We start from the raw sequence: 72,089 nt of genomic DNA, 5'->3' as shown, positions 1-72,089 counted from the left end.
ATACAAAGCAGTTATTTGTATAGTCCGTTTGTTTATTGTTACAATTATAGCATTATTAATCCACAGCAAATCAACCTACGTAACTGTTCTAGGTATTTCTAACGTACGTAATATATCAGAAAATAAAATAATAATATCATAAGTTTGTCAACCAAAACTCGAAACCAAACGCAGAGCCCAAGATAGAGCTAGCTGTCGACGCACTGTGGACGCCCTCTGCCCCACTACGAGGACATAGGACATTAAGTCAAGTAAGTCATAAGTTTATTACAATCTTACTAATATGCGAAGTTTTAGATGGATGGATGGATGGATGAATTTTGAATTAATGAAATTTGACACAGATATAGAAAATAGTCTGGAAGAACACATAGACTTCTTATTACGTTTCTTTTATAATTCCGCGCGGAGAAAGACGCGGGCGACGACAGCTGGTTTTATAACGTTAATTTTTAACGTCGGTTTTGTTTATTGTTCTTGTACTGGTGTTTAATCAATGTTTTAATAATTTAAACAAGCATTTTGGATATATGAGTACAAATATATACCCACTTTAAAATATATATATTTTTTTAAGACAACTTGTTATCAAAGAAAGATTCTTTGAAATACTAATGTCAATTCTATCAAAAGTTTAACATGGTTTTATCCTATGTCCATATAAAATTGCTAAGTACAACGTAATCGTATAATAGCGTGTAATTGCAGGGCTTTTGCAAACAAACTGTCAATGAGTGAAGGGCCAACGTTATTCTGCTGCAATTTACACGACGCCTGTCGCAAGTGTAATCAGTTCCGAATGCATATATGGCAAAATCACCTACCAAATACGTAATTTAAAAAAATTATCGAATTTGGACATAAATGTCAGACAGGCCGACGCGATCGAAGATTGATAAGTTATACAATACTATACGTAATTACGTGTAAACATGTCGAATAGTTGAACATGTAATTACGTGATTAAATAAAAAAAAAAGTTTTCATCGACGTAACATGCTCTGTGTTAAGAGCTTTAGGTATAGACTGGTAGGTATTATAAAGGTAAGTTCTCATGCCTTGATAAATGTATCAGAGAATAACTTCTACAACTATCATAAGTTTATCTTTAATAACAAGCTTATAGTTCTCCTACAAAATAATCAAATGTAACTGTTTAAGCTACATTTCGATGTAGTAGCCGTAAAGTAACGTATGTTTAGAACGCAAATTTTGCAAACTTTAAAATTGAATAAGATTAATTACCTCGCATCAAACAAAAACGTACAAAAGACAACCAAAATCTACAGTTCAAATTTACTCAGAATTTAATATTTATAAAGATAATTTAATAACAAAAAAACAGGGTGTAAATCGCAATACCACCATAGTCTATTAAGGAGCCATCGTATTATCAAGCCTTCTTGAAAAAGTATTTATAAAAAAAATCGTCTGATTGTCTTTTAATGTTTTGAGTGTATACAGAGTACGCGAAAGTACTAGCTATCGTCTATCCTTGTCTAAATTATCATTTACTTATGTCAAAGGGATACATGCGTATCGGAACTCTCGTATCTAACTGGGTCAAAGATAAATTTCCATTGATACAAGTTTATTGCGACAAGGACTTAGAAATTAGCACAGCGACAAATATAACCAGAGTATACTTCTAAACATATAGAAGAAATTGATGAAAATGAATACTCAAAGATCTTTAAGCTGTAAATAAATTTATTATTCGGGTTTTGTTTATAAGAAAAGGGGGCAATAGAGCGGGGGGAACACCGAGATTATCATCGACGCCGATGGACACTATCAACACTAGAGGAACTACACACGTGTTGCCGCCCTTTTAGGTGGAGATACGCTCTTTTCTTGAAATACCCTAAGTCGTACTGGTTTGGATCCCGCCGAGGACAGACCGTACTCCAACACGGCTATGCGTGGCAGGATATTCCACGAGAATCGCATCGTTAATGAATGCCAGCCATCCAAAAATAAAGAAATAACTGTCTCAACCTTTCAAACTTATTTCTCTACAAATACACACTTTGAAGTCCCAACATAATGTTTGAAAAATTTTCAAGCTATTGATGTCAACGATAACCCACTTACGTTGGCCATACGTTACCTGACACTTCATTGAATATTTGCCAAATGTCAGAATGTCAAAGAAATTTTGCCTTGTCAAAGATCATGTCAGGTATTCTGTCGACAGGTCATTTTTAATATTATAATAAAAGTTAAAAATAAAAAATATATTTATGCATCATAAGAAAATTCTTTGTTGTGTGAGCAAATTATTACATTGGAAGCTTCATACAAACAAGAAAAAGATTATTATTATTATATGGCTCATAAAGAACCTCGTATTTATAAAGTACCAAAACAATTTTTTTCCGACTTCTCCGATTATAATTTTAACTCAATAAAAATTTTGAAATTTCACCGTGTTTTGTTATTGTGTCAATTACCTTCGAAAACAGCCTACGTAGTATAAACAAACTACACATAACATATGGCCCAAATAAAATACTGGTATATAACATTATCATGCTCACAAATAACTGACAAGGCAGATATAAAAAAAAATTAAGATTATTCAACTCTGTAAGATATAAACCAGTGTTCAATTAATGAAAAAAATAAATTCACTACGGACGGTTACTTTACCTTAAGCGATCTACTTTTCGATTCCAATCTGGCCACGTTGAGACTAGCGGTGACCAATTAAATTTATTTGCAAAAAAAAAAACAGCTCCGCGCTTACCGCTCTCCAATGTCAAGACTATACGAGTTTAAAGAATGCCGTAACTACGAACTGTAATTTTCTCAAGTGCACAAATTTCTGAAGAAGCGAAATTTGAACACTTCTTATTTTAGTAATTATATCGAAGGTCGGCAATTATTAAGGCAACTTCTTATCCTTTCAAAACCAAGAACATGAGAGCAATTGGATACGAATCTTATCAGCAAAGGACGCAAAAATTTACAGTCGAAAACCAACCTATGACATATCGACAATTTTTTTAAATAACCAATACGTTAAAAAGATAAAAATTTTGTGATAATCAATGAAAAAAACTACAATCAAAAATTGATTCGTAAAGTTCACTTAACATATCTATCTTATCCATTCGCTCCATTGTTCTTGCTTAATAAATGCTTCTTGCCAAACCTAATGCAGCATTAATGTATCGATTCATGCTCGGATCAATTGCAGTGTGAATTGTTACCAACTGTGAATCTAGAACAATCGCTGAACACATACATTATTTTACATACTGGTACTATTAATCTAGTGACTTGTATTGTTCGGATACTATCATGGAACAAAAAGAACAGACACAACAGAGAGAAAAGAATCACAATCATTTCCTTATAATTCAATGACTCGTAATAAAACGACCAATGCTTTTATGTCGTCTTTTAATTTTCATCATAAGGGCTGTGTCATTCATTTCACGCAAACGTAAGAAAGTCTTTCAATAGTTTATTCATAGGTAAGGTTAAAACATCTAACTTAATATAATACAAATAACATTTGAATGGTAATAATCTAACAAATATGATACTAAGCCATTGAGAGTAGAACCGTAACGAAACAATCATTTAAAATACATAGCACGAATGTTGTTAAGCACACCGTTACAACAATAAATAAATGTTGCCATTAATCTGTTGCGATACGAAATATAAAATTTTATAACGCCGATAATAAGCAGTAATTATTGTACGGCCTCGATGCCGAAATGTAAGAATCATTAGTTTATACGCAATGGTAATTTGATAAGATACCTTGTGCCATAAAAGCTCTCACATGTTTTATCTTTATGCTTATATCAATTGCCATTTTGATTACTAAGCGAGATCTACTGAACTTGGGAAATACGATGTGAATAGCCAAATAATATTTTCAATTAATGACTTTATCAGTGAAGTGAGTTAAAAAAAGATGGATGAACAAATCATTTTCTCACTATATATTTTACATTTTACACAAAGATAAGTTACGTCCAATCAAAACTAATTGATTATTAATTGTTCTTATGGAAAACGTTATAAAAACTAAATAAAATTAACAAAATGTTACCAATTAATGTTCGAAGTTTCTGAACTCGTGTAGGCGTAAGCTTATGCACTCGCTACTTGGGCCAATAATATTCAATCAGACGAAGCTGCCGATGTAAGGTCACAATAATTGTTGTCTCAGTTGCATTGATTCGCCCACAGACCCTTTTAATTAGGTGTAGTAAGAGAATCAAATACGAACAGCCAGTTATTAAATGAAAGTTTGCACAATGTATACCTACAAAATAAAATTTAATTCTACCTTGAGTTCAAGTTATTGCTTTTATCTTTTTTTAATAATAGCCACTTGAACTTTAAAATCGATTAAAATAAAGTTTTATGTAAATTTAAACGACATCAAGTCGATTATTGTGTACGAATTACACAATATTTTCACGCATATTATTTCGTTGTTTTAATTCAACACTCAGGTTTTATAATTCAATGTGATTTTTTAACTTGCTTTAATAATTTATTTTTTAAACAAAAATCGTATCACTATGGAAAGTGTTAAGTACTATATGAAACTATACAATTTTATGCAATGACATGGTTGTTTAATAGCAACTTAATATAAGCTATTCTCGTGGTGTCAACGGCGTGTCGAACTCGCTAGGCCTGAATGGCTCATTTACCACAACTCGCAACATTATCGTTGAGCCGATTCATTGCACAGATAGAGCCAAAGTTCACATCAATGTGCATTCACATTAAGACTAATTTTACATTCATTAAACATCATATTATACACTGTTGCTTTATGGAGAATTTCCAACTCATTGTTTAAGCTTTATTCTGGACTCAAATTTAACAATTTAATACGTGCTACGTTCTCGGTCGATTAAGTTACTTTAGTTAAGTGTTGATTTCTCAAGCTAAATCTGCACTAAAGTACTCCCTTGGTGATCATTTAAGGACTCTGAGTGATGTTCAGTTCCTAGTAGCCTAGTTCCTAGTAACCAATTCATAGTAGCACTACGGATATTATTATCAAAACTAATTTAAATCGCAGTGGCACGTATATCAATAGTTATCATTTAATTGAGGGAGATAATTAAAAAGTGAAGGTAGTGCAAATGAACCCGTGCCTATTTGTACGCCGACCGAATGTTGCTCAATTGCGGCATGACTTTAATAAAACATTTGATACTTGCGACCACAGTTTGTGCAATAATGTTCTATTGCAAGGATATATTGTTCACATACAATCAACATCCTTCACATCATTAGGTACAGCAAATTTTACAATGGTTGTAACAATTTTTGGTAATAATTTAAAATCTACATCATTAAATTTAAATGTCATTATATTATAAAGCTTCTTTTACAGTACTGGCAAACATTTTTGGATTATTAAATTAATTAAAATTACAAGACGCTCTATACAAGTGAGAAAGGAAATAACAATCGTTCTGCAGCGTTGAAGACACGTATAATGACGTACATAATCGAACGGAGGAAAAGCGAATCTAGTAGCAATTGGGATCAGTTAACGCGTTTCCTTTGACCCACTTGTTCACTGCGAACCGCCACTCGCACAACCGGTACACGTTTAACGCGAAAAAAGACAAACATCGACTTACGTGACTGTCGAAATCAACATTCGATCTTTAATATTGATTCGAATATTATTTTAATAACATTGTTAGAAACGGAGAAAATAATTATTCAATTGATCTATACCATCATAATATTATAATAAAGTAATCGATAACAATGTTCAGGTTCAAATTATTATGTTCTTTACATCGGTATAATTTAAATCTAATGAATTTAAAATGCCGCGAATAAGCTTAGTTATAATTGAGCGTATGATCAAGTGTTTTAAGGAAGTCCAAATAACCAATCATGCACTATAAATTTTATACAAGTTACCTTAACAGCAGCTGCGATCGATGGTCGATAAGCAAAACAAGCGCCAAGTGAAATGGGTGTAAGTAGGTATATTGACTACACGGAAAGATAACAATTTACGTTCTGTAATACAGTGATATTGAGAAATGATTGTAAGAAATATGGAAATGTCAACGTTTTCTTTAAATTGTAATAGCTGTTGGAAATAATAAAAATATTACTGTAATTGTACCCATTTAGTTGTACTAGAGTGGGCAATGGTTCATACGGCTAACTTATAAGCGAAGACAATAAAATATCAAGTTATGCAGAAACTTAGGTAAACAGTAAAATGAGTCACAGAAGCGATTCAAAGTGTCTCATTACAACATTCGAAGGACCGAATGAAACCTGATTCGAAAAGTGGTAATGTCGCCACTAGAACTATGATTGTTTTATCTATTTATGAATATCCACATTAATAATAGAACATCTAGATCGATGAACTTCTGATGTTTACGTTCCATCGTTCGTTGAAAATGATAAAGAATTGTCTTATTAAAGTAACTCAAATTCAAGACAAAAAGCATAATTCATTTATGTTGAGACCAAGGTAAATTTACAACATAAAGCTCCTTTCCATATAAGGACATAGTTTAAAAAAATTGACTGTCATCATTATATCAAGAATTCGTATTCTTAATAAAACGCGCGATGGCTTTTCAAATAACTGAATGTAAATACTCAAGTTCATTAGCGAGAAAGTTACAGTCATGAATAAATGTGAAAATATCATGCAACGTAAGGTCAAGTGCAATGTTCAGAAACACACAAATTTCATAAATGTGTTAACACCAACTTCATTTTAGGATAAAAAACACCAGATAAGGAGTTAAAGCACTTGAAAGAATTAATAGTAAAGCTAATTTTAAATAAGTAAACGAGTTCTGGCTTTCAAATCTTAAAAGCTAAATTGATGCAAACAAAATTATATCTCACTTATATGTTAAAGCATCCCTATTGTTCCTATCTGATATCTTCTTTCTGTAAGTTTAAATCTTATGCATACAGAAAAAGTGAGCCCAAAAATGGACAGTTTTTGGGACCCACTTTCGGCGCGTTTTTAATAATTCAATATCCCGTAAATCGTTCGCCGATGTCAAAAATGAAGCCATTAAGGCTCAATTAAACTTGAAGGGTTTATCGATGAAATCATCTGATATTACACCGACAAAAATAATGAGACGTCAATAAAAGGGCTAGGGACAGAAAAAATATGAAGTTATAAACATCAGGCCACCTTAACAGCTGTAGTCGTTTTTAATTGTATAGGACTTATTATTTCTTTTGAAAGTTTAAACTTCTAAAATATGGACGAATTCATAAATATATTCGTGATTATAATTAGAAAAATAATGTAGGAAAAGAATACCAAATTACATAGGCAAATGTTGCTAATTGGCGGCTAATTGGATAAAACTACAATTTTAGATTATTCTTCTAGGATAATGAATCTTAAGTATGTTTAAGTTGATTTTTTGCGAAGGTTTAAGAACAATAACGAAAGATTAACTTATAGTAATAAAATGTATCAAAAAAAAAAAAAGAAATTTCTTAGTATATTTACGAAGGGATCAAAAAATTCTATCCATTACCTGCCGAGGCAAAGGTTTTTGTCAGGATGGAAATCCTGAAAATAGGAATATTTTTTTTCCGAATTTCTTTTATATCTCGATATCCTCTGTGTGTGTGTGTTTTTTTTATTATAATTACAAATTGTATCTTGTATCAAACCACAAGTATCAAAATAAAACACTTTAATGTCGTCTAAAGTCAACTTTTATGCCTCATAATCCAACTAGTACAAGGTCAGGTAAAAAACAATGGTTTTGTTATTGTTAAGTAATCGTTCTTAACAAATTTTCCAAGAAAGACGAGCACTGAGCAACTCTTTCAAGTAAACCGTTTCTGCTAATTTCTCGGTATAAAGTGAACTGTTGTTTTCTTTCACGTGATGCTAAATATACACATTCTGTAATAAAATACAAATAGTTTCTTTTAAGTATAATTTACCTGCGCTGACCATCTACATCATGTTTGTATGTTATATCTAATACGAGTATATAAAATTCTCGTGTCACAGTTATCGTTCCCGCACTCCTCCGAAACGGCTTGACCGATTCTCATGAAATTTTGTGAGTATATTCAGTAGGTCTGAGAATCGGCCAACATCTATTTTTCATAACCCCCTCCCCATTTTTTAACAGCGCGCGGACGGAGTCGCGGGCGACAGCTAGTCAATGTATATATTTTAATGAATTTGGTTGGAGACAGTGTTGTAAATTTCCAGCTAGGATGGTGAAGTATGGATCATATCTATCGCCTAACGAATATGATCTACAGCGTACAGTTAGAACACCATAGGCTCTATCTTAGCTTTAAATTCATTAGACCTAAAACTTGGTCATCAGATTCTTCAACATTTTGTAAAGATTTCCTTTATTTAATTGAGTCAGTGCTATAACCTTGATATTATCCGTGGTCAGTGCCGGGTATAGTCTAATATAATTCGCTTGGTCTCGCTGTTGCCCGCCTGCCCGCCCGGCCGTCGGCGTTCGCGTGGGAGCCGCTCTAATTCGACCGACGGATGCTGGTTTTAAAAACGAAAGTGACGATGAAAACGACTCCTATAATTTTCATTTACAGCTCAAGCAACTGTAACTGCAAGTTTAATGACTTAGTTATTTCACTCCCACCACATTAATAACCGTAAAAGAAACAAAGTTTCCAACTACATATTACTTCTTCATTTTTATTAGATTAGCATGGAATATACATTTAATTTACAATAATAACAGCAACGATGATCTCAAATACGAAGCGGACAAGTCATTGAACTAGGAATAGGAATACAATAGGATATGGTTATGGAGCCATTGAGAGACCCATTTTAAATTGTATCGATGGATATCAATATGTTGACCCTGCACTGTTCCTGCCACCCGGTGCACATAGGGCTGCCACCTCTTCGGATTTGAATAGAGTTCTTCGAGTTAGCATGGTGCATATTAGACCTAAGGTTTAAACATTGCTGTTTTCAACTAAGAGCGGGTAATACGACGCAAGTCAAAAATCTAGGACGGATATAATTTCGTCGTCTGCCAAGTAAAAAAGAATAGTTAATATCATTGGCTGTTTTTTCGCCCTGTGTACCAATTTGACAACCCTATCCATTCTAGATGCATTGTTATACATCCACTACAACTTGAATGGTACACGAATGAATGCAAACGCGTTTCAGATGACACGTCCACAAACAAATACACCTACATCGATATCATTGACTCTTTATAGGCAGTATTTGTCTGGTACTACTTTTTAAAGATGTATTCGGATCAAATAACAAATGTCACGTGAATGCTGTCATTTGAATTCAAATTTAAAACCAAGAACTGGTTTTATAAAAATTCTATACGGCATGTAGCCGACATCAATAAAATAAATTATGGTACACATACTCATTGTAACCGGATAAGACATTTCCCATAGATAATGAGATCCGCAGATGAAAAATAGAACAATTTGTTTATATTTTTATTGTATCATTCTGTCGCCCGCGATCCCGTCCGCGCGGAATAAAAAAATAACAAAAAAAATCAGTATAAAAGGGTTGACTTATGTCTTATGACTTATCTCATTGTTAAATGTATTTGAAACACTAAGTTTTTTATGGTAAGACCCACAATATTCAACAATATTTAAATTTAATGTCATTTGTTTCTAGCAATTTTTTGTTAATTCACACATCGTTGCATTAATTGAGCTTTGAATGTAGACATGTATAATAATGAGACAAGTGATAGATTCGGCATTCGGCTTCGAACTGGCGACCCACTTTCAGTTAATGCCATCAATATTGTTTAACTCTACAAGATGGTGGATCATGGTTGAACATGACAGACGAAAGTACTTCTCAATCAATGTCCCAATTATTCTTGATCTTAGACACGTTTGTGATAAAGAAATTATTAATACCATCTAAAAGCATTTTAACTGAGTGTTCTTTTCTTAATAATTGATCTAATGTATGATTGTTTAAAGTAATTCATAAGTTAATTTAACCAACACAAGTGACACGAATAGGTACCTATAAGAAAAAACGTAAAAATGTAAACATTTTTTTTTCACATATCTTCAATTCAATTCAATTTCTTAACGAAATAAGAGAAGTGAAATCAGGAAACATTGAAATTTTAAAGCTTATACTTCGTAATTACGTAACATTTCCAATTCCGAGTACCAGCGAACAGCGCTCATAAAACCATATCAGCAGTAGGTACGCGCGCTATCTGCCCAAGGTATGGTAACGCGCCGATAACTTACTGCGGAACTATCGACTTCGTGTCCACTGATACAACGTGCACATTATACAAACTAACACACGAATACTGAACACGAAAAGCCGAATTAGAAGGAATTGTATATTTCAGCCAAAGTATGCGCTTACCGTGGGATTTTGAGACCAAAATCTCCGTTTAAAACATATTGTTATCTCTATTTTGTCAGAGTTACTGACAGGGACGATGATATGTTTTATACAGAGGATTTGGTCTTAGAAACTCACGATTAGATGCGTAAACGATAATTTAAAAAAAAAGAGATAGTTTAACGATTATTATTCGACATAAAAGTCTAAATATTACTGAAAATAGATTCGACACGTAAAATAAGTCCTTAGATTTGTTGGGATTTACCATTCCATATAATAAACGTAAGTATAATATTTGTTAAAGCACTGAATTAAAATATTTTTTACCGGTAAACACTCCATTATTCCTGACCCGGTTTCCTATTCGTGCAGCAATCATCGAAATTCCAAGTAAAGAGTTTCATAACACCAGGGATAATAACTGGCACGAAAGAAAAGAATACATTTTAGACCGATGATTCACGGTCCGTCGCGAGAAAAAGTAATTGGGCACGCCGATAGCTTGGAGTGTAACAAAAGAACAAAGCACATGTGCAACACAAGCGCAGTTATCGCAAGGTCGTGCTGTATATTGCTCGCAAAATCACAAATGACTGGAAACTTCCTTATGCATATCTGCAATTGTTTACGTGTTACAGTAGTTGCTACTTCGAAACATAATATGTAATATATCCTGAAAAATTGAACTGGTATTAAAGGAAACAATAAAAAATACAATTGCATTTGACATAATGCGTTAAAAAATATTGATATTATGTTAAATGCTTCGTTGATAAAGTTTTTTGACGAATAGACCCTTAAGGAACCAATAAGGAGGCTAGTCAGTTATAACAGTCGTAAATACAAATCAGTAGCAATATAGTACGTCACAGTTAATCATTGCGGAGTATATCAATTAGTGCATTCAACGCACCGCCACTTTATCGCCAATCTCGCCTCATTCCTGACCCGAGGGCCGCACTATAGATACGTATCTTTTGACCTGACGCCCCTTATGTATATTGATCGGTCCGCATTAATATGGTCGGCACGACCTCAATTATATCTGTTTACAGTATGCACGGGCATGCACGTGCATCGCCGCGGGATGGACACCGCTACCGGAGACGACTTTCAACAGCTTCATCTACATACAAGCCACGTGGTAACAAACTGGTCAGTGTAATTCACGTCTTATCCAATTTTCATTAGTACAGAAGACAAACACTAGTGACTTAGCTTGACTAGACTTAGCCAGCACTTCTACCACAATATACACATGTAGTAGGTTAAACATTTAAAAAATCTAGTTACTTAGTACAGTACTGTGTTTTCTAAAATGTAATTAGCTCCGGTGAATCGTTGGAAGAGGTCGTGACTGCGCCAAAGTTCATTCGAAAATTTAAAAAAATATATGATATATACAGTCTAACAATATTACGAAAGTCGCATTGGAACTACATAACTAACAAGTTAACAAAATGACTCAAGGTAAGTATTACCGCAAAAAATAATTACGTAACATCGCAAAAACAATGAATTTGGAAACAAAAACGACTCTCATTAATGCTTCTTTTGACACGAAATGATACACCCTTTTAGCGGTACTCTGACGCTTTAAACGAAACACACTCGCAAAAATAATATTCAATTATTTGCTTACATTACAAACTGTTAAAAATGAAAACCACGTTCTCATATCTTTTAAAATGAAACACTAAAAAACTTAAATTACAATGCTAGATTTTTTACAGTGAGAGCCTTAATAGTTTCTTAAAACGTTTCGTTTGTTTCTTGGGAACAGACAATATTTGTGAAAAAAATTACGATGCAGTTACTCCTTACAATCGTTATAAGAACTAAGTTGTAGAAGTGCATTTATAAATGTTATTTCATTTTATCTTGATACAAGAGTTTGCCGAGAGAGGCAAAAACATTACAGATCTGATGCTGATGTGTGTGTGACTACGACTAACGGGAAAACACTTAACAATCCTTTTATAGGGAGTTGTCGCGTGCCTTCGACACTCCTTAGCTGATTATCTCGTCTATATATTTCTAATACGAGGTGTTAATCTACCAGGTTTTCATAACTACATTCCATTCACATGGTGATTTAAAAAACCATTAAAAGATTCAGTAATAAGTTCTAGGAATGTATTTCGCATTGTCACTTCCTCGTACATTTGGCATTAGACAGGAGGTTCACTATTTACGTATATATCTCAACAACGCGCCGCATTGCCTATCTAAAGCAGTAGAACAGGTTTTATTTATTGGCCTCAATTTCAGACGTCAACCTTACACGTATACTTAACTATCATTTCGAGAATTCGTTCTAGTCACGAATTATTTTTGGGCATTATGTTGAACAGAAATTATTACAAATAGTATGTAATGAACATGCTGATTAAATTAAAAAATATATCAATCTTCATAAACATTTGTAATCGTCTTAATTTCATCTTTTTTGCCAAATAATTAAATATATGTGCTTTACGCAAATACAACGTAGTGCGTCGGGTAGGTCGCCATTGATACATGTGAACAAAAAGGCAATCGATTCGCAAAAGCCACAAAGTAAACCGTACGCCGAGAACCAGGCGTGATTCACGAGATTCGATTGGACCGAAGCTATCAATTTACCTCGCTCTTTTTACAACAGCACACCACGAAAGGTTTCGGTTGCAGTGGCGGACATGCAAAAGTGATTCAACTCGGTCACACGATAGGGATCGCGGTAACGGGCTTCGTTTAGGCGCTGATCCAATATACATTTACAACGGTACTGACTAAATTTAGAATTTAATTGCATCTTTAAGTCGAACCTCGTATGTCTCTTGATGAAGTCGTTTTCCAACTATGAATTCCTTATTAAGTCATCTACATAAAGGAAGCTGGCACGCTCTGAATCTAATAAAGGCTTGTTATGCTGAATTTTACTGGAGCATTGCACCGCGGTGCAGAAGGGATAATTAAAGGTCGTTGAACCGAACAATGTCCACATACTTAGAGTTGAATTTTATTAGAAATACTTAAACGGTTTACAAATACTATGAAAAAAATACTTTAGGTTATAATATTTATAAGAATACATAAAACGTACATAATACTGTGGCCATATTTTCAGAAGTCGAATAGCTAAAGCACTTCCTGAACTAAAATCCCTGACCAAGGCGATATCCATTACAGACAATTACTTTTGAAATACAATTAAATTTGAATTACATACAAGGTTGAAGGCTATTCATCTAATGCCATTGTAAGATAGCTATTAAACGAAAATATCACTCATAAATCCTGGTTACATGTAGGAGTTATGTCGATTAAACTTCAAAATTCCTTGGGCACTCCATCTGAGGCACTGGCACAGTACGCTCTGGCATTTACATGTGGAGCCTGGTATTGTCCAAAACGGGTCGGCTCGTACCCGGCCCGCTTTTTGTCAGGCTACGTGAGACTCCACGGCGCGCCGTAACAAGCATCAAACCAGTTCAACATTACCCCGAGTCATTCCAAACCTGGTAGTAAACGCTGTCAGCTACGACAACATTTGTTCTCACGAGTTTTCCTTTAGTGTAAAGTGGTGGTCTTAATCGACGGTCCTTTACTATAATCTTGTTATGTCTGAGAGAAAGTACAGCTGTGTTTGAATTCCAAATAATGATCTAACGCGATTTCAAATCGCTGCCGATTTGTTGTAACGATAGGTTTCCAGGTCTGTACAAATAACTAAAAACATTATTTGCCTAGTTTAGTAAAATATTAATTGGAACATATGGAAAACTTAATAGAAGTGTTGCCATATTTGTAGGCAATAATTAGTCAAAAATGTGACCTTTAACAGTTGTGAAAAATAAAAATTCCGAGTTCATACTTTCGCCCGTCCGTTCGTAAAAAGCATATAATTTGTTTCGTAGAATCGTACTAAAAATTTGAACAACAATTTTTATTTCCAAAGGTGCTTAAGAAAAAAAGTAGGATGAAAAATAAAGAGGCTTTCGCCTTCTCGGAACGTAACCTGCTAATTGTAGAGTTCATCGGTCTCGTAATGCCAACTCAATTTAAGTTAATTTCCGATTTTTGTACATGTAGAAAAAGAATTTTCGAATGGCTATTGCAATTTAAAAGAGTTAAAACAAGCCTGACATTTAGCAAGAGAGATGTACAATCAATATTGTACAAGATCAAATTATTTAGTGAAATATTAATCTAGTAGATGCAGTAACAGATTTAATGTGGGTTGTTACAAAGTTAGACGACCAAAGAAAGTATGGATATGCGTAAGAAGGGAGTGGATTAATTTATAAAGTCTGATAGATGAATGGACGTGTAGTAAATACTGTGCGGATTCTCCGTAGGGACAAGGACAGGTTGTCAAGGTACAGTAATAAATAAATTTGGGTGATATAATACTCAATGTAAAAATTATCATCATCGCCAGCTCACTGTACGTCCCCACTGAGGGGCATGGAGCCTGTCCTAAATTAAGGATGATTAGGCCATAGTCAACCACGCTGACCCAGTGCAGGTTGGTTGACTTCACACATATCCTTGAATTTCTTCGCAGATATATGCAGGTTACATCACGATGTTTTCATTTACCGTAAGAACGTCGGATAAATGTATGTACATATGTAAATCGAAAATCACATTGGTAGTACATGACGGGATTCGAACAAAGGACTTGCAGATTACAAGTCAAGTTCTTCACCCCTTAGCCACCGACGCTTTTGTATGTAATATTAGCAATCGTAAATTCTATATACATATCTACCTAGACCCAGACTATCAGTGAAAAAGGTATACTAAATCATTAATTAAGTAGCACTTGCACATACTCGGACCATCGTCTTATCCTCGTCCGACTGGTTAAAACGAAAATCTAGACTTAATTAACGACTAATACTGCTATATCAACGGCAGGTACACGACTCGTGTGACTAAGCCCTTGTCCTCTTATATCGCATATGCTGCGGACTTGTTTATGGCTTATGGTTTGTTCATAAGAATCGCTTGTTTATTGGTCTACTTCGTGTTATTTTGTTCTTAACATAATTTTAATTTTTGTATATGTTCAAAGAGACAAGTTGAAATTGAGTATTTCCGTTAGTAACATTTACCATTTTGACTCTTATAAATATGTGGTTAAAGCGCATTTTAGGTTGCTGCGCCACCACTCTAAAGAAAGAAGTAGGTATTTTAAAGCTCTGTTAGACACTAGTCCGGATATAGCTGTATGTAGTTAAAACAAACGTTCTCGTGAGACACTGAGACCTATGTCCCGGTTTTGACAAAAGCCACAAACGTCAAAATATATTTAACAGCAGACATAAGGCAGGGTTCAGAGGGCCGTGCGAACCGTACATTCCATGAACACACATGTTTACAGGTCACTGTGTACACAACGTATTAAAAAAAAGAATGCGCTTCTGTGTGTTTTTACTTAGACAAGCAAAAGTAAGTCAAGTAGTCAAGTATGACGACTATTTTAGTAGGGATTCCTTTCAAACCAGCGTCCGAATGCATTCCTGCGCCTGCTCTGTTCTATTTCACAAAAAAAAATTATGTTAATTTTTATCCTGTTATGTGATAACTGCATTTAGAATGTTATAATGTTGATTATTTCTATTATTTTCTTAATAACCAAGATCAGATATTGAATATAAATAGGTAGTACACAAAAATGTAAAACAAAATTAAACATTTTGTTCAGGCATTGTTAAGAGACAAGTAAATTTATTAAGTCGATAAGAGCCTAAATTATTAACTGAACGTACAAATAACATAATCAAGTCGTTTAGATAGACTGACCAGCAAAATCTAAACTTATTGCTAAAAATTAAATAGAGGGAAAATTCATTATTGATTGTTTACAAATCAGAACTTTAATGTCTTGACACATCAAGTTGAAACTGTATCTCTACATCTGAACGTTTCTATGAACAGAAAACTGTCTAGTTTTAGTACATACATTTCCAAATAATCCTATGCTAGGAATATATTAAAATGCAGTTTCTTTCAAATACTTTTTTAAAAACCATGAAATAGGCGATTCTTTACCAACATCATTACAAAAGAAATATGTGTACAAATTGTTGAATAAAATATATACAATTTAAATACAGCTCAAAGCAAATAATTTTAGCACGAGGTTAGACGTTTATCTAAAAGCGCAAGCACGAAGACGACCTTTGCTGTACAATTCTAAACATTACATTACAATTAATATAATATTAATATGTTTCTAGACATTATAAGAAATTACTATAACTAAAGAAACGAAAGCAAATTATTAATTAATAGCAAAAAACAAACGGTTAATACCTCCAGAAACTACAAGCTTATAGTGCCTCAGAAGGTTTATTAGAAAATCAGGTAAAAGATAAGGATTAGGTATGAGGAATATTCTGATTTTGTAACAAATCTTCTGAGCGAGTAATAACACTGAATTTAAACTATAGACAAACGATAGCTAATAACAAGAAATTCTATTGCAAAAATTTAACACTAGTATATAGCAACATAAAAGGATTGCTGAGGCACTTCGGGGAGCTGGGTTGGCTGAAGTGATCTATAATCTGCCCTCACACAAACGCGCTAGATGTGAAGTAGCTAAAACCATATCCCCCGCCCTCCCCCCTTCTACTACTAATACTTAGTTTAAAAATCGCAAATACTCCGTAAACAGCCATTCCTTATCATAGACTTTAGTAACTTAATTGCATTCCAACAAGATAATTATGTAGCGTTAAAAAACTGTATCAAACACGTCTGACTTACAATTTACACTATATTACGAGGTAAAAGCGTTTTTTCGTCAAATTCTTCGCGCTCAAACAAGCACAAAACTAGTGTAAAGCACATTTGAATTTCATCGCAAAAAAACTGCATCCAGTTCCTCATGTCGGACAGCGCAGTTGATAACGTTTGTAATAGAAGAGTGTACATGTGTTAATATGTTTTTTTTTACTTTTTATACAGTTTTAAAACAATAACAAGACATACTTTACTTCTATCATTAAATCATTTTCTCTTGAGAGTAATTTCGAAAACATGTTGCCTAAGTTTCAAATAGTTTACCTTCAGGTTTAGAGAAAGAAAAAGAAATTTTACAAATACTAGCATGTAGCCCGCGACTTCATCCGCGTTATATTAAAATGCAGCTTATATGATCTTCAAGGCCTTATCTTATTCAGATTTCAACTACATCTGTTCACCCATTCTGGAGTTACACGGTAACAAATCCAATAAAACTTAAAAATTAAATGGCAGTGGAAAAAAAAGACCGAAAATCCATTATACAATCAAAAGGTATATAAGAGTTGAAGATGATATCATAATAAATTATTAATGAATCAGTCGAAATCATACAATAGTTGAATAGAAGCAGAACATTGGCTAAGAATACTCTTGTTTATTCCACAAACGGCAACCGCGCTTTGTTAGTGACGTCACTGCAGTTACGCCCACTGCAATCTGAAGTGGGATATATTTGCCTGATAAAACCCCGCTTTAGTTAATGCAACCTTATCAAATATTGTACAAAACACTCGCCCGCCAGATATTCTAGAAATATCGGACTACGTTTTCTGGGAAAAACGGCTTAAATAGTAAAACGTCTACTAGTATTATTAATACTGAGACAACGTTACCTTTGAGCCCCTACAGATTTATGACGTCATAACTTGTCACTACGAACGTAATACGAAATCTCGCTATGAACATCCTTGCATCCTCTCGCAATCTCTATTGAATTTTGTATTACCAAAAACAACAAAATCTTAGAACAAATTCTCAGTATTAATATTGATGTCAATCATAAATCTGGAAAGGTTCAATCATTATATATTTATTAAATTACAAATTGATCAATCGAAGTTTTTTTATATTAAAGAAAGAAACGTTTCACATAGATTAATATTCCTGCAACATCTATAATTATAACATCGATGCCAAATTTCGATATCTGCGTAACGTGATAAAATTAAAAATCACCACAAATAAACATCGAGAATACTGTACTCTACAATCAAATAAAAGGTTAATAAACTTTGATCGCGATCGAACCAAGTCATAAAATAAACAAATGCACTGACTTTTTGATGCACTACAATATGTATTTTTAACTCCATTCAAACATTACGGAAATAAACTTTTTGTTTACGTAAAGTTTACAATAGATTTTTTCGTTTCATTGACTTTAATGTTCTCATATTTTCTACTGTACACTTGAAAACGTCAAGTAATTATTAAAAGTCTTTATTATGGCTGAGGTCTATAACGGGAGTAGTAATCCAAGTAGGTAGCAATATAGCCATTATTTCTGAGAAAAACAAAATGCCTCTTCAGTATTTAATGGCGTCCTTCAACACGTAGAATAGTATAATTATAGTCATCTATGTCAAACCAAAATAAAAGTAAAAAACTAAATATATTACAAATGTTTTCAGAAATCTTGGCGGGTTTTACTTACCGCGAGACGCTGCGCAGAACATTTTTATGTTTAGGACGGGAGAGGTGTTTAGGTAGGCGTAGCGAGATGCGGGGGATGCTTGGGCCGCCAATATATTTAAAAAAACTTATACACGTTTCCAGATTACTACAGCATCTTATATATTCCAATAAAAATAGTTGATTAGAACTAACAGCATAGTTTTAAACAGAAGTAAATATAAAAGATATAGACTTTCTCGATAAGAAATGCATTCATAACTTAAAGTTACACAATAATTTTGTAACATACATTGTAACAGTAGATATCGTTGCATTAAGTTTGTGTAATTATAAAAAAAAGATCGTAGTCCATCGAAAGGCAAATACACGGCAACCCGAGACGCGCACATTGTTAAATAGAGCGGGCAACTGGAACAAGGATCAATATATACACTAATATCAACGTTTTAATTAAACAACTGATATGAATAACAAATGAAAGAAAAATACTAAATTCATTATTACGTTGTACAGGAACTAAATATAGTTTGATATCTACTTGTTTATGGAACCTAAATTAACATAGGATTCAATTAAAATTACATAACAACTTCGTTACATAGCAATTATATTAGAGGTAGCGGCAATATTTTAATTCTATATTATCTCTGACAGAAATGACAATATTATGACTTTTTTATCTGCATTTTTATTGTTTTGTGTCCTTTACATGGAATTTTACAGAATAAAAACATTTAATACAAACGTATGAGTGATTGTCCCATTTCTATCGAGATCACATTACTCAATAGTAACCAAAACAACAGAATTGCGCAACGATGCTACAAAATACCTAGATATTGCAGACTATCGTATTACGTAAAAACGAATAATTTATTCGATAAACAAATCGATATCGATTTATTACCGATTGTCCGAAATGGGTGACAAAAACAACAATCACTATAGTAAGTTAAATCGTGCATAAAATATCGTATAAGAAATAAATCTATTTCGTAATTCCTATATCATACCAAAGTTCTTAAGAGGTTAGCGCAAACATTAATAGGACCAAAATTTAAATAATTAATTACGGATTTTTCGAAGTAATTCAAACACGAAAGTAGTTTGTCGTCTTGTAGTCGTTAATTTTTTCGAAATAAATATAATTTTGTTCGCAAAAATTCTGATTTGTATTGTTTAGTTTTCAATTAGTCATGTGTTCGTTTTCTACTTCACGCTTGTCAGATTTCACGGTCTATCCATTCCATTCGGCAATCGATGATAGTTTGTGGGCTCTACTACAGTTAGAATGTTAGACTGTAGTATTAATTCTTGATAAGCCGAACATCGATAACTGATGATAATTCATAGGTAGGATGAAGTTGTTATCAATTTTATGTTATGACGGCCTGAAAACAACATGTAATGTATGGATATTATGTCATTAAATACTTGTTAAAACCATGTTATTAAAATCAACGATTAACACATGTTTTCTCCTTTGAGATAATAATAAATCTGATAATTATACTTAAATATACTAACAGTATGAGGAACCTGCAAAAGGAATATTTACGTAAGTATTTTGGCGCGAACGTATTTTATTCGATGTCTCTACCTTGTTCAACTCAATAAACGGTCCTGTGAGCATACGGAGTACCGAAAGTATTTGGATAAGCAATGGCGCGTCCTTTACAAGCTTGTTTTATTCCCTTTTTTACGTCCCGCAGTGAGGTTGCATTCTCGCCGCGCCGGCCCGCACCACGTTATAGGTTGGCCATCCGGATCAACCAACCGCCATACTTTCAAATTCAATATTTGAATACGCTTTTTAACTTAGAAGTTGAGAATAACTGACGTCAAAATATATTTTATAGCATTCACAACATGCTTTGTAAAACCTAAAAAGTAAAAAAAAACTTGTATATTTATTATTAGCAAGTATAATACACAAAATATTCCATTTAGCAAGTGTATTATAATTTAGTGGCCGGACAAATGTAGGGCAAGATAAACTTAAGTTATCAACAGATAAAGGAAAATCTTACTAACCTTATGGCTCGGCGCAGTCAGTCAAAATCCTAGCTGCATTTTAACCTCAAAAAGCATCATAAGCACGGTCACGAATACGAAGGTCACGGTTATATTATCTTGCATAATACCACTAAGGTACATAATACACCAACGACGGCATGGGATAAAAACAATACGCGACCAAGGATTACTGTTAATGCTGTTATCATAAACACACGAATGCACAGTTCGTTGCACGTTTATTATTCAACAAGCGACACGAGTGTCCATTCGAAACTCCATCGGATCGCATATTTTCAACGTTCTTTACACGAAACAAGCACCAAAAATGATTCGTTGTCATAAGTTATGTGCAGTTTACGTTAAAACATGACACAGCCGTACACTGCACTCCGTCTGACACGACGAATATGGCGGATGAATTTGAACTACGCTTGCGCCGCAAGCACAAGCCGGTCGCCCAGGTAACAGACTGAACAGAAGTAGCGCCATCTCTACGTACACCGTTGAACTATTAAGACCTTAGGTGTGGTGACAATTGACGATTTTATGGTTCAGTTTAATTTTTACCTATTCCGGCAACGAAGATGTCGCTACAAAAATTAAAATTTAACTTTTTTTATTTCAATAACAAAATAAACGTAATTAAAAGAATTCGTAGAGATATTTTATTCTAATAAAATATTTAGATGACATTTATATTATTAAGAGATGCTTTTAACATCTTAAAAATTCTAAAATCGTCGCTGAAAAATTCAACATCCGGTGGCCATGTTTATTGAGGACCGTTTGATATATGTAAATAGTTTTACATTTGTTAACATTTTTTTATTTTTATTTTAAGACAAATTTTGGTTTGACATAAGTAGTTTGCGAAAATAAACAATGTGAAAAGTTAATGTTTAAGTTTTTTACATATACTTACATATTTAACAGACTACAACATTTTACATAAAATGTAAGTATCTATTTATATTATTCTTCCTCTAAATAAATACTCTCAAAAAGTATAAACGTAAACAGACCGCGCTATCGCGATGAAACTTTTATTATTAGACACCTAACAATTTTAACTTAATCAAACCTAATCCTCCGTCTACCTTTTGATAGTTATTAAATTTTTCCTCCACTATGGAGAAGCCAGCAATTGTATTTTGACCCATTTTATTTAAAATATGCATTGGAGAAAAAACTAGCGAACTAAAAAACTAATCACACTATAAATATGAATAGGTAACTTTTCCTTTGCGAAGTAAATCAGCTTGTTATAATTTAGGTATTTAAAATAAAACAAAAAGGTTTCATTAGTATTTTCAATTTTTATTCATAATTTAGTTTCAACGACATGCAGTAAATTAAAAAAAAAACTCTTTGACATAATTCGACACGCGTTTAAAAAAACATAAAAATAATTCATAACCATAAAATAAAACACTTTTACCTTAGAAAAGTGCTGACATAATGAATAGAGTAACATCTTTTATGTGATTTAATAACAAATGTGACTCTTTTCCTCTGATAGGTTGATAATTGTAAAACTAGAGATTTGTCTATTTTCTTCTTGTACGAAACCTTAGTGCTATAAGTGCGAGTAGATGGAACCCGAGGCAAAGTATGAGAAGAGCGAAGACGTCTGTCCAGAACTGGTTGGTGCGGAAGTCGTATTGCTCCAGCACTTCGTCGCCCGTGCTCAGACAAGGGCCATCAGTCATGTTGCCCGACGTTATGCAAGCTAGAATATATTGTTTATTTAAAGGTTAGCAGTTTAGAAGATTATTTTATTTAGTATTTTGATAGAAGTAATTCGTGTTTAGAAGGAATCTTTTAAAATCTGTATTTTTTACGAAGATTTGTAAGAAAATTCGGGAAGTAAGTAGTTTTATTTATCTTGTTTCACTTCATTTTGTTTTACAAGTAAGATGCATTCTTAAATAAATAATAGGTACCGAGTTACCTAAATTATTAGGAACTATCTGTCGCCCGCGACTCCGTCAGCGCGATATTAAAAAAACGTAATAAGTAGCCTATGTATTCTTCCTGACTATGTTCTACATCTGTGACAAATTTCATCAAGATCGGTTGTGCCGTTTCGGAGATACCTTCAAACAAACATTCATCCATCCATCCACCTAAACATTCGCATTTACAATATTAGTAAGATAAGAACTTACTTATATTTTGTATTCCGTCCCATTGTAGAATACTCATAGCTTCATTTGAATACATCACCCACGATAAATGTCGAATCCATGATATATATATTGGTATTGAACTGAAAAACAAAAATAAAGATATTTTAACTGTATAGGTACATGACTACTGTTAAATTTAGGCGGCATATTACCAAAAAAATGGGTGTATTTTACAAAATTATTGTCAAATTACAAAATAAAATTACCTTAATTTTACAAATAGCCCTGATGTCAACATCAAGGTGTAGTCAAAAGGTACAAGGTAGGCGATGGCGACCGGCATTGAACCGAAAGCGCACGAGAAAAATGAACCTGTGAAAAAATACAACATTAAATTCAATAAAATAGTCTATTCCTTAAAAAGTCAAAAATTATAATAACATTTTTTTTTTAAATTTTATACGTATAAGTTATTTACTCACCACACGCAATAGCGACGTTGAGAACAATAATTGATAAAAAGACAGTAAAGCTGAAGGCAAAGGCGGTAGCGCGCAGACCCGCTATGTAATACACCACCAGGGTGAACAACGTCGGCTCTATCACTAAGCCGGGGAACTGTAATGTTTTAAATGATTAGTTTAAAAAAGCATCTGCAATATTTTTCAAACGTATAGTTTAAAAAGTTATTGTTCGTTTTGTAAAATTGCTAATTTCTAATACCAGGCGCATTGTTTTTTATCAGTGTAACCGGTCGATATCGCTTTAATTTACAGTCGATTATATGCATATAATGGCTCGAACCTCGTATAAAAATAATATACTTAAAAGTAACTAAACACTCGGTTACAAACAGAACTTACAAAGTTCGGTGAAGAAAAAAATCTCATACGATTATTATCTTACCAAAGCAATCATCCTCGCCAGATAGTAAATTGGCGTGGAGTACAAGCCGGCTTTAAGCTCTCTAGTTAGCATCGGGAACTCCTCGGGGAACATATTCAGCACAGAGTACATCGGACTAAACGTGTTCTCGGCGATGATTATGAAGAGGGCTCCCTGTACGTCTTGAATACCCGCTTGAGTCAAATGTGCGGTACCGATGAAACACAAGCCCGCTGTTAATGCTATAGCCTGAAAGTAAACTTGATTATCACTCTCAAGACAAAAGGAAAAGATCTTACTTTATGTGAATTTCTGGATTACTATTGGGGATCATTTATTGTAAACATTCAAATCAATTGCACTTGAATCATAAAGGATTTTTTTATGTTCTTAAGATTGGGTTGAGACCGCATGGAACGCGGAAAAATAGATATAGTGTGAAATAGTAAATTACTTACTAGTTTTTGTAAAATACGTAGTAATTGTACTCGTGGATCTCTTAATATAACTAGCATGTATCTGTATACTAGCCAAATCATTTTCGTGAAGAATAAAGGTGGTCTGAAACTGTCTTCTTTTGCTCGTCTTGATTGCTGTACAAAAAAAAACTAAAGATTAAACCAATATTTGTTAGTTCGTAGTTTTTATTAAGTAAATAATAACGAATTTGTAGACTTCTTAATCATTTTTATCAGGAAATATTTCAGACGAATTGTACAAATACAGTTTATGGGTTCGTTACAAACATTTTTTTTAGAACACATGTACCGGTAATATGGTTATTGGAAAATCGGATTATTAATGAAATCCTACGTAACTCTTACCTCATCTTCATGGTCCATGAGATGAAATTCAAGATGTATTTCCATATCTAACTCCTTAGCGGCATCGCTGACTGCGAACCTATCGCATACACTTTTGATAGCGTGTCTTGACGCGCCCTCGGAACCCGGCGTTAAAGCTAACACTTTAATGAAGAAGTCTGTGGGATTGTACGTCAATGGACAATGGTAGCCGAGGCTGGAACGATAAAATAAAACATGTTTAGAACTAAACTGTTGAGTTCTTGAGTTTTCATTGTAAAAATACCCGTACATATTTGTAATCTCAGTGTTCTTAAGGGAAAAGAAAAAAAGGTCATGTTTAATGTATGTTTCCGCAGTGAAAATCCACGGTTATGCTTGACTCTTTGAAGTATGCGATAGATAAGAGTCATTTGCATTGATTCTTGATATTGTTGCATGTTGCATTATACTTGCAAATATTATGTTTCATATCAACACATCTCGCTGTCGTGATTAATTATTCAATATTGTTCGCATACAAATCCTTACTTCACAATGTAAGAATTGATAAGTAATGTAAATTAATATAATGTATATAACAAATATTTAAAACGATTCATAAATTGTTGGCTTAACGACATATAAGTGCTTGATGCAACATAATTTATTTTATGAGATTCTCCGATATGAAATATCATTAATTGAAATAATGAATAATTTAAAATGAAGTTGAGTTTTACTTAAATTTTGCTCAAAAGACATTGTTTATAGATAGAATCACCTCGTTTAGAAACACTAGAAACATCGAATTGCATTAGCATAATGTAATCGAAAATTTTCCTTAATTTTCGAATATTGATAGCGAAGTTAGAAACCATATTTTTATCACTAACTTTGAATAATTTCATATTTTTATCTTAAGGTGACAAAAATAATATAACAATGATTTTAGGTAGCTGCAAAATGTTTTAAATAGGTTTGAAGTAGTGATAAGCCGACCGCCGGAAAGTCTTATTACGGTCACCGTTTAACCTATTTACAAACGGTTTTACTCGATCAGAGATCAATGACAAAGTACGCCAAGTCTAGACACTTTTTTGTTTCTTACAATAGGTTTCCACTGCTGAAACATCCATACAAAGAAATCTTGGTCTCCAGATTTTTCCACGGGAAGTGAAAGTCACATATTACATAACATAGTATATGAAAAATTTATCTAACTGTATCAAAATTACCATCGTTTATTGTTTTTTAATGTTAACTAGCTTTTACCCGCGACTCCGTCCGCGCGGAATAAAAAAAAATAGTAAACGGGGTAAGAATTATCCTATGTCCGTTTCCTGGTTCTAAGCTATCTGCCCACCAATTTTCAGTCAAATCGATTCAGCCGTTTTTGAGTTATAAATAGTTTAACTAACACGACTTTCTTTTATATATATAGATTAAACGATACAGAGTTTAATGTTGCTTATCTCGTTTTTTCACTTAAAATGAGAGGGGAGGCAATTTTTTTTGTATGAGTGTAATAAAAATTTATGTTCTTGGTAACAGAAAAAATAATCTCACTGCAATTTGGACTTAAGAATGTTTGACGTAAGTACCTTTCAAAAAAACTGAGTGCTCCCGAAGCATTCCCCGCGAATGCTATTCTCCCTTCGGCGAGGAGTACCAGCTTGTCAAATAACGCCATCAATTCTGATGAAGGTTGATGTATGGTGCAAATAACTGTCTTGCCTTGAACCGCACTCGCTCGTAGCAAAGACATTAACTTCTGTGCCGATGACGAGTCCAAACCAGTTGTCGGTTCATCACAAAACAATAGTCCAGGGTCGGTTAATAACTGAAATAAAAAGTGTTAAAAATGTAACGCAATACGTAGCTGGTTCGTACATTGTCCGAGACGAACTAATACTGTTTAAATTTTGCACCTATATATTTAATGATTCGTATTTTGGGGGCTTGGAACTACTCACGTTGAGGTAACCACGGCCATAACCTCCTCTTCCTATTTTAACTATACCAGACGTGACTGAATCTTTCTATTTATTTTTTTAATATTTGTCATAGCGTGAACGTTACGTTACGAGAATATATTTCCTTACTTCAGTAGCGAATGCCAGTCTTTTTCGTTCACCTCCTGATAAAGTATTGCGTCCCTCCAAACCTCCTATGCGAGTATATCTTGAGCCATAGAGTCCCAATTGTCTTAGAAGTTGATTGACTCGTCTTCGTCGTGCCAGTGCTGATGTCCGCCTATCCATACGAAGACGTGCCTAAAAAACATACTTTACTATACTTTATGGTACAAAAACATATGTACAACGGATATATTTTCCAAAAAGTTTTATAACTGGAAAAAGCCATGACATAGGAAAAATCCAAAAATCTAAGCAGGTTATAACCGGTTACCAGTAGAAAAAAAATCAAAATTTGTTCAAAAATTTTTTGTTACAGATATCGAATTAATGATCTCTAATTTTGACCTTGGGTTTTAAAAAACAAGTTGACACGTGCCAAGTCATATCGAGTAGACGACATAAATATTGGATTCAATCATGAAAATTAATAACTAATGAGGTTGTAAGTAATAATACCGTGCTAACTGGCTTTAGTTTCTTGTTTTATTTCTCATGGAGTTTCAAAAAAAATTAAATTCCATCGCTCGATTTGCATAATGTAAAAATAATTTTGAATTGAATTTTTTAATCTGTATACTGTAAATTTTAAATTATGTTTTTATATAAAATTAAATTGATGGCAATATAGGTGTTAAGACAATGGAGATTCACCGTCTAATATTTGCACACTTGAACTTTGACAACACAATTATTTTAGAAGCTTATCTTTTTTTATCGGGGGAAATTTTTAGGTAACCCTGCCTTCTAAGGGTAAACAGATTTATGTGCGATTATCTTCACTTAAATCATTTCAAGGGTGGTCGAGTTTGACTAAAGAGAGTTCTCTCCAAAAGAACGCATTGGGGCTGTCTGCCCTCGACGATTGCACTACCCAGGAGAGACAGAAACTCCCCTTATGTTTTCGAAAAATTACTGCAGCTCAGGAATATACCTGGTTGCTGTCTCAATTTTAATGACTTTCTAACGACCGGATGATATAAAAATAAGTAGGTATTACAAACAAGATTGTGACTACCGCCTTCCCAATCTTTTCAAACATCATGTATCTTGGTTAATTTAGACATCCTGTATCACATTTATCAATTAAAAGATCTATTTTAAATTAAATTTACCATCTGAATATTTTTTATGTATCTAAAAGACGGCACCTCGATTTATTCAAATAGTGTTGACTATGAATAATGCCGTTTATTAATTAAGGAATTTATGAAGCGCGTGCTATAATTTAACATAATAAAAAATTATAGGACGTGTAATAAAAAACCTGATTATTTTTAAATAAATATTTCAGTATATTCAAACATTTATTGAATATTACATTGTGATATTGATTTATTGCCAATAAACTAAACAGATTTTGATTTTTTATCTTACTAGCAGTAGCAAGCGAATTTGTCCGCGCGAAATTAAAAAATCTAGGAATAAACACGGCCTATATCACACGGAGATACACTATCTAGCTACCCAACTAGCTTCCCAAACGTCTAAGAAATTTTTGAATCGGTTCATTAGTTTTGGATCGGACGGATCTTTATGAAATTTGGCCCAGTTGTAGAACATAGTCTGGAAAAATACATAGGCTACTTATTAATTTTATTTTAATTCTGCGCGGACGGAGTCGCGTGCGTCAACTAGTAATATAACATATTAAAATAACATTAATTAAATTAGTATATCACTATAATATATATAGTAATCTCGGTAATATTATAATATTAGTATAGACTGTCTAGCCGTGGGCTATCATTTCTCTAATTCTCTTGAAAAAAAAGGGGGAAAGCAATATATTTTTGTATACAATGGAAACCCACGGTTTGAATGATTATCAAGATTTTGATGTAAGATGTATTCAAGTTTAATGACGCTAACAAACGTAATACTTGAAATCATTTAACCTCTAGTAATGCTACAAATGAATGAACACTTTTGTACAAGCATACCGCACTTTATTATCACTATAGTTGTAATAAATCTAAGTCGTCATCATGTAGTCGTTGTAGTATATCCTGTCCTGATATATCAATTTGTCCTTGCTGTCGTTAATATATGCTCTAAGTCTTTTCAATGTAAAATCATTGTGAATTGGGTCATTTGCTTCTAGTTTCTGTAGCTTCTGATATGAAAAGATCGCTGGCTATACGTGAATTAAGATTAAGTTATCCTTTCGTTTAGTAAACAATTTGTTTCTTTAAGCTTTTGCAGAGTATTATCTGTTAGTTTGGTAAAATAGTGATGTAATTTAATGTTTTCTTTATTTATTAGCCATACCATAATAGAGAGGTGTTCGATAACAGTAAGGTTGTCCACAAAGAGTTCATCTTGATGCATGTATCCGCTCTCTCTGTGCATGAAGTCGCCCACTGGTAACCCATTCATTGCGATTTCACCGTCTATCAATGTCCCAACTGCAAAAAAAACTTTACTAAAATGTTTGACTTTTAAAGGTTCAGATTTTTTGTCATTTTTTTTGTATAAGATATGAATATCTATATATATTTTAAGATATATATATATTTTAAGATTTTTGTGAACAAAAATCTTAAAATGCGGATAAAACCATCAAACCTAGCTGCACCGATGTCAAATAATTTGACAAACACATTATACATTTTTTATACCAATAGTTTACAAGGTGCGAAAATATCAGTTTTTCAAAAAAATTACTTAGTAGATAGAATATTCTGATTTTCCCATAATTATGAAAAAGATTTAAGCATAAGATGTTGCCTTGTTGTTGTATTCAACAGAATTTCAAAACAAATAAATAAAACAAAATTATTTTTGAATATATTGGGTATGTCACATATAAATTCAATTTCTCCTATTGTTTGCTTTATTCTCTGCTGTTAACAGAAAATATGTTCTAAGCAGCCCTAGAACCTAAGATAACGAGTAATATTGTTAGTTGAGTTATAACGCCAAATCATTCCAAAAGCCGAACAAAATGGGAAGATGTAGCAATTTTTTCTTAGCTAATTAGGTAATTCTAGTTTAATAATATTGAATCGTCGCTGACAAAACTTTGATATATGATATAGGCTACTTATTATATGACAAGCTTCATTAAAATACGCACAAATTAAATTAGCATAATTAACATGTTGAATAATGCTGAATTGTAAATATAATGGAGCACGAGCCGACATTAACTGACAGTTATTCAAAATGACCCGAAACTAGAGAACACAGCATTGAATTTGTAATGTCACATTTTTTAATCTATAGATGTTGTCCTTCTTCTTTATCTTTGCTTAATTATTACCTACCAGTATTGTAATCGTGTATTTTTTGTATAATGTAGTAAAAAACCTTTAAAATAATCATGAATTATAAATCAATGTTAAAAAGATGTATCTATTTGCGTTCTATCGTGGGACTATCCTAGTCAACACTTGTCTGTACCTAGTAGTAGTAGTAGTTTAAATGAATGGTTGGATGGATGTTTGTTGGGAGGTATCTCCGGATCGGATTAACGAACCGTGATGAAATTTTGCACTTATAGCGTTTTAAAAAAAAGTTTGAGAAAAACTTAATCAAAGTTTTACTTGTTACTGGACATCACAAAGTAATAAACACGTGCGTGTAAACAAACAATTTATGAAGAAATAATTTACATATTTAATGTAGCTTGCCCTTTTAGTATTTTGAAATTTTATGAGTTTCTTTTTTATTATAATAATTAACATCGTTATTTTAATGTTTATTTATCAATATTTTATGTTTATTAATTTATAAAATATGAAAAACATTGAAACTCAGAAAAACAAGATATAATCTGTCATGGTTATGAGAAGGTCTTACAGGGACTTTTACTAGAACTCAAATGCGACAAATTGGGTGTTTTCCGCTTGTCGGATCGGTTCACCGATCAATCCGCCCAATGGGATATTTTTCCCTTTTGTCCAGCGCCCTCATTTTATTTGAGCAATATTTCATTCCATTAATCAATACATATACAAACTATTTATTTAATTAAATTGCAATAAAACTGTTTTGCAAGTACATATATTTATATATTTATTTTATTTCAATGAGGATCGGACGAATGGGAAAAAATATTCCATTAGTTGATTGATCGATAGATCGAGCGGACTGACGAAAAGCACTCAAAAACTTGATTAAATGTTGTTGACCTATCCTAATACTGTAAATCTGAACTTGTAAAAGCAACAGATGGTATTTTTGAGAGTTATTTATTTTGTTAGTTGCTCGATTAATTGATGCCACTATGTCTGGTGCGTGTATTATTTATGGCCAAGAAAATGAATCTTTATATTTTACGCAAACTGGTCATCAGTTTAATTTAAGACAGACACAGTTAAAGTTCACGTAGAAAGGAAGTGCATAAAACAATTATTGATTAAAAAAACTGCTTAATTAATTATTCGACTGTAGGGCGGCTAATAGTGATTATGTGAATCCGAAATGCGTGGATATGATATGCAAAATAATCCTGTATAATAGTAGCATAGGTAGCAAAGCATAGTGCGTAACATTCGTTAAAAACGTAAAGCATTTGTTTCTTTGTGTATAACCTATATGAGTTTTCTCCGAACAGGCTTGCAGCGTTTTTATCATAATTTGATCAATGGTTCAGACACGCATTGATAACAAAAATATACGACATTTATTTATTTCTAAAAATATTTAATATTTTATATCAATCTTTGACTCACTTGGGTTTCTGTAGGCTAATGCAGACATCAACGTCGTCTTCCCGGCACCGCTGAAAAAATAAAACATCTTAGTACTAATATCATAAACTAGCTTTTACCCGCGACTCCGTCCGCACGGAATAAAAAATAGAAAATGGGGTAAAAATTATACTATGTCCGTTTCCTGGTTCTAAGCTACCTGCCCACCAATTTTCAGTGAAATCGATTCAGCCGTTCTTGAGTTATAAATAGTGTAACTAACACGACTTTCTTTTATATATATAAAGATGTGAAAGTTTGGATGGATGTTTGTTACTACGTATCTCAAAAACGGCTAAACGGATCTCAATGGAATTTGGCACAGATGTAAAACAGAGTCTGGAAGAATACATACTCGTAGATTACTTAGCAAGTTTTTTTTAAAATTACGCTCGAACGAAGTCAAGTGTAAAGGCTAATTAATTCATATCTCTTTTCTACAGCGTTACATAATTTCTCCATTCTATGTGAATGCAACAACGTATTTAAAATTCAATGACTGTGGGTTTCTGAGACCAAAATCTCTGTTTAAAACATATTATTATCTATTTTTTCAAAGATAATAACAGGGATGACGATAAGTTTTATACAGTGCTGTCTCAGAAATCTACGGTTAGTGAATGAAGCTGCCTTTCTTCTTAATGAGTATTTAAGATCTTTTATGCTTATTACTTGTTACTTTTAAGTGAATAAATAATTTATGATCACCTTATCTATATATATAAAAGAAAGTCGTGTTAGTTACACTATTTATAACTCAAGAATGCCTGAATCGATTTGACTGAAAATTGGTGGGCAGATAGCTTATAACCAGGAAACGGACATAGGATAATTTTTACCCCGTTTTCTATTTTTTATTCCGCGCGGACGGAGTCGCGGGTAAAAGCTAGTTAATAATAAAATTACCTCTAATAAAAGAGAACTTGTTAACTATGATGTAATATTACCAGAGGAAGTTCGAATGTCATTTTTTATCTTTTATGTTTTAATTACAAGCTGTTAACAGTTAGTCATAAGAATTACGAGCTATTCTGTTTGTTGCACAATCAATTAAACTATTGTGTACTAATGATAACATAACTTTCTACAAATGCTATTTCTTTTCGTATATAACAGACAATACTGAATACAGTTTTTCTTACAATGGGTTTCCATTGCCTGACACATAAGTAAAAAAAAAAAAAAATGGTTTCATAACTTGTACAAATAGGTGATTCGTAGGTATAAACTCATAGTTAGTGCTTAACCCTAGAATCCTAATATGTATGTTTATTGCTTTGACAGTCATGGTTTATTTACATATTTATAATGGTCGTGAATATATTGGACCCATAAATCTCACAATTTTGTAGGGAAATAAAAGAATTTCAATGAATGTTAAATTTTTTTGAGGGCCTTTGACATTTAAAACTCGTATTTAGTATTTTTTTTCGAAATGACAAGGTCGAATAAAACCCTATAAAGCTAAAATATGATCATTAATTAAAAATCGTATCCTATAAATTTTTTGAGAACAGAAATTTGCATAAACGATACTGTTGAAAATACCTACACCTGATAAGTAATTGGGGTTCGAAAAAAATGTTTTCAATATTAATGTTAGCAAATAAATTTTTATATTAATGAACTTGAAGGGTCTACATTCGCCGCGTAAGCTAAAGTTGACCACTGCATAGTCACAAACAGTTTCTGTTACCGCCTCAATATACTATAATTTATAATTATTTATAAAATGTAATGTAATGGAATTAGAAAGATATATTTTAAAAAAAAATCTCGTCAACTCCCTCCAACCCGAATGTCGAATAGCTAAATCGTTTCAGTTGTTGTGTAAGTCTGTAACACTATATCGAGGTGGAGTATACACTTTCCAAACGCGCTCGTATCGTATTATCTACTTCGCAACTATCGTACGGTTTCTTTGACAATTATAAAAAATTTTGGTAAATTTGATGAAGATGATAATGTTATCACCTCGTGCTCGAACCTACCTTAAACTAGGTATGATTAGGCCTCATTGAAACACGCTGATCTAGTGCGGATTAGTTGGTTTCACATATATATCACATATATATCTTTGAGTTTTTTCTCAGATATTTAAGTGTTTTCTATTATTGTAAGAATATATTAAAGACAATGTAAGTCAGTTGAACCGGTCAGAGTTCAACTACTGTAGCGTGTTATTAGGAATTCAATTATTTAGTCTCACTTACCTCGGTCCCATGAGAGCGACCAGCGTCCCAGGCTTTGCTATACCGCTCACTGTTGACAAACAAATTGATCAGGCTCTTTAATGATAATAATACCTTACCATGGGATTTCACTGGCAATTTTTACAACACATATAGTCCCACCCATTAACACCAGACGAGATAGAGACCTTTATCATTATAAACATGATTTTTAAAAAGTTAACGTCAGGATATTGTTTCGTTAATAAAGCTGTAGTCCCATACGTGGATATGCCCACAATTTAAATGAAGCCGCTAGGTCCAGTGCCCGCTGAATACAATGAAATGAAAAGAAATGTAACGATTATCGCCAAACCGCTTACCAAATACTTGTTCACGTGATTTTCATTTTTAAAACAAGATTGTTAAAAAAAGAAATTTCAGCCAAAACAGGACTGGTAACTTTCAATTTTTAATAAAATATTTATTATTATCTGTTGCCTACTGTAAGTTGTTATATATTTTGCCAGATGTAAATATTTTTGCTTGGTATTTTCACCTGTGGATAAGCCTTATCATATCAATTATTACAGAAAATCTGTATGTTTATTACATAATGAACGGTAAATTTTATTGACATTGCTCTTATTGTAATAAAATTAATCTTAATGTTTTGTCAAACACGAATGCAGTACTCCGATACAACGATATTGCTCTCAGACATGTTGTATTGATAATTGTATTGTTTTTTAATGACTACCATTTGCTTTGAAGAAGGATTCAATGTTTTAAAAACAATTACGTAAGACTCTGATTAAAATGTTACCAAATCTAGGTAATATATAAATAGGTTTTCTTTGAAGGCCAACAAAGTACATTTACTTTAATGCATATACTATTAATAGCCAAAGGTAAATCAGTTTACGATAGTCTTTGCTTAATTTTATTTTAGTATTTAAGTATATATATGTAATTTTAAATTCGGTTGCTGTTTGTTTAATGTATACATTAAACGTAATGTACCGCGTCCGCTAATTGCCTGAAATACTTTTAATCTTATTATAAAAGTCTGTAACAGTATATTTCTAATCCGGCTTTACTTTCCTTTAAAACTTCTATATAAAGACGGCAGACCTGTACAGAAGCTCAAGCGTCTGTAATTTGAAAAGATATTCTTTATTTAATGACAAAAAAGTCGTGTTGTTTTTATTTAACGGGTGTACCACGAGCTTCCATTGTCGTAATTACGGGGAGAAATTATGAGTTAAGGAGTTCCTAAATGTTGATTTCTCATTAAAAAGTACCCTAAGGGGCACCCCTTATCCGCCACTTAAAGACTGAGAGAAGCATTTGATGTTTGCTATAATTAGAGTAGTGACATTGACATAACTAACGGTAGAAACCGGTGCTTCGTTCAATCAATAACGATACCAGTAGCCGCCTAAAGTAACACAATATCTATGTATTGAGTTTCGTATTTTTTCAAATGTGGGAAACGCCGGGAACAGTGTACAGTTGGACAGTGAAACATTTATTTTGTTTCACTGTCCAACTTTATACGTTGTTATTTTTTATGTCTAATTTCATTTTATTTGAAGTAAATACCAAAAATTTTAATTAACTTAAAAATGTAACGCCGTGGTTTTTGTATTATTTTTTCATTTAATATTTATTATTATTAAATGAAAAAAATTTGCATTTTATTTATTCGCGGCTTATTTTTAATATTGGTAAAACTACATTGACAAACTATCCAAGTTCTAAATTGATATACACTCAGTGAGTCAGTCGATCAATCTAAAGATAAGGATTCAGGGACATTCACACACAATATAGACCACAACGTAAGAATAAGTCAATAAAAGCAAGCTTCGGTAGGCATGTCGTTGAGAATAGAGTTGATATTCTACACATGAATGGCCAAAGGTGAATAGAAGAAAAAAAAATTGTGGTAAGTTCAATAGCAAATACCTTAAACCTATCGCGTTATGGTGGGAAAAAAATTATGAGTATGAGTACATATTTCTGATGATTTCAGAATGTAATCCGTTTGTACTTAGTAACAAATATACGTCCAAACTTTAGTTTCTATAATATTAGTAAGACGTACATATATTTATCCTTACTGACTACAATAAAGTATAAAAAAAATTGACACGAATAAATGGCTTTCCCATGCTAATGGCCGAGACAAAGATATTTCATCTTAGATAACATTAAAAAAACTTTACATTTTAGTTGCCATCTTGGATTCGATACGTCACTTTTATACGTAAGTATAAGTTTTCGATTCGTAAATTGAACATTTTAAAGGTTATTATTGTGTTGTAATTATATTTTTCGAATGAAAATTATTATTAACTAGCTGTCGCCCGCGACTCCGTCCGCGCGGAATAAAAAATAGAAAACGGGGTAAAAATTATCCTATGTCCGTTTCCTGGTTCTAAGCTACCTGCCCACCAATTTTCAGCCAAATCGATTCAGCCGTTCTTGAGTTATAAATGGTGTAACTAACACAACTTTCTTTTATATATATAGATTTTAAAAGAGTTGATCTATTATTTTTTATATAATTCTATTTCGGCTATTAAACTTTATTGTTTCTTTTTGATCCATAAATACAACTTTTACATTATATTAACATTATATTAACTTATACTAGTCAATGATAATTGAGACTTTTTTCATGGTTAAAATAACGGGAAGTTCGGTCTTGTTAATTAATGTTTTTTATTGGTTTTTTATTTGTAAAGTGACTTAATAAAGATTACAAAAAGCGGACGTTGACAGATTTCATAATAAAAGCATTAATTAATTTATCAATGGGTAATAATAATACTAATTTAGAATAACATTAGTGACTCAAATTATGAGAATTACAGCTTGTTAATTCTTACGTTAAATTTTATGTAAATATTATGTAACTAATATCCAATTCTATGTTCTCGTTTCTTTGAGACTCTTTTATTAAAATTGCATCATGAATTCAAATAGATTGAAATTCAAACTATAAAAATCGATCAATACGTTTATTAATCTACAATCAGTAACTTCACGTAGTGTGTCTTTTTTCCACTGATCGTTTGAGTAGAGTTGAAAAAGGTATGCTTAAATAGTTTGGAGATATTTAAAGTATCAATAAATGGAGATTAACAAAGGAATTTTATAGCGCGAAAGTGAGCGGCAGTGTCGGTCGGCGCCGTCCCAGACGGACTTTTACCTTTAGATTGATGAAATACTCAAGAAGGGTGGTATTAAGAGCACCCAAACTAACGAGCAAGTATGCGTAGATGTTTGAATGTAGAAGAAGTGAAAGAGATGTGTCAAGAAAGCATCAAATGTAGGTCCGTGGTCTCTGCGGCCGTGACTACTAAATAAAAAAAAAAAACAGTCGAATTGATAACCTCCTTCTTTTTGAAGTCGGCTAAAAATTACGACCACGCGCGGCAGCTTAATTGAAAATATACACTTAAAACTCGCAATATTTGACTACATAGCTTACCATTGTTAACAAGTCTCTTCAATTTGCCGTCTTTTAATTTAACGTGTACGGAGAGGTCACGCCACACAAGAGTGCAGGGCTGCTGCGGCTGCGTGGATCCCAGTAGCTCTTCCACCTCTTGGAATGGTGACTCTCCGCCTTTCGGAGGTGTGAATCTGCTCCCAAACTGTATAGTCTCCACAGGCTCCTGAAGAAGACAAGAAAATACTAGCTGTGTATATTTTCTTACAACCAAAAGTATGTTAAAATGTTTAGTCTTTTTAGGACAATTTATGTATTTGTGACCATTTGCATTAACTTTTAAACTTAACCAAATTAAACAAAAGAATGTTTTTATCAGTATTTATACTTGAAAAAATGTAGACATTACTTTTTAAGAACCATTTATTACTTAGTTCGTATTTATTTTAAGAACACTTGTTACGGGCAAATGGAAGAACTATATGCTTACTTTGTTAATTTCTAAATGTCAGTAAGCCTAGCTGTGTCCCTATGACACTCCAACTAAGATCACAAATTCAATAAATTTAGCCTTGCTCGTCAAAATCGGTTCAGCTATTTTGGCTACAGAATGTCCATGAACTAATTAAATTAGGAGTCGGTGGCTCAGGAGTTAAGCACTTGACTTGCAATCTACAGGTCCTGGGTTCGAATCCCGCCATGTACCAATGTGTTTTTCGATTTTCGATTAACATATGTACATTTATCCGACGTTCTTACGGCGAAAGAAAACATCATGATGCAACCTGCACATATCTGAGAAGGAATTCAATGATATGTGTGAAGTCAACTAACCCGCACTTAGCCAACGTGGTTGATTATGGCCTAGTCACCCCTAACTTGGGGTAGGCTCCGAGCCCCTCAGTGGGGACGTATAGTGAGCTGATGATGATGATGAAATCAGGAAATAACACCACTTGTCAAATTTAAAGAATATTTATTGCGTAGATTTTAAAACACTCAATATAATATATTAATAAAGCAGAATAAATCTGATTAAACAAATATTAATTCTAAAATCCGATTCAAGTTTTACTTAATGCACCGGCTAGTTATCGAAATGAATATCTAAACATAAAAACGTCTCATTCACCGTTGGTTTCTGAGACTAAAATCTCTGTATAAAACATATCGTCATCCCTGTCATTATCTTTAACAAAACGGAGATAACAATATATTTTAAACAAGGATTTTAGTCTCAGAAACCCACGGTCACTCATTTACTATTTAAATTTAAGCTTACCCACACATAACTATAATTTGAAACGTTGGACATATCCAATCGTCTTTTTTTTAAATAAACTAACGCTTGATCACGTTGCTTCCTGATATTCACTGGTAGTGGAATGATGGTAGGCGCTAGTTTGGTAAGCCCTTATTCATTCTATTCTTAAAGCTTCTCACGGTATACTTGAACAGGAACATTGACCCCAGCCACTTATTCTACTCCTTTTAACATACAATGAACGCAATGCAGACCTGCCGTATGTCTTAACGTCCTATGGCCAAACCGCTACTGAATATCTTGTAAATATGAAAGTGAGGATTGGCAGAGAAAGTTTACAAAAAGGATAAGACCTTGCACATTAAAACACTCTTACCTTGCTTACAAGTAGTGTAGAATATTCTTGTTAAAATATTTTATTACAGATTTACTGATTAAGTCGATTAAAAAATCCATTTATAGATTGGCAGTACTTTAAAATTATAAAGAAACAAATCTGGTTTTTTCCGTTATATAACTAAATCACGTGCCGGAATATTAATATTATTATTAGCAGTATCTACACTTCTTTACTAAAATTTAAAGTTTTATTTCTTATTTAAGGATTAATTCTAATTTAAATATTTAATCCTTAAATTTTTGCTAACACAAAGTTATACAGTTCCAGTCAGTTTGTACGGACCACAAACAACTTGAACAATATTACTACCTTTAAGGTCATCTTTTTATTAATTTTAATTTGCCCAAGATCTACCATAAAAATATTAAAGTGCAAAACAACAAACATTAAGTTATGCACATGCGTGTTCTTTTTGCACTTTTATTTAAATTAATAAAAATAATAAAATAAAATTGAACCTTCAAAATATTCCTTAAATATGAAATTAAATTTGTAATATCTTGTTCCTTTCTTAAAAGCAAAGCATGTAAACAGTCAAAGTGCAAGCTTATTGTCTGGAAAATGGTACATCTACAGCTAGACGTGAATTTTTAATACTTTAATTATTCTGTCATATGCTCAATGTCATGACAATGATTTAATCTATGACGTGGCATTTAAACTGCATCTTGTTTCAATTTAAAGAAATAATCGAAGGCTCAACTTTTTTACATTTATCGATCTTATTTGAATTTGCTCTTGAACTAATTTGTTGCACGTTAGGAAGTCGCTAAATCAGTGTTTCCCAAAGTGGGCGATAACGCCTCCTTGGGGGCGATTGAAACCTAGGAGGGGGCGATAAGGGGCCCAAAAAACGGGGGGCATTGAAATTAATTAAAGTAATGAAATTGTGGTTTTAAAGTTATAGGGCTGAATAAAAATTAGGGGGCTCTGAAATATAATTGATTTTCAAAGGGGGCGGTGAAAGAAATAAGTTTGACAATCACTGCGCTAAATAATAATTATCGGTAAGATAGCAAGATAAATTAAAAGTAACAAAGAAGTAAATAGATTTATTGATAGTTAGAAATAGACACAGATTGCAGCTTTTTAATTGTAAAGATTGTATAAATTATATATATTTACACGACATTAGATATTTCTAAAAGATTATTAAGTGGTTAAGATATTAATTTGCAATTTAAAATTATTAAACAGCTTTTAATGCCTGCAAATAAACATAGTCAAGATTCCATTCAGAGGTTACGAAGAAGATGTATGCATATAATTGTTTCTCAATTTAAGAATGCTTTAGGCACTTAAAATGAGATCCCACAGTATTTGAGCCGGCTCAGGGTTTAAACGTTGTCTTACACAGAATTTTATGTTTATCTATCTATGGCTTTTGTTTCGACAATCATTAAAGAATAAAAAAAAAATTCGATTCCCAGAATTTTTACAACTTTTCAGAAATTTGATGGTCAAACACTTGTGTACTCTCATGTAAATAAATTAATAATTTTGTTAAAAGCAATATTTTATAGTATTAAAAAATTAAATACCTATAGTAAGTATATTAAATAGTATTAAAAAATAAGTAACGATATATTTCATGTACCTAATTCTATTTCAAAGTAATGTGTAATCTGTATATGTCGTTAATTAAATAGCGTACAAAGTTCACGGCGATGACGTTGTATTTTATGTCGAGATTTTAATTACTGATTTTGTAAACGTATTCCGAAAAATCTTAATTTGAATAAATTATAAAAGTGGCCAGAGATGAGTTTATAATGAATTTGACGACTAGTCCATGTGTTTTAAACTCCCCGTACCAAGCTATCGCAGACATAGTTACCGGAGGAATAAATTTATGCGGCCATTTTAGTCGTGAGTGGAAGATAACTAAACCAGGGGTGACCAATCAGTCGGTCGCGATTCGTTGATGAAATATAGAATACTACGTAAATTTAATGCACTGCAATATGTAAATGACTTTCGAATGAATCGAATAACACTTTATACTCCAAAATTCCAATCTGTTTAGACTAATGCCTAATCGCTTGTATAAAACTGCGGTCATTCTTCTCTCAAAACACGATATAAAAAAACATTTTGTTCATGTTTTTCGGCAGTGGCAACTCATGGTAGCATACTCAACTAAACCATGCGATGTACCTATAATGTTTGTAATCGAGTTGGCGACCCCTGCTCTATGTCAAAGCTATAAAATCAAAACTGGTTGTGTCCATTTTCGAATTTTTTTAAGGGCCTAATACATTTTTAAATTGTACCTTTTTTGTTTCTATAGTTCTTTTCTGCTTTCTGACTTCATCCACGGGGTAACAAAATAAATCTAGTAATAAAAATAGCCTATGCTACTCGGTAATCTTTATGTAGCTTAATGTAGCTTTCTAATGACAAAAGAATTTTTGAAACCTACGAAAATCCAAATCTTTCCTTTTATTATCCTTACTAATATTATAAATGCGAAAGTAACTCTGTCTGTCTCGCTTTCACGCCAAAACTACTGAACCGATTTAAATGAAATTTGGTACACAGATAGTCCAGAGCCCGAGGAAGGACATAGGCTACTAAAAATGCTACCCGAAAACTGTATTTTACGCGGACAAAGTCGCGGGCACAGCTAGTTTTAATATATATAAAAGACTCACAGAATCACATTTTATATCTCTCACGTTTACAAAACTAAATGAAATAAAAAATATTACGTCGATAAATTCAAATATAAATTATTATATCCCGCTTTGATCAATTAGTACCAAAAACTACCTATTCAAAGTACTTAACATTGAAGTGTAAAAAAGTTAAAAATATACGAGTACATATATACCGTTGAGACTCGATACTCGATACGGTCTATACGTATCTATGTATACGTGTGCGGTTTGTAACGTATTCAGGAATCTGATATTAATGCGAAACTGATATAAAAGCCACGGAATTTTGATCGACATCAAAATCTAAAAATTCCATGTAACTATGGAACAAATTGTTTCAGATTCAAAGAAATGTCTTCGTATAATCTTACTAATATAATTGCGAAAATCTGAATGAAAGTTTTTTTACCAGAAAACATTAGATTGGGTTAACGTGTTCCAATGAAATTTAGCTCATAAATGGAACGTAATCTGGAAGAAGGTATAATAAGCTACTTTTTATCCTACTATAATGTATGGTTCCTATAGGATAGTTTTTTTTATATTTTATAACAAGATAATTATGATTTGTGTGGGTATGTAACATTTGAATAAGTGTAGTATGACACAGTATGTATTTCTGTTGTTAATTTGATTATTTTAATTTTAATTCTACATGGACGGAGACGCGTGCGCCAGCTAGTTATTGATAAAATTAATATAAATATTTATTAAAAGCTAAATATATTTTAGGTGGAGTAAAACAACTTATGAGCTAAATATTGATATTGTTGAATACAACAACCTTGATATTAAGATCAATCTATTATTATAATGCTTTAAGATTTTCTGTAAAGACTTGATTAAATTAACTTTTTATAGTAATGTGAACAAGACACAGATACATTACTGTCACGTGTAGCCTCTGTGATAGTTTGAGTAAATATTTAAAACTAGCTTTTACCCGCGACTCCGTCCGCGCGGAATAAAAAATAGGAAACGGGGTAAAAATTATCCTATGTCCCTTTCCTGGTTCTAAGCTACCTGCCCACCAATTTTCAGTCAAATCGATTCAGCTGTTCTTGAGTTATAAATAGTGTAACTAACACGACTTTCTTTTATATATATATAGATATAGATACATAGATATAGATTTTCACAAGTTTGTAGTTCCTATGGCAACATTTACCTAAGTATAAACAAAAGTATATGTATTCTAAATAAATAAGTACTCTCGTGTATAGCCTAATAGTAGTAGGAAGTAGGCTAGTTATTCAGCGCTGCGTAGATAGTGTGCGCTGTAGGTGATAAACGAAACTACGACGCTCGTGTGTAACGTAGCTAACGAACCTTTCGCAAGGCATATTCACGGTACAGTGTCGACATCTGGATCCATCCTAACGTCGCCTAACACTGGTACACAATTTTAGTAGTCAATATAAAGCAGGTTATTCCATTACTTTTAAAACGTACAAGGTAGTATTTAAACATAAATAGAAAACGCATTAAATTTATTCTTTATAATTTTTAATACCATTGCTTTTTTTTTGTTTTTTTCCCAATACAAATTGTTTACTTCCAAAAAAAAATCTTTTTTATGATTATTATGTAGAAAATATTGACCTATCAAAATGACAAAAATGTTTTATTAACACCACATAGTTTATACGCTTATTTTTACTTTTTAAGACTCAGCCAACGGCGCTTTCTTGTTTCAACAACTTGACAAGCTACAATCAAAGCCTTCGTTGCTTTATGATGTAACCGCTCTCAAGAATTTATTTAAAAAAGTTAAAAGTATAAAAATGAACGATATGACAATGTTATACCAAAAATAAATCTACATATCTATTTATATTAATTAAAGTAATTAAAAATATCGCAAAAGTAGACACTATTCCTTAATTGACTTATTAAAATCAATTAATATTACACTTTTAAATTAAAGATGAATATTTAAATTCTGATTGTACCAATTAATATATTTTATGACTACAAAATAAGTATTAGAGATCTTATTTAATATTAGTGCGCTTTTTAAACTTTTACGTTTCATTTAAACTTCACCACACAAACATACTTACGACACTTAAATAATATTTTTACGCATTTTGTAAATGTATTTTTTGATAGTGTCAATTGGAAAAAAACTAATTTTACAATAACATGAAATTTATTTTAATTGTCTCATTATAAATTAACAAGTTTAAAAGTTATAAAAAAATTGCACAATGTTACACAACTAAAGTGCGTCAGTCCATTCAAATCATTTTACAGTAAAACTATTTTAATCTAATGATATGAATATTTACTTACAGGTTGATCTTCTTCCAAAGAATTAGCATTTGAGATATTGAGAGATGAAGGTAGACTCGGAATCTTCTCCACATCCTGATCACTTTTGGCAGAATCACTCATTTTTTTATATCTTAAATTTACAAAATTAAAAAAAATGTCCGTTCAAAACTTGTCATTCGATACCAGCACGCAACATTTTACCGCGAGCGCAGCGCAGCTTGTCCCAGTCTATGTTCACTATCGCTGAGGCCTACGCCGGCAAATGAATGAACGTGTGACAGACAAGGACAGAGATTGTTTTAGAAAGAGATGACCGATAAAGAACCCTTTAAAAACGAACATTAAAATTAAAGGTAACGTCACACCGGCGTCTTAACATTTCAGCTAAGAAATAATAAATGTTTGACTTTTTTAAAACGAGCGGGATGTTAAAGATTGACACCAAAATTCGGATGATGAACGATCATTGTATATCATCATCTTAAAAAAAGGCTTCAGACTTACATGGACTAACATGACTTATTATTATTATTACAACGTTGAACAATCTTTGCAGATTCCTATTTATATGTAGGTAATCGCACAGTTGACGCACTTTAAAATTACAAAGTTACGAATATTTTTAAGTTATTTTGAGGCCACTTGTCCACTTTTACTTCCTTAGCACAGTTCGATTCTTTTATGATAACGTGGATTCACTTTTTTAAAATGTAATAGGCAGATGCTTGGTTTTTTAGGTTTCTTGTACTTGATAAATTTACCCATTTAGATTCAGAGCTGGGCAGAATAGATGGTCATTTACCTTTACACACAAATCAAGTGGCTCCCCTTTAGGTATTTTATATTTTTCAATTCTTCAGGATTTTCGTTTTTCTATGGTGATTTCCACAGTATTATTAAAAACTTCTAGTTCATTAGATACGGTAGCATAAAAGACGCTGCTCTTCTTAATATATATGCTTATATGCTTTAAATTCTCACTAGTGGTTGCCATTGGCCGAATTTCGACCATTATTCATAATCAAAGAGTTTTTTTTATAAAAAATGCACTTCATATCCACAGTAACTTTAAAAGTGTCAAATTTCACTGCAAATCCCTTAAAAGAAGTACAAAGCTTTTCTTTAACGTAACTTTACTTAACTTTATAAGAGATAAAAAAAAACTATTGTCGCCTACGTTTTATAACACGTAAGATTGATAATTGTAATGAATCGTTATTGGGTTTCCATCCTTATTTAACGGCTGTGTAAAGAATTTTAGAAGAGATAAGATATTTTAAACGTGCTTCTCAGTATTAGATGAACGTTAAAATGTGCCAATTCTTAATTTGCTTTAGGTAAAAAAACTCTAATGTCAACTAGTTTCTAGTTTTTTAATCGAGTTACTTCATAAAAGAAAATGGTTTTCTGAATTATAACGACAAATTAAGCTACCATTGCGAGCGTTTTAATTATAATAATAAATTGATAAAATAGTTTTTTTTTCAATTTAACGGTCTTGTTGAAAGATAAAAACATCAATAAGATTCCGCAGCCGGCGCACTAATTTTTATCTAATATATAAAATTCTCGTGTCACAGTTTTCGTTCCCGTACTCCTCCGAAACGGCTTGACCGATTCTCATGAAATTTTGTGAGCATATTCAGTAGGTCCGAGAATCGGCCAACATCTATTTTTCTTTTTTTTTTTTACCTGCGCGCGGACGGAGTCGCGGGTGACAGCTAGTATAATATATTTTATTTGTATGAAAGAGTTAAAAATCAATGATGTACTATAATCGTATAAATAATTACGTAAAACCTTAGGTACTATTTATCACCACTTATACACCCATATACAACTCACCATATTAATAACATAGGACTGAACAGACTCAAAAATAAAACTGTAAAGCGTGCCTTTGTCCCTACGGAGGCACTGTACTTACTACTCTTCCTTACATTATCTATCAGACGTCATATCTGAATTCACTCCCTTTATATCATACGCATGTCCTCTTTCATACAATCAATCGACCATTCCACAAGTCATTCATATTTATTACTGTCTTATTGATGTCATCATATTTCCCCATAGTATGTCTATACGACGGTAAATCTTTGCTTCTCAGTTTCTCTATCGCTGGCGGTATATTTTATAATTATTAAAAGTTGCATAATATTAAATTCCATGTAATAAAATGATTCAAACAAAACGTTACCTTGTCAATTAGAAAAATATTCTTAATTTGTATTTAATGTATATTTACTTTAGATAAGTTTTTTTATGAAAATGTAACAACGATTTAAGATTTTTATCTAACAATACATTGAATAAATAACATCTTAACCACAAAAATTAGTTCTTTATGCCCTACGTTATAAAAAATAACGTTCGTGGTTTCAAATATCAGTTAACTCAAGTATAATGATGTGAGAGTAAAATAAATGTTGATTATTTTCATGTCTAAACAGATTGTTGCTATGCTAGTGAAACACGAGGATAGTAACCCATATAATACAGGCCTTGTTATACTGTACCGGCATTACGGTAGGACACAGTTGGGCAACCGCCCAGGGCGGCTGTTCAGTGGTAGATCCCGCAACACCAATATTTGTTGGGTGCCAGAATGGGCCGGGTCGACCGGTGCAATACCACGACCTCACAGAAGACAGGCGTGGTGAACTAGAAGCAATTCCATATTTCGTCTGATGACTGTAGTGCTGGAGACCTAACTTTAGTGCAGTTCCTTTCCCACCCTTTTTTATAGGGAAATGATGGGATGGTGAAGTGGATTTAGCGGAGGATGGGATTCATAGGAAGGGAAATTTTCCACTTTCTGTGCCTTCTCTGTTGATTAAAGGTAGGCAACGTTTGCCGCTCCCCCCAAATGCATGGCAAAAAGGGGGCACCTTAGAAATCTCGCCCAAGGCGTTGGTAACGCTCCAACTAGCACTGTTGTTATGCGTATAACATTGACATAGACAGACAGAAAGGAAGTGTTTTTAACATAATACAAAAGTTTAATTCCCCAACATACGTTTGTCTTGTGACTTAAAAAAGGGGGCAATTTTGTATCAACAATAGATTGAGGTTAACAATACTAACATACAATATATCATAATAATTAAATCATTTATTTACGTAATTATACATAATACATATATATACATAAATGTCTTAGTGAAAGTGTTTGTTACAGTATTTACAATAAACATACTTGCTCTATTTAGTGCTATTGATGTCAAATAATAAATTTTATTTGCATAAGAGAACAAGGTTAATGATAAATAACATGCAATTATATTTACGCGATCTAACTGCTATTCTACTGCTGATACACTCGTAGAAAACATATTAAATACAGAGATAATATGTTTTTATACATGTGTGATGACAGTGTAAACTCTTATTTTGTACGTGTAAACTTGTATTTTGTAGTTTGTACACATGTGTTTTGTACTGTAATACTAACTCGCTGTAAGGTCTCGCGACTTCGTCCTTGCGGGATTAAAAAAAACTTAATTAGCAGCCTAAGTGTTCTTCCAAACTATGTTCTACATCTATACCATGCTACTAGTTGGATAAGATGTCACCCGGGGATAGTGTAGCTTCCCAACAGTGAAAGAATTTCTCAAATCGGTTCAGTGGTTTCGTAGCTATTCAAGGAAAACAAACAAGCAATCAAAGAATCAAATCTTTACCCTTTATAACATAAGTATAGATGTATGTTCTATAAACAAGCTAACACATTTGAATGCTTAGAAAGTTAAAAATTTGAAAACCCATTTAAGGAAATAGTGAATAAAAACAATAATCATTTTTAGCATCTCCACGTATAAATTAAATAACAGATTATAAAAAGAGAATCTCAATTATACAACATCCGGTTCTATTTTTAAAATAGATTAATTTTAGGTAACATATTTACGCGACTTCGTCCGCGTGGGATTAATTTTTTTTTTAAATACATATCTTTTGTGTTCTTCCAGACAGTGTTTTACATCTTTCAATATCTAATATCTCATACCTAATTTCATCCAAATGTATGCCCAGTTCTGGAGATACCTTCTAACAAACATTCATTCAAACTTTCGCATTTATAATATATTAGCATGTTTTATTTTCGTTCTCCCAAAAATATAAATTAATCTATTACAAATTTAGATAACCGGATTATAGAAACCTTTTCGTTAAGCCAGTTTTATTTTAAAAATAGAATAGGCGTGGAAAAGTTGTTCAAACTATATTTAAAATTAAGTTCGATTTGTAGTTAATAAATTGTGTTTAATTATTTTATTTTAACTGAGCAAAATCTATTAATTTACTAATTATTCTAGGTATTTACAAACAACAAGCTAAAACCTGCACGCGTAGGGTAAAGTGAAAAATCCAAAATTTAACGCAATCGCAGTGTACGAAAGAAGTTCATTTAAATCGTAAACCATTTTGTTTTTGTGTTGAATTTAAATGATAGAAACACTCTCGCATCTTCAAAAACCATCAAAATATTTAATTACGATAGTACCACCGCTAGTTAATAAATAAATGTCAGGTTGTACGGAAATCATTTAGACATTTCCAATTTATTTTACAACTAGCTGTCCCCCGCGACTCCGTTCGTGCTGGATTAAAAAAACATATTCAATAGCCTATGTGTTCTTCCAGACTATGTTATATATCTATGCCAAATTTCATCGAGATCCGTTGAGCCGTTCTAGAGATACCTTCAAAAAACATCCATCGAACCATCTAAACATTCGCATTTGTAATATTAGTATGATGGAACCATTTAGCGTAAGATATTACCGTATACGTTAATCTTACTGCAAATGCATTCTGAATCGTTCAATACAATATTTATTGATAACCTTGATTTTTATTTGTATATTAAGATATTATTGAACTTCCTAGTCTTGTTAGTGCTTTTATATACTATAAACAACCAAAAATTCAAAGGAAATGATTGGAACTTATCTAAAAAATTATTTTTTGTGTATAAAAGTTTAAACTAAAAAAGGAAATATTGGATTTAAGTAATTATATAGACCGACAAGGTTTATATGATCCGGTGGGCATAAGTCCAAACAAAACTATGATAGCCCACTAGCGCCCTCTTGTCAAAGTCAAAAAGTTTCACAAGGTCCTTTTCGTACTGTAGCTCTGTTGTCATGTTTTTTTTTCTTTCATTCTGTGTCTAAAGAGTTATTATATATTTTCTGACTTGTCAACTAAAGTAAAACTCCAATTAAATCATGTTACAGTACGATTACAGATTTATCTTAATTCTTATTGATTGTCCTTTCAGAAACTGGCCCATTGTTTAATTTCTCTTTATATTGAGCTAATTTACCGGTCACCTGAATAGCGTGTGGAATAAACCCAAATAAACTGTACTTAATTGAATATTAAAACTTCCTTATTTTAGTATCGACCCGTCAAAATCCATATAATCTAGTTAGTTTTCGGTGACCAAGCGGTGTCGTATATCTCGTGTCGCGCCTCAGAATATCTTTATAGTATAGTATTACTAGCTGTCGCCCGCGACTCCGTCCGCGCGCAGTTAAAAAAAAATGAAAAATAGATGTTGGCCGATTCTCAGACCTACTGAATATGCTCACAAAATTTCGTGAGAATCGGTCAAGCCGTTTCGGAGGAGTACGGGAACGAAAACTGTGACACGAGAATTTTATATATTAGATTTGTGACACGAATAATGAAAACCTAAGATAACAGTTACTGTATTATATTTAACTTCAAACAGCCTAATCGTGGTAAGAATCCCGTTTCTTACAAACAGTATATTAGTTACTGTATTAATTTGAAATTACTACTACTTACTAGAAATGTTGAAATTTTAAAAATAAACCGATTTGGAGGAAGCCTCATTGACAAGATTATCTGAGTGCAGATATTCTGTCTTCTGAGAACTAAAAAAAATATATGATGCACTTTGATCTGTCACAAAATATTAAACGATGAACGCATCTTTATAAATATTTATGATTCTAAATAAACATTTCTTATAAATTATTGAAATCAATGAGCAGATACAAGATAGCCGAGAATCATAGCATCATTAAAATAAATATTTTAACATGAAATTAAGGATTATTTAAATTATTGACGTATTCAGATATTTAAAATAACTTTTCTGAATATAATTTAATTTGTCCTTTATATCTATATCAGAAATTAAATAATTATGATTGTTAATTTTATATTCCAATGACGTATTTTGGAGATTTTATTAATCTTTAGTAGCGTATAAGTTTGTTGTTCACCTTGGTATTATTTGTTAGTAGGGTTTTATACTAAGTATACATACTAATATAAATTTATACAGAGTGTACTATACTTCGTATATATAAACACTATTTTCTTGTGCTTTTAAATGTTATAAGTACAGGTTCTTTTATATTACTAGCGCTCGCCCGCAACTTCTTCAGCGCAGTCAGTTTCATGATTGCTCTTTTAATAAATTACGATAATTTTATACATAAAAACACGCATACCTCATATGCTTGTTTCATTTGATTTGAAGAACTTTATAACTGGTAGGTCGCACAAAATTTTATCAGTAAACAGTTGATCTCTGGTCGCTGGTTTAATCAAGTTGGGCACCCCTGATCTACAGTAAGGTTATGTAATTTTACTAGCAGGCGGACGCGACTCCGTCCGTGCAGAGTTAAAAAAATAATAATTAGTAACCTATGTGTTCTTCCAGATTATTTTCTACATCTGTTTCAAATTTCAGTGAAATCTGTTTAACATTTTTGGAGATACGTTGTAAACTATATTCAAGTTAAATTATATCCATGCGGGATTCAACTGGAGTGACATTTAAATTGACACATTTGTTATCCCTTACATTCTCTTTAAATAAAATAGAGACAAAGATATGTGCAAATCCCACGATAGGAAATAAAACTACAAAGCAAATTGACATAATATATTACGATAAAAAGACATAAAATTAAAAATTGCCTTCTATATTTTGAAAACATCGTTGTTTATTGACAAGTAAAATAAAAATAAACAAAATCATCCATTATATAACAAACATGTTATATTGCCTATTTAGAAAGAATAACGCATTATTTATAACAAATATAGTTTTTAAAGTATTTTATTGTACAAAATTATTTGATAAAATCATTAAAATTAATTCAAAACAAAAACATGTTAAAAAAGCTTCTGGCTTTTCAAATAAAAAAAAACAAATTAGTTTTGTGTTCTTAAAAAATAAAAATGTATTGTGCAAAAGCAAGCAAAAGTTGCGGCATTTTTTTCAAAGCAAAAAAGTTATAACCTCTAAATATTAAAATAGTTTTGGCTAAGGCAGTGGTGTTGACACGAAGCGACTGCCAGCGGACCTTCGCAACCCAATAGGTAACCAGCCTTTTCTCAGGTACACAACATTTTTAGTAATATATTTATTTATATGTTTAAGCTAAAAATTGTTTCATACGTGAAAAAATGATTTTTTTTTAATTTAAACACTGATTTACAGCAATGTAACTGTTACATTCATAAAATAATTCATAATCATTATAAATAGTAAATAAAATAACGATTTATTATTGATAAAATAGAAAAAAACTAAACAAAAAACACAGATCTTACTCAGATCAGAGTATTACTGCTGGAAAGACAAATATTTTTTACAATAAAGTTCAATTATATAACTTTTACAAATACTTGTATAAAATTTTTATACATAAACGGATCAATTTTTTTTTTACATAAACGAAAGAAAATTTATAAAATATTCGTCTGATAACCAAATACAATACAATGTCGATATCTCGAATGTCAAGAGTAATGTAAAGACTTCGATATGAATTATTTGATGGGGAACTTCTATTAAGAAGTCATGATGTTTTACTAATTTCGACTTACAGAGTTTAATTTTTAAATACGTTGAATATAAATATGCACTAAAATGCGTAAGCAAGGAAATAACAATTTGTTCGAGTTATAAAGTTTAAATAATTCGAGATACAGTGTATTTGAAAGTTCAGCGGAAGGTAATGGTATTTTTTACGACTTTTCTTTAGTGAGATTCTTCGTATTTAGAAGATGAATTGTAATTTATCTTTTTGATATAGCAAAAAAGCACATTTAGATTTACCTATTGAAACTTTAAGGCATTTTTGAACAGACATAATAAAAAAACATTTAATTATAAATTTATAAAACATCTGTATTAAATAAAAAAATAATAATGTATACTTGAAAAAGTATTAAAGAGCACAGTAACTTATTAAGTTACATAACATAAAATGTTTATTGTATTATAACAAACCCCAACAAAATAACCCAGTTGCTGTCGAGTAGAATGAACGGGATGGCAATTTATTTCATCAGTGGAAACCGATGGTTATTGATATATATTTAGGGGTTATTTTCCGCGTCGCGTGCGGTACAGTAAAGCGATGTAGGCGAGAAGTCTAAACCCGATGAACAACAGCACCATGTTAACCACGTCCATAGTGAAGTCCTTCTGCAATAATATACGAGTTTCAATACTTTAGTACATTGATTTATATGGTCCATGTGGATCTCCTGGGTACCACAGAATACCCGTCGGAGGTATACGATGACGAGAAATAAAGTTGAAAGTTCACAAGTTGGAGAAAAAATTTAGCATCAGGGTGATCACCCAAACCAAATAGTAAAATTTGTCAAAGGTGTCTTCGAGAAAAATCATTAAGAATCTCTGAATTAGTACATAAATAACTAAGAGGTAATAAAATAGATTACATTTTATAAACCAACAATTACGAGAAAATAGTCTGGTAATCGTAGTTTACAAAAATTGATATTCTAGATAGACCCAATTTCCACTAAGCGGCAAGTCGCCTGCCTTTTGTTTGGAGTCGCGTCTCCTAATGAATGCAAATCTTAAATTTACAGTAATAATCTTAAACCCCAATCTACTTATGTTTTGATTTATCATATCGTTTTTGTACTTCCTAAATTAATGAAGTAAACATCAGAACTATTTTAAGAATCCATTACTGTTTGTAACGACAATTACCTCAGAGAAGCTGAGCGTCTGCAGCACGACTTGTCCGGATGCGGGGCAGGTGTAGTTCTCGCGCGTGCAGTCGATGGACTCGATGCCGGACCACTGGTTGATGAGCAACGCCTCGTTGCCGTACCGGAACCACGACAGGTACGAGATCCAGCCCAGGTACGGCGGTACCGAACTGCAAATACAAAAATAAGGTATGAATAAACGAACGCATATACCTACTTTATATATCTAATAAAACATCAGATTTAATTTCAATTACCTCTGGTTTTCCAAATACATGCAGAATTATAGGTATGTAAATATGTGTCGTACAAATCCATCGACAGTGAAATTCTACGGTTTGAATATACAATTAATGATTAAGTCCTACCAACCCTAATTCCATTGATGTAGAAAAATCGAAAGTAATGTGTCAGAAACGCATCATAATTTAATATAATATATGTCCTCATGGGTTACAGGCGTGAGTATTGTGATCTTACCCTGAATTGAGGAAGAAGCCACCGAAGAGCATGAAGGGTATGATGATGGGCGGCCCAACCGACGCCGCCATACTCACGCTGCTGCTCGCGCACGAGATCAGGTAACCTGGAACACACAAAATTATCACATTAGGACATTTATACTGTTATGAATGTAGTATTAGAAAATATTGTCCGTACAAGAAGAAATGATTATAGGTAAATACATGCAGAAATATAAATTAATTAGCTTTTACCCGGGACTCCGTCCGCGCGGAATAAAATAAAATAGAAAACGGGGTAAAATTATCCTATGTCCGTTTCCTGGTTCTAAGCTACCTGCCCACCAATTTTCAATCAAATCGATTCAGCCGTTCTTGAGTTATAAATAGTGTAACTAACACGACTTTCTTTTATATATATAGAAGATATAGATAGATATCTCGTTGCTTTAGAATTTTGTTGAATTTCTTTACACCGGACAATTCGTAGAGTTATTAGGCACTAACTGCATGAAGGAACAAACAAAACACAATTACAAGCAAATTAGATTATGCGGATTAACAGTTTGAAGGAAATACTTGTTTGTCAGTTTACTTTTTATATAGTTGTAATAAATAGTACCATATTTCGTTCACACAAAATAGGCTTAGTTGCCCTATCGGCTCTTTTGTTGTTTTGTTTTAAAATAGCTACAGATTGCGTTAGTGAAATTGTTTAAAGGTCGGAAAACCATAAAAATTCCTTGGCTCATGATTTTTAACGGAATAATTATACTTCTCAAAAGATTTGATAACATAATTACTAAATCGGCCTTGCCATCGCTTCTGAGAAGGGCCTCTAATTCGACCTATGAAAGGCTTGTTACGTAACATTTTGATTACAAAATAACGACATACTTCGTATGTTAACTTTAGATACGTGAGACCTTGAGATTGTGGGAAGCTTTGAGACGAACGTTAGCTTGACGGATTTTATATAACATTGATGTTTAGTTCTTCATGAAAAATTTGATTTAAGTAAGTTTAAAGTTGCATAACTTATATTTTTTTTTTCATTTAATGTTTAAGAAAGTAAACTAAATTCGTCATTAAAAAAACTATTTAAAAATAGTTTTTTTTATAAATTGCATAACATTATGAAATTTATTTTTAATGATGAAAGTTATTTAGATCACTTTTTTTAAGAAGTAATTTATTTTAATGCGTCTGATCGTTCAAATTGACAGATTGACCATTCATTAATTTGATATTAGATAAAAAGTCGTTCACTGTAAAACGTTGAATGGAATCTTGTTTAGCCACATTTTAATTACCAGTTGTGGTTAAAATTATTCATTACTTATAGGTTCGTCAAAATAATTGTTATTAATTCATTTTCAAATGTAATTACAACTCTAATTAAGGTAACGATTAGAAAAAATACAGGTAGGAAAACTTTGAACTTATGCATTTGTGTCGTCACACAGGTTAAATTTGTACCATATTCAAAACTGTTTAATCCTTACATAATGTAGATTACGTATTAAAGCTACACTTTGACTGCCACTAAACGATTCTGAGTGCAGCAGTTAGTGTCATATATATACTTATGAGTAAACATCTATACAGTCCTCTTTTTAGAAGTGTTGCATGTAGCTACACTTCTGTGCTTCGGATTAGGAAATCTAGATTAAGTTAAACATTCCCTAATTTACTAGACAGAAAGCTTATATTCTAACGTTAGATTACATTTTTATCCATTCTCCAAAGTGGAGGTGGAACGAAGTACTAATAGAGCTAACATAAAAATAATATACCGAATGATGTGGCGACATTGGTGATCAAAGCGGCCAATCCTGAAGCGATGAAGAACCTCTCTGGTGCTGGGTTGAGGCCTATCATATAGTAAGCGATGGTGGTGAAGACGAGTGGTATGGTGGCGAACACCGGCGCCTCCGCCAGTGTCTTGGAGAGGAAGTACACGTCTGCTCGGTACATGCCCGAGTGGTGCTCGCGGATGAATATAGGTAGCTCCGAACAGAACACCTGTGAAGTCATTTTATGTTTTATATTGGGGATCAACGACAAACTTATTATAAAATTATAGGTTTTATTAATTAAATTTATATGTGCGTTTCTATATATACTTCTCGTAGTAACATATTTAATCAAAGCAGGAGTGAAACACTTTAAAAAAGAGCTGCATTTAGTATGTATATAACAAAATAAATATTTAACAATAAACTGCAGAATAGATAAGATTAAAAATATATGACTAGCTATTAATGTGACGTCAACTGTCGTATCTTACATTAATGACTGCGAAGATGTTCTGGAAGGTCATGTTGGTGAGGAACATGAAGATAGCCCCGTTAATGTTCATCACACCATCCTGGTCCAAATGCTGTCCGAAGTATATCACCCCGATGAGAATTGATACCATCTGAAAATTACGTGTATTAAGACCCTTTTTCCACTTAGCGACAATCATTTTTGTTACAGCAATCGCAGCTGCGCCAGTGGAATATGAGAGTAAAGGCGTGTTTGTAATGATATAATACGTTATACCTATGTCAATTACCCGAATGGTATATAAATGAAGAGTCGAATGTAAAATAATAAAGAAACGGACAAAGTATTGGTCAATGTCGTCCTGAGTTTATAAAGTTTAAAATTTGAGTACTCTTGTATCTGAAGATGTTTCATACTCACGACAGTCTGTAGGAAGCGGACTTTGATGAGCATCGGTTCCTTGGTGACGGAGAGCCAGGAGCGCCAGAGCACGGCGCGGAACTGCGCACACCAGCTCGCCTTGTACGGCGACCTGCGCGCCCGCAGCGCCGCCACGCTAGACCACGGCGCGTCAGCCCAACCGCCGGATATCTTACGCTGAACCAACATATTTAAATAAGTAATGGATGGACAAAAAGGGACCGGAGGCCTTCCGGAGGCAAGATATTTCAAAAACCAAAATGAGGAACGGTCGATAAAACAAGGTGCATTATCAACGCATATAGATATCCTTGAAATTTCCAGAATCGTATTTTTACAAATGAATTGTTCAAAGTAAATTATTAACCCTATCTTTAGTCACGCATATCCATATTATTATCATTATACCTACACGTAAATTTGGCAAGAAAATGTTACAGTTGTGTTTTTTTTTACCTCGTGGAACATGGCATTTTCGGCTTCATATGCAATTTTGCAGCCGATCTCAGACTTGGCGAAAGATGTGCAGACAGTGTCGATGGTGTGTTTCGTCGTCTCCTCTCGTCCTGGTATTCCAGCGAGGAGTTGGATGTAGTGGTCTGCGGGGTTATAGTTTGCGGGACAGGCAGCTCCTAAACTATAGGAAAAAGTAAAGATTCAGTGTGCATAGATATAAATCTCGAATAATAATTTCAACTGTCGTATCATTTTTAAAGAACCCCAGTGGAACAGTGATTCAACAGATAAAACACCATACTAGTAATCTATTGTCCCGTGTTAATTCTCGTCATAAACTAAATTCATTTTCGATTTTTTTTTGTCTAATTTTCTTTTTGGTATTTACTTGTACTTACTCTTTAAAGAACTCCGTTGCTTGATCAGGTGAGCCCAGGAAGGCGACTCTGCCGTCAGCCATGATCAGCAGCTTGTCAAACATTGCATACAGCTCAGAAGATGGCTGATGTATCGTACATACCACCGTCTTCCCTTTCTTTGCTAGACCGCTTAATACCTGCGTAGAAGAAAAATATTACTAATATTGTATAATGCATAAAATATTAATATTCGTAGCACGTTTTAAGCACGACTATAAAAAAATTATAAAGTTTTACTTAATAATAAACTTTATTACGAAATTCCAAGACGTTATGACGACACATTTTTAATAGCGGGCCTACGATTTCGAGTTCTATGGAATTCAATATAAAAAAAAAATAACAGACATATGAATAAAGTTATTAAATTATCAAAAATTAATAAGTACATTATTTGACCAATTTCTCGTGTGTATAATATTACTGGGGCAATTTAACACATTGTTTCATATCTGTGTGCTTGGGTACAAACCTGTATAACATTTTGAGCCATAAAGGAATCCAATCCTGATGTTGGTTCGTCGCAGAACATGAGCGGCGGGTCTGTGAGCACCTCGCTGGCGAACGAGAGCCGCTTCATCTCTCCGCCTGATATGCCTTTCAGCCGGCCAGGGATTCCGATCACCGTATTCTGGCACTTCGACAATGCCAACTAAGAACACAAATCTCACTTGAAGTACCAGGTTACTCAGAATTTAATTTAATTTAATAATTTAACAGTGGTATATTCCGTAGTTGCACAAAAGGGCTGGCTAGACCGCTGAAATCACACAGAAGGCTGGCGTCAAGTGGAAGTGACTCCGCGTTTGCTCTGTTAAGTTTGCGTGCCGAAGCCCAGTTCCATTCCTACTTTTTTATAAGGATAGAAGGATAGACTAAATTTAAAATAGATAATAAATAATATGTCCTCACTTACCTCTTGAATAACCTCTTGGACTCTTCGCATCCTCTGCGCGTACGGTATGTGTCGGTCCATACGCACCAAAGCCTGTTACAAACAAATGTAGTTATGTACTTAAGACCTTTTAAATTCGTTTATTAAATCTACAAAAGACAGGTACATCCCTCATTAATTACTAACTTACAATACTCGGCTTCTTTGTCTTTATAACAACGAGCCAAATCAAATGCCGGATGTGTGTACTTTATTTTTTATACAACAGTTGTAATGATTTGCTTTAATTCAAAGGTTTTTTGAAAAAATCTTACTTATTAAATGTTATATAAGATTCAATAAAATAATTGAAAGTTGCAATAAAAACCACTTTCATTTTTTTCGAATGTCTCAAAAATACCTACATTTAGTTACAAAATGTAATGTACGTAATATTGAAACATTTAAAATTCGTGGTCTTAATTAATTTTATCATAACTGTTATATAATTTAATAATTTTTTACTGGACATTTACAGAAAAAAAGTAGTAATTAAGTAATTATACCGATTCGAATACGTACTGCTCCTATTAAAATTGGAAAGACATGCAACAGATGCTGTGGAATAGCAAAGTGTTTGTCGTTGCAAATACTTGTTTAATCAGTTCTCAGTATGTATTTACGTGTGCAATTTGTCACGGACGTAAATAATAGGTACAAGTTCCTCAGTTAATTATTATATGCGGCTAGAAACTTGTTTTGTCTCTCTTTTACAATATAAGAAAAGGTTAAAAATATTAAAATAATCTTTTACAATAATTTGACGCGAATGATAGGTTATCATTGATTTAAAATTAATATGATTTTAAAATTATTTTAGGAATCTTAATTATAAAATGGTTACATTAATATCTAATCTTACATTAACTGTATTACATTCATAAGCTGCTTCATTCATTCATCAATCACTTTACATTTATTCATTTGTTTCAAGTACAAGTCCACGTTATCGTGAGTTTACACTACCAAACTATTAATACAAAAACATAATGGTGGCAATTTATTTCAAGGATAACGAGTAAGAGAGGATGACAATCTTGCTTCTTACTAATATTATAAATGCGGATGTTTAGATGGATGGATGCTCGGAGATATCTTCTAATATCTCCGAAATGGTTCAACAGTTCTTGATCAAATTTCGCAGAGATGTAGAACAAAGTCTGGAAGAACACATAGGCTATTTCATCTCCCTGGCCTTTTCCCAAGTGTGGGGTCGGCACACAAGGTTTATGAACCTTAAAGTTTTGGCTTAAGTTTTTACGGCCGGCCGCCTGCTTGGGAGGAACACATAGGCTACTTATTAAGTTTTTTTTAAGTGTGATTCTGAAGTGAATCTACAAATATCTCTAATGCAAAACATTGTGAGATTGTGTTCAAAGGTAACTAAATATGTCTGTCTATTAGAAGATATACATTTGTTGTAATTTAATAGTGTGGTTACTATATGTATATGTCTTGTGTGAAATACTATTCCATTGGTATTGAGATGTTATTTCATATCTCTTGTAAACTGAGTAGCCTAGTTTTGGTTAGATAATCTATTAAATTAATAGTTAACATAATATAGGTATATCATTTATAACTAACTTAATAAATAACTCAAGATTTTTTGAAAAAAAAACCATAGGAGTATTTTTGTGTTGATGTTTGAACAACTTACGGTAAACGGTATACGACAATCTTTTGAAATTATAGCAAAGATCGTTAACTTATGAAAATCTAATTTAAAAAAAAAAATTAGTTATAGTACTTCATACTCGTGAAACTTCTGCTCATAAAAATTACGATATATCCGTTGTGAAACAAAAACCGGAATAGCCGGGATCGTATAAAAAAACAAACCCAATAAGAAGTCGAATCCGGACCCAATTTCGATCGTTGGTATCGCGGTCTGACCAAACCTGTCTTTCTTGTAACAAATACCCTCACTTGAACTTTTAACGGTATAAATTATAGCATGGAATACACTGAATTATTGCATGCTGTAATTTATACGGTAATTTTTTTACTTTTTCGGGAAAAGGCAAAGGAAAGAAAGGAAAAATAACAAAAAAGGAAAGGAGAAAAATTTAAAATCATTGCAGTTTAAATTACATGAAACAAATATTAATTAGTGTGGTATATCACTTAGCTTCTTTTAAATTTTATGGTGACCAAGAACAAATTGAATGGCAAATCACATCACTTACGACCCACACTAGATTGATTTAAATTTCGTAGTTCTTTAACCGTAGAGTAAATAGTATTTTACGGTTTTTAGATAAGCATATAATGTGTGTTTTTGGCCTTCTTTTACGCCTACACGAAATGTATAATGTCCCTTATGTTTTAGAACCTCTCAGAACAGCTTCTTTTTTAAAACTTTATTTTCAAAATTTTCACTTTAAAATATTTATTCGTTTTGAATGTTGTGTAATGAAATTATTCAAGACGAAATTGAAAATAAGAAAGATTTTTATCTAATTAAATGAACAACTTGATTATATATTTTACAATGTTGCTAACGAACATAGACCAGTGAGATTCCTATATGTCTTAAAGTCAAGGTCTTCTGACCGGTTGGTCATTGACGGCTGAGCTTGAATACATTTTGATACGAAATTTAAGATAGATTTTAAAACTATTATTCCAATCCTATCTTAAATATATGTGCATACTATTTTGTACAGGAAATTTTACACATTAATATCGAAAACTTACTATTGTATTTTTTTTAAATGTTTTTTTTATTTGACAGCTTAATCGTTAACAAATTTGAAAGTTATAATCTTGACCAGGAAAAAATACGTTTAGCTAGAAAAAAGATATAAATGTAATATAAAGTTAACTTTAATTCAACTGATCTCCTTTAATAATGCAGACGACAAATTGGCGCACGTTTATATAGTGGATTACATAATTACATGCAAAAATATTACTGTGTTAGCATTTTTTATTTTGCCAACTTTATTGTTAACTTACAAAGGACCAAACTTCATAAATAAATAGGAATTTTAATTAGCCAATTAAGCTCACTACAAATTTACGTAACAACGAGTGAAAGAAACGACAGGTTTTTTGACCGTCAGAGATTCGTAGTAATACACGTGAAGCTTGACATATAAATCAATAAATTGTAAATTATTATTGTTATAAATGCTTAATAATTGCTTTTATTGCATTTGTGGTGATATACAATAAGGGATTAAGAGCTTATTTCCACTCAGCAACTAACCACGCAACTTTAGTTGTGGAAGGTTGTCATTTTTTATAGCAGTTACAGTCGCTTCAATGGAAAAAGAACACGTGAGTCAATACAAATGGTGTCGCGCGCAGCTAGCCCTGAATATAGATAGCACTGCCCTGGCACAAAGTATAGATAGAATATATCTATGATAATATTCTTACCTGGAAGATGAGATGTTCTCGTACTGTCAGTGTTCCAATAAACAGATCCTGCTGTTGCACGTACGCTGACAGCGCGGTCAATGCTTCGGGTGTAGCGGGTTGGCCGTTGAGAGCCCGAGTGCCGCTGGACACAACCCCGCTGGGAGTCCGGAATGTTAGCGTGTTCAGGAGGGTAGTCTTGCCAGCGCCGGATGACCCCATGATGGCCAGCAATTCACCAGGGTACGCCGCGCCATTCACTAATAGATAAATATATATATTTTTAATTGATGAGTGTAAAAAATGAACAATTGCATTTCTTAACAGATTTCATCTATTGACGCAGATAATGACATTATTTTTATAGAGCAGTTTTTCATTACATACATGAAACCATCGCCGCAAATCAACCACACTGCGGTTGCCAATTATTAAAAAGATTGTGTAGGCTTTCTTTTGATCCAATCGGAATTATTATTAATTTGATACTGAACATTTTCAGGAATAATTTATTAAAAAAATTGCAACTAAGAACACTTTGGGGATCCTGAATGTGGGTTGCATAGGACCGATCATATTTAGGGTATGCCTATGCCCAGCAGTGGGGTCACGTAGCAGAAAAGAAAGAAGAACACTTACCACTTCTTAATAATTGTTTTCGTTGCTGAAACATTCTGTCGGAAGACGGCTTCCAGAAGTTCCAGAATTTTCTGTTTCTAGATCTGGACTCGGTGGCGAAAGCGTTGACATCTGCCCAGGTGTATGTGACCTTTTCTGTACCGCCAATAGCGCCGTAGTTGCGACTCGGAGGTATTGCCAGTGTAACCTCACCCCCGCTTGTTCTTGGTGAACCACTCGGTGTGTTGCCATCCTAATTTACAAACATGTGCGGTGTAAATAGAATAGTATGGAAATATCAGTGTGCGTTTCTATTGCCAAAAAACTTGTATCAAAACACGGTATGACCTTGCATGACCGTAGTTGAAAGATGTTTAAATATCTTTGCAACGGATTAATGTTTTGTTATTTTGTCGACTTTTTGTGTAACGTCCTGGTTTATATTTACTTTGAAAAAATATATCTTCAAAGGACGGAATCGCTTAATAGAAACGTTCGACAAGTCTTATTTCATACTTAGATTTTATTTAAACTAGTTCAAGTAATGACTTACAATTGTCCAGTGGAAACTAGTTTATATTACGAGCGATTTTTGAATTGACCTCAAGAGATATTTAAATGTTCGTTATATATCCTCAAACTGTTGATATTGAAAAACCTGCAATCTTATTTTTAGCACCACAAAACTAAATCAATGTCGTAACAAGTCATTTGCATTTTTCGAAAAAAATATCTATTTATAGTTTGTACGCATATTTAAAAAAAAAATTATACAGTTTTACATTCATTATTTTTTTCTTGAAAAATAAAAATGAATGAATATTTAGTTTTTTATTTTAGATATATTCCATTGTTTAAGTTTTAATAGAAATGTTTTAGTATAAATTTATAATAAAAGGTGATTTTGTTCGTTAAATATAGTTAATAACACTATTTATTAAATGACGACATGTTATATGGTAATAAGTTGTTATTCTATATATACTATGTTTGTATTGTGTATTGTATAAAAATAAACAAATAATAAATACTATAAAATATTTATTACATTAAAAAATCTTTAACTTTTTATTTCTAAGTATTTAAATTTATAATTATAATATGAATGATATACAAAGAACAAAATGTAAAAAGGGGATGCGCTAACACGCTTATAAAATAATTATCGAGAAAGTGAATTTCTTATGAAAATGTAATTTTGTCATTCTTAAATCTTACTAATATTATGAATGCCAATGTGTATGGATAGATGTTTTTTGATGGTATCTCCGGAACAGCGCAACTGATCTTTATGAAATTTGGCACAGATGTAGAACATACATCTGGAAGAACACATAGGCTACTTATTAAGTTTTTTTAAAACCGCGTGGACGGAGTCGCGGGCGACAGCTAGTATAATATAATATCTAAATGTATAATAACAATAAGAAGGGTATTTCTGAAAGCCGTACAAGCTCGTTCTGCCACTTAACAAGAAACTTAATTTACAATCAACTTATGAATACGAGCAAGGGGACATGGCCGACCTCGACCAATTTACATAAAACCATCATTAGTTTTATATTAAATTTTCAACGCTTCCTACCTCAAGGTTTGTTAACCTATGTTATGATAAGAATTTTTTTTTTACTCTAGCAATTTTTAAGTTTTTTTTTATTCAACAAAATGTCATCTGGAGGACATATTGTCTGCCTTCAGCAGTATTTTAAAATCGGAAAACTAAAAATGGGTATCTTAAAAACAGAATAAGACTGATGTTAATCCTAGAACTCCACTAAAGTGACATTTGTTACATTACATATTGACATACCTTACATAATCTTTAACAAAACAGAGACTAGATGTATTAAAAAAAGTGTCACTAGTCGTAAACCACAGTTATAATGGTGATAACTAAGTGGTTATTCAAGAATATTTTTCTGTATAATTCTTTTTGTTTATACGTGTGTATTTTATTATACTAGACATGATATCAAGTTTTTCATGCAGCATAACAATAAATATCTAAGATAAGAACGCACAACTAAAAATACTGATTTTCTTGATGTCCAGGTTATATATTTAGGTTTCTGAGTAGGTTTTTTATAAGATATTTCATAATTTATATTTATACATACAACTAATATTGTTTTTAATTTACTGGATAAAACATCTCTTTTCGAAAAATTAAACCGTTAACTTCAAGTGTGGAAACATTCGTAAACACCTACTGGTATATTTTTTTTCAATGGGAACGAAAGAGATGACTACACTGCGACAATATGTACAAGTCTATCGATGATTTTAGATGTAATAAAAAAAATAACCTACGTCTATGTCCAAGGCAATATTCTCTATTCTACACGCTGAATAGATCGCTGCTAGGGAATGGCATAGTTCCGACAAACGCCAGTTAAAATTACCGTCAGCTAATTCTGTCTCTATCATTCGTTCAATTTTCGAACAGCTACCAACCGCTACGATCACCGCCAAAGAGGAGAAAATCAAATAGGCACAAAATACCATAACACTAAGCCTATCCAGTGAAGTGTGGCTGTTAGTGTACAATTGCATAATATGAAAGCTAGACTGCTAAAATGTTAGCAGGTGTAACAAAATTATTTGTGTTGAACTCTAACCCTCCACAGGTTAAAGAATGCCGGCCAAATCACATTAACTGAAACCGGATCCCTTACTTAGGCTTCACGGTAAAAGGTACGCGTGTCAACAGCTGTAATATTTATTCGAATATTTTTAAAGTCTATTATTTAATATTCTTAGGTTTTGTAACCCATAACGGTCCGTTTCTCAATATCTCTTGATACTAAATACATATTTGTAAGACTAGAATAACTGATTGTCATGTCACCAGATAAATTATTTATTTGAGCTACGGTAATCAAGAGGATTATTATTTCTAAAAAATCGTGTGTGTTGGTAAGTACTAGCCACGTGACTTCACAGCAGCCACAATTATGGATGATTAAATAATAAAACTAAAATTAAACAAGTTTTTCCACAACGTAGCGAAACATAGTCTAATGCTGTTAAAACATTGTTGTTAATGTAAAATTGAAATATGGTTTGTGATAAAAATTTCAATACTTCTATCACTATTATTCGGCTTTTATTTATTGTCTTCCCAATTCGTTTTACATAAGTAAACATTTAAACATCCAAATCTTGTTTGAATCCTACTTTAATCCCTTTTTCCACTGATGGGAGATCTATTAAACTGATGTACATATAAGAATAAATTTTTGTTGACTGCATAATAAGAATTCGTTTAAACTGTACACATTCACACAATTCAGGACTTGACATAATTACAATACAAAAACCGCATGAGTTTTCCGAGGTCGCCGAACCAATATTGGGTTAGTATGAGCCAGTATTAGGTAATAACCGGGGTATTAATGATCGGTAGTGGCTAGTGACCTGCGTAACGTACGAGGTATCGCATATCGTTAGTCGACGAAACTCCGCCGTGCCGTGGATCTAGTAGATATAATCTGTTGCACTGCGGCGGGTTTCGGAAGCCGTCCAAATACTTTAATGTCTATTGTAGAAATATTTACGACCTGGATTCTAATTAACCTAACAGTTTAGAGAAACTATTACAGTGTGTTAAGTTTGAAATAATAGAACAGTATTGTCATATCTACTGAAATGAACTTACAAACGGCAAACTCAATAATCGACCATTAATAGGACATAGAAATCTAAGAAAGATTATATTAATCACTATATCTATGAAGTATCAATGGCCCTCTAAACGATGGATCAGGTTTTTCAATTGCTATCGATTAAAATTTATTAATATTAAAAAAGCAAGAATTGTTTCGGATCGATTATTGAGTTTGACTGTTAATCTTTAATAACTAAATTGCACACTTTTTTATATTACAAATGTTATTTTTACAGCCAATAATCTTTAGACCAGGAATCCCCAAACTATTTTGAACAAGTTTTTTCAACCCTTTTCCAAAATGAACCGTTTCCGCAGACCAATTTATCCATTAGCCAAATTATCCACTTTTAAGATCAATTGTTATTTTTTATTCTGACTTAGGTCAATAGAAGAAGACAGAGTGAGAATTAGCAATGCTTTAAATTCGATATCGACCCTCTGGGGTCCCTGGGGTCCCCTTTGGGAACCCCTGCTTTACACGAAAGAAAAATGGTAGATTTAAAGTTATTTAAATTTTAATTCTATCGCTTTTAGTCAACTTAGACATGGAGTTTTTAAGTTAACTACAAGCCCTAACTTAGCAATTGAGTGTGAAACCGCAGTAAAATTTTAAATATTAGTATTTAGTTTGGTGGGGCGGCCATATTGTGTCTGGGAATATTTCCCACGGCATTTTTATTAAGTATTCGCTATTTACATATTTTATTATTTATGTAAGAAGTTGCTTACTAATTTAATAAATTTGGTTATGAAGTCAGTCATTATGTTGGGTTCCGTAAAAATAATTTTCCTTGTGGCCTAAAAAGGCGCGAAATTTTAATGAGATAGTTTATGTTTTTAACCGCCATTTAAGAGACGGAACATATATAAAGTAATAATAATAATGTCAATTAGAAGTTTAAGAGAACCATATATTAAAAAATCCATTGAAAAAGCCCTTTCTCTGAATTTTTACAGAACTAAAATTTGTCTCAATTTTGAAACTTTAAATTAATCAGTTATTAAAATATTAAGATAGTGTTAATAATCTGTTATATAATATATTCATCCGAATTTATAATGCACAGCAACTGTCGTAATTTATAATATTTGTTATCCTAAATTTACATAAAAACCACAAAATAGCCTAACAACTGTATAATTAATTCGTATTTTTTAAGCAATAAAAATAAATTTCCATTCGAGCAAGCCTAAGTCTCGACATGTAGGTTAATGATGAATGAAAAAAAAAGTTAATTAAATATGAAGTCATGTCTTTTCTTTATATAAATTAAATTGAATATTTGAATGCTTGTCCCTAATGTGTACATAAGGCACTGGACAGATTTTTTGATAAGGACGGTTTGATGAGACCAGAGAAGGTTTTCTCCCAAAAAAAATTAAAAAATTAAATAATTTTAAATTGGAATATAATTTGTAGAAGTAGTAGTACATAGGTATGTATGTGGCAATACTATATCTACATATAAAATCTAAAGTCGTCGACAAGCAGTAACTATATTAGGCAACAGGAAATTCACTATTACGATGAATAGGCAATGATGAGACGAACTGGTCCATTTAACGTGAGACATCTCCGTCTATGAGTTGCCAAATGTAATCGATAACTTGGACCGTCGAACGTCGTTTAATGTCGTATTGTATTTTGTATATATTCTATCTTATTCTAATATATATAAAAGAAAGTCGTGTTAGTTACACTATTTATAACTCAAGATCGGTCGAACTGATTTAGCTGAAAATTGATGGGGAGGTAGCTTAGAACTAGGAGACGGACATAGGAACTTTTTTTATCTTGTGTGCATTTTTTTATTCCGCGCGGACGGAGTCGCGGGTAAAAGCTAATCTTTATATAAAAAGAATGGAAAACATATAATAATGCAAACAGGCATTTTTTGTTCCAAAACATTAATAAATATATACGATTTATACGTACTTTTTACACTTTTAAAAACCGTATGTCATCCCTGTAATTTATTAACGACATTTTTAATATTATTTAATTTATTTTTGTGAACACATCGCATTAATAAAACAAATTATTAGTACAATTATGAATTAACTTCTAATGAAAATAGTTTAAGGATGACTAGTTTCAATTTTATGTTATTCACCCACTAAAACTTATTTCTGAGAATTGGAGCTTCGAACTCTAATAAAAAACTCGTTCCGTGAGTTCGGTCCTATTCACGGTCGGGCCCCTGACTTGAAATTATCATATTAAAATATCTAAACTTGTACTATTCGAATCGTTTCTTTTTAAACTATGAAACATTCTAAAAGTTTACCTATTAACTGGACAAATTCGCCTCATTACAAGAACAACGTGATATTTCTTAACACGTTAGCTGCGAGGCCATTTTGGCAGAACTTTCAGCCAGTGCGTTTGAGGTCTGTTCGTGGCAAAGTTGAACTTTTTTCCAGTGCTATTGAGGCCTCTCCTGCCTCACAAAATTATGTTTTCGAAAAACATTTTTAAAAAGTCCAAATTAGACGATATTTGCTTGAAACTTCACTCTTATGAACTTAAATATGTGCATAATATGAATCTAGCTTCGCCTGGAGTTAGGACGTTTCGTTAATGAATAAAGTAAAATTAAAAATTTGTCATCGGTTCTGCCTCAAATCGCACTGAAAGGAAGGTCAATTAATGCCTCGACTAGTGATGGGATTAAAAGAGAGTTGTAGTTACGATAAATGTTTATTGAGTATTAATCACTGAAAATGTTTTTCATTAAAACATGGTAAACAAAAAGATTTGTCACACTGGACACAAAAAGTCACAATTTTTTTAGTTTTCTTAGCAGCTTGCGTGCCATTCAATGTCAATCTTAATTTTTCGTAGCAACCTACGCAGCGCTTTCTTTGACCACCTCTTTGGAACAAATGATCAGCACATCTGCCGATGGGAAATCTTGAAATAAAATATATATTTTAGATCTCTTGTGTGTGTGCGTGCGTGTGTGTGCGTGCGTGTGTGTGCGTGCGCGTGTGTCTGTGTGGTGTTTATGTGTGTGTGTGCGTGGCTTTGTCTGTGCGTGTACTTATCCGTTCATCGATTTTAGGCATATATGGTACAAATTATGCCCTAGCGCGTAGTTATTTTACTATACCTGAAAGGAAAGGAAATTTCCTTTTTTTTAATTTGAGTTTTGTTGTTTATTTTGGATTTCGTAAGTGTTTTTGCGTTTACTTCTTTGTTTTTTTTTACTCACAAGTGTGTTGAAAAACATCGTATGAGGGAGCATGATGATTGTTGGTCGCTCGGTTTTCTTGTAGAGGTCGCCTTTGAACAATGCCACCTCGCACGCAATAATCAACTTTGCTACCTAGTAGCATAACATACTAATATATGTCTTGTTTGCGTTTACGTTACCGCGTAGTACATATGTGAGAGTGTGTGTCTGTGTGTATGTATGTATGTACCTAGTCTTACTAATTTCAGTATAGCAGCCGTGGCCACCGAAGAAACAACTCGAACTTTCCAAAAGAAGATAAGACTTCCTACTATTAAGGAATCTGGAATTGTAAACCAGGAATATAAATATAACATTAAAATATATGAGTAATAGGTACATCAAGTTCCATGCTGCAGCATTAGCAAAACAATCCACACTAAAAAAAGGGCAAAATTGCAAAGGGGATTTTTGTTATTGAAATATTGGATTTTAGTCATGGTGTGACGAGAGCAAGCTTTTGCTCTCATCACACCATGACGCGCGGTGAAACGCGTTGTGTTTCTGGCTCGTAAATACATTCTGTGTCCGATTTATGCACTTTTGGTTCATCATAGACACAGGCCACCCCCTTAAAATTCAAAGTTGCAGTAATTTAGGTTTTGTATGGTATAAGTAAAATTTTTACCGAGGTCAACATAGTTTCTCATAACTCCAATGAACATTTTCAAATAAGTCAGATGAGTACTTCATCTGACTTATTTGGTATTATTGGTTTAAAACGTTAAGGATTTTAAAATAAAGTTCTACGCTCAATCTTTAATAAATCCTGCCAAAACGTCCTCGAAACTCGAAACGTTATCGAAACTTTCCACAACACTAAGCTAGGATGCGCGGCGCCCGCGCCGCCCGCGCTTCGTGCAGTGCGGCCATGAGGCCTACAAATTTTGAGATAGATTTGACCTCAATCCGCACTAGGCGTAATTAATTTCTTTTCAGTGCGTTTGGGGCCTGTAGGACCTCATTTTTATCTTATTACGCCATTGGGCTAGATATCGCAAGAGAAACATTTCTATATATTTGACTCTGTCGTACTCATAGAAATACTGATCTAGTAGCCTCCCGCACAGAGCGAAACAACCCGATTTTGACTGCCGCACCAGCGAGAAGTCACGCTTTGGGCCTGTTCTGCCTCAATCCGCAGTTAACGTGTTAAAACACAACTCTTAAACATTTAATCGTTGGTAAATTCTAAAATATTGATAATTTTAGTGGCGGAAAACAGTTAAATTGCTGCTTAACGGATCTTGATGAAATTGGGCACAGATATGTTAGACTACGTTCTAGTTTGGAAGAACACATATTCTACTTATTAAGTTTTTTTTTTAATTGAGCGCGGACGGAGACGCGGGCGATAACTAGACCGAAATAATATTCAAATTTAAACGATAGCTGTCGTACATTGAAATATATTCTATGCATCTAAAATAAATCCTAACCTAAACGATCGTAACACAACATCTTATCTTCATGCAAATATTCAACATTCCGAACCAACGTGGGCCGTTCCATAGCTACGTATACCTACAATATATTAAGTCGTATAATAATGTCGACAGAACCGACACTTCTTTTTTAGAAGCCTATAACATTTATTTACGCACTCAAAGTCGGCCATTGATCACTAAGCGGGACCCTTAGTGTAGGTTTCTCATACAAAGTCTACACAAAGGGACTACAAAGACTACTTGACGACTTTGCGACTTTTTTCTCTTCTCAAGTATTTGAATCAGTAATAAATAACTTTTAAATATTTACTTAATTCATTATAATTTTCTAAAGTAGTTGCAGCAGCAGTGAATAGAATAAATGGAAAATTTTCCATCAGTTTAAACTTGTTTTAAAATTATTATAATTTCGTTGCGATGTTGTTCCGGTCTTAACCTTGTGGTTACAAATAAGCTTATTAGTTGGTTAAAAGTAACCACTTTTGCATGTTGTGAAATATTAAAACCGACCAGTTAAAAATATAATATCTACTTTTTACGAACGTCCTTAAAATCATGTTTACCAAATACAGAAATATCTTTAAATTTAAAGTTGTTTTTATATCTAGCTAAAAACTTACGTACACGTGTACCTGTGTGTGTTTTATGTACGTGGACTATGTACGATTTATCGTAATCAGATTTATAAAAAGGAATGATTAGAATTGTTCAGTTTGTTCCGAAATCAAAATTTACTGAACAGATTATTAAAAAAAAAAAATAACTACTGGTAATCGGTGCAACCGCGATTAACATAGGAATAAACTCTATATTTACTAATTAAATTGGTTGAGCGAAGTCAGGGCATATCCTGGTATGTACCAAATGTAACAAATTAAGAGTAAATATCACACATGTGCCTTTTCGACATTGATTGGTGTCTTTGAGATACAGTACGTAACAATAATTATTCTTCTTCTATTGAAAAAAGAAATGGAATAATAAACACTAAAATGTAGTGTTAAATCTTTCCCTTACAGATCACAAAATTAGTTCATTATTTTATTACATGCTAAATAAATAGCTTAATTCGATTGGAAATAAAAATAACTTTTTAACATCCTTGAAATAATATTATAATAAAATTAGACTATTACAGATCGGATCGAGCAATATTATAATTTGCAATTCTAATTTGTATGAAGCGAGTGGAACAATTATCTCTCCACATCTAATAAAACCTGTTTGAAATCAATTATGTACATCGGATAATATTCAACTTGCATAGAACTGGGACCCTCAAAATTAACACAGACTATTTAAGAAAAATGCACTGTAAATTCGTGCAATTAAAAAGTTCAAATTCAAATGTAATGATAAAACAAAATAATTGATTAATTGAAAAATAAACTATTGAAGCAGTAAATGCCGATTTATAAAATTTTAAAATATAACTAACCTGGGGCGAATTATTATAAGTAACCCGTTGATTATCCACAGAAGAAGAAATCAGTGGTTCATGTTCCTCCGATCCGGCAGTCATTTTGAATGTAAATTTAATTTAATTTTAACAAAACAATCTAAACAATCAAACTTAATTTGTCACAATCATGTTAACACTAGATTATTTTATTTTAAAACTACACTTTATTAAGTATGTTTTGAGGTTTTTTTATTTATATTAATTGGCGGGAACGTTGGAAAAGCGCGGGGTAACCTCACACGGTATGAACTGCACTGCGGACGTTCACCAACTGACAAACGTGTTCGTGTTTCCATCGTCGTTCAACATTTCTCAAACCGTCTCTTTGTATTTAGATACAATTTCTATTTGTTCTCTGTCTCAAGCGACTCTTGTTGATTTAATGATAATTGGAACTTGACATTAGTCAAGACGTTTTCATTATTATATTTAAATGAGGCTATAGAATTACATCAAATTGAGTAGTAAAAAAATTTAGATGGTTCAATCTAATCGGCTAACTCAACTCATTATTTTTGAAAAAAAAAACTTAAGATTTGTTTAGTAACCATTTGATTATATAAATTATTTCTCATCCTTTCCTGTAAGAATAAGATGGAAAGGGTTTATTA

General features: G+C 32.6%; 2 protein-coding genes across 2 annotated transcripts; both read right to left on the bottom strand.

Annotated features, from left to right (window-relative positions):
* Positions 1-22,215: 22,215 nt before the first annotated feature.
* On the bottom strand, positions 22,216-43,930 carry LOC106718436 (protein scarlet). Its single transcript, XM_045677811.1, has 14 exons — positions 43,712-43,930; positions 37,132-37,318; positions 33,672-33,720; positions 31,441-31,490; positions 29,033-29,169; positions 26,729-26,899; positions 26,228-26,466; positions 24,666-24,861; positions 24,300-24,434; positions 23,863-24,090; positions 23,439-23,574; positions 23,223-23,328; positions 22,996-23,096; positions 22,216-22,556 (listed from the first exon to the last, which is right to left on the bottom strand). The coding sequence occupies exons 1-14, from the start codon at positions 43,811-43,813 to the stop codon at positions 22,375-22,377; spliced, it is 2,019 nt and encodes a 672-aa protein (XP_045533767.1). The 5' UTR covers positions 43,814-43,930; the 3' UTR covers positions 22,216-22,374.
* Positions 43,931-51,975: 8,045 nt separating this feature from the next.
* On the bottom strand, positions 51,976-71,634 carry LOC106718426 (protein white). The gene is made up of 13 exons (XM_014512501.2): positions 71,455-71,634; positions 61,684-61,915; positions 61,066-61,304; positions 57,661-57,732; positions 57,217-57,396; positions 56,724-56,881; positions 56,326-56,506; positions 55,870-56,046; positions 55,469-55,600; positions 54,975-55,203; positions 53,198-53,303; positions 52,716-52,887; positions 51,976-52,178 (listed from the first exon to the last, which is right to left on the bottom strand). The coding sequence occupies exons 1-13, from the start codon at positions 71,536-71,538 to the stop codon at positions 52,077-52,079; spliced, it is 2,064 nt and encodes a 687-aa protein (XP_014367987.1). The 5' UTR covers positions 71,539-71,634; the 3' UTR covers positions 51,976-52,076.
* Between the last annotated feature and the right edge of the window lie 455 nt (positions 71,635-72,089).

The sequence above is a fragment of the Papilio machaon genome, chromosome 4 (assembly GCF_912999745.1).
Source record: "Papilio machaon chromosome 4, ilPapMach1.1, whole genome shotgun sequence".
Classification (NCBI taxonomy): domain Eukaryota; kingdom Metazoa; phylum Arthropoda; class Insecta; order Lepidoptera; family Papilionidae; genus Papilio; species Papilio machaon.
The sequence above is the reverse complement of the archived record's forward strand: the minus strand, read 5'-3'. Positions and strand labels throughout refer to the sequence as shown.

Excerpts from the sequence above, each read along its gene's own strand:
- LOC106718436 (XM_045677811.1), bottom strand. The coding sequence starts at position 43,813 with ATGAGTGATTCTGCCAAAAGTGATCAGGATGTGGAGAAGATTCCGAGT. Across the intron at positions 31,491-33,671 it reads GTCGCTCTCATGGGACCGAG|CGGTGCCGGGAAGACGACGT; the intron begins GTAAGTGAGACT and ends TTATTTTTTCAG. Across the intron at positions 23,329-23,438 it reads CAACGTCGCTATTGCGTGTG|GTTCATTTTTCTCGTGCGCT; the intron begins GTGAGTAAATAA and ends ATTTTTTCACAG.
- LOC106718426 (XM_014512501.2), bottom strand. The coding sequence starts at position 71,538 with ATGACTGCCGGATCGGAGGAACATGAACCACTGATTTCTTCTTCTGTG. Across the intron at positions 57,733-61,065 it reads GAGAACATCTCATCTTCCAG|GCTTTGGTGCGTATGGACCG; the intron begins GTAAGAATATTA and ends TGTTTGTAACAG. Across the intron at positions 56,507-56,723 it reads GCAACGGAGTTCTTTAAAGA|TTTAGGAGCTGCCTGTCCCG; the intron begins GTAAGTACAAGT and ends TTTTTCCTATAG.